Source organism: Elaeis guineensis, chromosome 12, assembly GCF_000442705.2.
Source record: "Elaeis guineensis isolate ETL-2024a chromosome 12, EG11, whole genome shotgun sequence".
Taxonomy (NCBI): Eukaryota; Viridiplantae; Streptophyta; class Magnoliopsida; order Arecales; family Arecaceae; genus Elaeis; species Elaeis guineensis.
Window position 1 is genome coordinate 2,700,243 of NC_026004.2, and position 65,990 is coordinate 2,766,232.

The 65,990-nt window shown below is 37.5% G+C and overlaps 4 protein-coding genes and 1 pseudogene across 8 annotated transcripts in view; 1 reads left to right on the plus strand and 4 right to left on the minus strand.

Annotated features, from left to right (window-relative positions):
• LOC105055786 (hypothetical protein At1g04090) overlaps positions 1 to 680 on the minus strand; it is a 3,296-nt gene extending 2,616 nt beyond the window's left edge. Inside the window, exon 1 of the mRNA XM_010937777.4 lies at positions 428 to 680. Within this exon, the coding sequence (XP_010936079.1) occupies positions 428 to 536 (109 nt within the window). The 5' untranslated portion in view covers positions 537 to 680. The remainder of the gene's footprint in view (positions 1 to 427) is intronic.
• Positions 681 to 2,953: 2,273 nt separating this feature from the next.
• On the minus strand, positions 2,954 to 7,524 carry LOC105055787 (uncharacterized; annotated as a pseudogene).
• A 6,612-nt stretch (positions 7,525 to 14,136) lies between these two features.
• LOC105055788 (bifunctional TH2 protein, mitochondrial) lies at positions 14,137 to 24,997 on the plus strand. Of its 3 annotated transcripts, XR_833758.4 has the most exons (7): positions 14,142 to 14,711; positions 15,004 to 15,112; positions 18,056 to 18,346; positions 18,481 to 18,892; positions 19,040 to 19,309; positions 23,974 to 24,583; positions 24,671 to 24,997. XR_833758.4 is itself a non-coding variant. In XM_073246609.1 (6 exons), exons 1-6 carry the CDS (start codon positions 14,266 to 14,268, stop codon positions 20,672 to 20,674), a joined length of 1,665 nt encoding a protein of 554 aa, XP_073102710.1. In that variant the 5' UTR covers positions 14,137 to 14,265; the 3' UTR covers positions 20,675 to 21,727. The 3 variants fall into 3 exon arrangements, 2 of the variants coding, with proteins under 2 accessions (XP_073102710.1, XP_010936080.1); XM_073246609.1 differs by lacking the exons at positions 23,974 to 24,583; positions 24,671 to 24,997 and adding an exon at positions 20,538 to 21,727 and having other exon boundaries at positions 14,137 to 14,711; XM_010937778.3 differs by lacking the exon at positions 24,671 to 24,997 and having other exon boundaries at positions 23,974 to 24,662.
• Positions 24,998 to 26,473: 1,476 nt separating this feature from the next.
• Positions 26,474 to 29,489, minus strand: LOC105055790 (GDSL esterase/lipase At5g33370). Its single transcript, XM_010937779.3, has 5 exons — positions 29,152 to 29,489; positions 28,713 to 28,840; positions 28,397 to 28,639; positions 27,163 to 27,415; positions 26,474 to 26,807 (listed from the first exon to the last, which is right to left on the minus strand). The coding sequence occupies exons 1-5, from the start codon at positions 29,399 to 29,401 to the stop codon at positions 26,575 to 26,577; spliced, it is 1,107 nt and encodes a 368-aa protein (XP_010936081.1). The 5' UTR covers positions 29,402 to 29,489; the 3' UTR covers positions 26,474 to 26,574.
• Positions 29,490 to 44,710: 15,221 nt separating this feature from the next.
• LOC105055822 (monothiol glutaredoxin-S10) lies at positions 44,711 to 58,874 on the minus strand. 3 transcript variants are annotated; one of them, XR_012136041.1, is made up of 5 exons: positions 58,457 to 58,874; positions 58,015 to 58,260; positions 54,811 to 54,885; positions 46,466 to 46,604; positions 44,711 to 45,398 (listed from the first exon to the last, which is right to left on the minus strand). XR_012136041.1 is itself a non-coding variant. In XM_019853965.3 (5 exons), the coding sequence occupies exons 2-4, from the start codon at positions 58,055 to 58,057 to the stop codon at positions 46,471 to 46,473; spliced, it is 252 nt and encodes an 83-aa protein (XP_019709524.1). In that variant the 5' UTR covers positions 58,058 to 58,267; positions 58,457 to 58,874; the 3' UTR covers positions 44,711 to 45,398; positions 46,466 to 46,470. The 3 variants fall into 3 exon arrangements, 1 of the variants encoding a protein (XP_019709524.1); XM_019853965.3 differs by having other exon boundaries at positions 58,015 to 58,267; XR_002165791.3 differs by lacking the exon at positions 58,015 to 58,260.
• Between the last annotated feature and the right edge of the window lie 7,116 nt (positions 58,875 to 65,990).

Here is a 65,990-nt window from a genome sequence, read left to right on the forward strand (position 1 = left end):
GAAGGTGAGGACAAGGCATGCAATCCATAATCCTATAACCATGCCATACGAGAGCTAAGAATCAAGAAATTACTCCTCCATCGTATTTATTAGACACTAGGAGGAGAGACACACATGTATCAACAAAAAAAAAAAAAAAAATCATTCCATTTTCTACAATTATCATCTTATCATGCAACTAGAAAGGAACAAATTATGTATGGAGAAGATCCAAGAAATCCCGTTCACATGAAAACGTCCAATGCTAAATGAAAATATGCTTAGGTTTGCATATGATTTGCTCAAAAACTAAGGATTCATCATAAACCCCAGAATAACAACAATAAAAACAAAAAACCACGAAGAGGACATAGCTCAAATCAACTTGAAAGCAATGTCCATCAAAATCCCCGATGATTCTTTGTGTTATCAAAGCAAAAGATCGCACCTTTGGGCCATTGGGGGACAGGCAAGGGGAGGGAGAAGGGCTCCGGCTCACGAGGGTCGAGGTCGGAGGTGATTCCTCTATTCCAGCAAAAGCACCTCCACCCGTCCATCTCTTTACCCTTCTCCTTCCAAACCCAAGCCCGACTTAATCGTCAAAGCCTCAATTTAATCCTCCCTCGATCGGATCCACATTGCATTCGTATAATTGGTGGCGATATGAAGAAACTTTTCTTGGATTCTTAGGAATTAGCGCTAGAGATAGGGTAGAATTGGAACTAGGGTTACGGCTCTCGAAAACAAAAAAATCCAAGGAGTTTGGATCCGCATCTCCTATCACGTAAACGGACATAAGGAGGCAAGAATCCTGAAATAAAGGAGATAAAAATATCTACAATTTGCTCTTGTTTTAACTGTTTGTCGCATAATTCTATTAAAAAAATAACCGGACGACCGTTGGTTAGCGGTCTGTTCGTCCGTTGTTCTGACGCTATGTTCCATCCTTCATTTTATGGATGTACGTCTTCTAACATCCCTATTGGATCTTACTATTTGTAGTGACAATATGATTATTTGTGTTATGATGTGAATGATACTTTCTATTGCATATTCCAGTTGAAATTCTTAACCGATAATTTTATTTTTATACTATCTCTGCTAATTGACTCCAATTTTTTTTGGAGGCGAGAGTAATACACAACTTTTTAACAGCAATTTTGAATTTTGTGAGAATATCCAATCACAAGTAGCACTTTTTTTCTTTCTTTCCCGCTTCTTGTGTAAGGTAACTGCACCGTATGCTAACTATTAATTTAGAAACATATCTACATTGATAAAAATGTATAAATAATTTTTCTGGCCACTTACAAAAACTAATAAACATGTTTGGATTTTTTTTTTTAAATAAAACTGAAGGCATTCTTTAAATAGTCAAATTTGTCTGGTTATAAAGCGACAAGAGTTTTTATTTTTTCGTAGAAATAAGATTGACAGCAGTTACAGACACCACTCATCTCGGTGCCCCACATCATTGAAAAGCTAAGCTGTAGAGGTGACATTTTAGTTGCACATAAATGAATTGCAACACCACCTTAGCTTCGTGCCACAGAATTAGTCAAGTGTCGTTCTCTTACTTTAATTTTGTGCCATCTATTACCATGCTATGGACCATAGGACGGGGGGTTTAACAGTTTTGTTGGGAGTTTAGGGGAAAAAAAATTAATAAGAAACAAAAATAATAAAAATATATATATTTTTTTCTTTTTGATTGAGAGTTTAAAGAAAAAAATAATTCTTTTCCTGTATGATCGGAAGCAAAGAAGAAATAAAAAAAAATATTATAATATTTTTTTATTATATATCCCTAAACCCACAAATCTCTCTATCCCTACGGATCTCCTTCTCCACATATCCAAAAAAATATATATAATTTTTTAAAAAAATACAAATAGATAAGACCATGCCTTCCAGTTTTTTACGTCCTTCTTGATTTTCCTTATCTTTTTGCTTCAGTCACATACGGAGAGGAGACGATTTTTTCGTTTACAGGAATAGAAACGTCTGTCTTATTTCTATCTACAGAAGTTAATTAGATGAAAGGAAATAAATCTTAAGGGTATAATAAAAATTATAAAAAATTTATTTAAGTTTCAATTCTTTTCTCTCCAAATCCATCTAATTTAGGAGAGAAAAAAAAGTGAATCTTTGAGAAAATTTATATTCTCTCTGTTTCTTTCATTTTTCTTTCATTTTTTTCATAAAAAAATTTTCAACCAAGAGAAAGTGTTAACTTTCTCTCCTATTCTTTTCTCTTCTCTCATATTCTTTCCTTTCAATTAAGATATGTAAAAACTTTTTACAATAGAAAAGAAAAGGTCAACAAAAAATTTAATCTTTAAAATGAGTGGTCTATACGAGACATAGAGTTTGACTCCCCTAAGCAAAGCATCTATTCAATCGTTAGAATATAAATCAAAAAAAAAAAAAGAAAAAGAAGAATTTGATTCCCCAGTGCAAAGCATCTACTCCTTCCGTTAAGATCATGGATGGAATCTTCCTCACCATGGTTGGTTGGCAGTTACTTCTATAAAACCAGAAAAAAGAGAAAGGGGTGGAAAGATTTTTAGCCCCCATTTTGAACTTCTAGTTCCACCCGCAATCATTTTCACCTGTCCAGTAACAACAGAAAAAAATCCTTTTGGACAAATAATCATATTGGGTTGGGTTGGTTTGCATTTATAACAACCGTACAAAACTTTAAAAACTCATTTCATGTACAGTGTGTACACCTATAGACGATCGCATGAAATGAGACCCCTGTAGAGCCCATGTTGTACATGTTATTGAATGACTTTGCAGTATCATTAATCTATATGCTGAAAAGAGCATCACATTCAAATGTCAGCAATAACTCTTAATTTGGATATTCGGAAAAATTAAGATCTGAAATCAGCAAAAAACAAAAAAAGAGAGCAACGAGGAAAAAAAAAACATGCGTTAATTAGATGGTAAATAACATGTACTGGTCCAATAAAAACCACATCCAGGCTCAGGTTAAACACGATGGTCAGGTGTTTGATCAATTTAGCACAATTAAATTTTGCACTAGAAGAAATATTCATTTTTTTGCCAATAGCCTTAAAGGAATTGCTGTACTCAACATAAGTAAAATAGAACAAGAAAACATAAAGCTGTAGGATCAATTGTCCCAAAGTTCATCATAGAGATGTGGTGCCTGCATTTCTGCTTGTGGAACTATATTGTTGCGAGCTTGTGCATGATTTAAGCCATCTCCAATTGTCACTCTGGATTTCCACAGCCACCTCTTTATGTCCTTTCAGACCTGCCTTGATGCCTGCAAACAGGTTTCTCTGCAACTTCAGCAGCCCGACAGGTTTGGAGACAATATACAGCACCGTTGATAAAAATATGAAAAACCCAGTCACGAATATCACCCTGTTTGATAGAGTTAAGAATGAAAAAAGCATGTTAATTGGAGTTTGGACCAGGGGAACCATCATCTCTTTATCTCCAGCAGTCTTGCTAAAAGCACCATCTAAGAGAAATTTAGGATTGGATTAAAAAGCTCAGTCTATTCGGTTGATAATCTTGCTTAGCTTTGTTCAGACAGAAAAGTTTGACTAGTAGAAACAAACGTATGTGTCAATGAACCAATAATAGGATTCGGATTGTCAGGGTGCAACATTGTGATTGCTCTATCCAACCAGTGGTCAGTGTTTTGGCTTATATGCAAATGGAACAGCACAAAAAAAGGATTTTTCTTAAAGACGATATGATAATAGCTTCCCCCATAGCTATGCAATTATAAAAATAGATGCTTACCTATGAATAACACCTTGACGTTGCACTGTGGAGAGCAAGCGACGAGCGTGCATCAGCAAAGAGTGGTGTCCTTTGTACTCACCTTCAGCTTTCTTTAAGACACTTGTTGATTCCTCTACCAGATTTTAAAAAAGACTTTAAAAAATTCTGACCAAGGAGGAGAATCGTGCCCTAAAGCTCACAAGCATAGAAGATTATATTTATGTAGTGAAGGACCATAAGCTCAAGTCATACTCCCAATCATAAGTCGTGACTCCTACTGGGACTAGTTTTTTGCTCTTTCCTTTCCTTCTGATTGCTTTTTGGGAAAAGGTTTAAATGACTTCTCCAATAAGAACTTCTATGTAGGTAACTTGAGCTTGTTTTGGGACACTTCTAAGGTAAAACTCTGCTAGGGCAATTCGGTTTTCATGCAGAAAGAAAACTGAATCTTTCTCTTTACACTCCCTTCCTCCCTCCTATATAGATGATGATTCAACAAAACTCAGTGAACATTACAAAACGCGAGCAATCGAAAGTGTAGATGACTAGATATCATGGCAGTATTACAATTTTTTGAAAATAGTAAGTAATAAAAATCTATTCTCTCAGCAACACTGAAAGAGAAGCTTACACGAGTCCTGTAATTCAGTCTATCTATGAAAAAAAGGCAGCAAAGTATTTGAGATCCACAATAAAATCGTATGATAGTTCATTTTCTCTTTCTGCCACTTAAGAAGGCCATTATTGTAGAAAGCATAAAATATCACTGGAACCGAAGTTAAGAACTAAGCTTAAAAGAGTGACAAACAACATTGTCTTGGTAAATCATAATTACTGAGCATAATTACCATCATATTATTAACAAACAGCAAAGCTATAAGAGATTATACCGAAAGTAGCCAATGTGTTTGCACTTCTTTCCACATCCTGTAGAAAATCATGGATAATATAGTTCTAAAAATGGATCTTTCTGTAAGGTGACAATAAATTAAGTTCTGACAAAATTACTCGAGTAATCACCTGAACCATCAGTCGATGAGTGCGGTGAAGCCTCTCAGTTATGCTTCCTGCAGCAGATGTCATCCCAGCTTTTGTCATATAAAATCAGAAAACTAAACCACCATAGCATGCCTCTCAGTAGAATAAGTGGAAGAAATTGATTCAAAAACAACCGTAATGGATTTCACCCTATGAAGGTAAGCCAAGTCCAGAAAGTGTCTCGATCTCTGTTCCTATAATTATTGAAAATATAAAAGATCCTTGGGTTCCAGCTGAGTCCGGGTCCGGTGTTTGTCAACATCATGCAGAGTACCACGAGGCCAGCCCTCAACTCAAGAACCTCTGGACTGGGGATGGATTAGAAATGCCAACACATATTAGTCAATCTTTTTACGTGAAAAGGAATAGGTGTTTCGATGTCCAAAAATTTTTTCCACATTCTCTAAGTATTGATTATCAAATAAAGTTCTATTACATTCACCTCTTTAAACAATAACACAACAGAATGATCAAACAACAACAACAACAACAACAACAATCAAAGCTTTGTTGCATCTAAATGAAATTTGGCTCATCAGGCTGCTCCATAGAAGGATTGGATAAAATTTTATAACTATTAACCAACCTTGCATTAACCTTTTTTCTTTTGGGCTTTCTACTGTTTATACCCTTTTTGTCTTAGCAACAAAACGCGACCAAACACAAGAAGCATAATCATACAACAACTCTTCTTTACCAAAAATATAGAAAAAGAGAATGTATATGAATTTAATTTACATCATCCTATAAGTTTAGACAAAATAGATGATCATTTTAAGAAAGCATGGTGCATGAATAAATAATTCTCAGAAGTTGATTGTGATTCAGAAAACATACTGTAAATTATGCCTGCAGATTGTAGACACTTCTGTACCTCCTAAAAGAAGCTCTCTCTGCAAATTTAGATTCCAATATAAGCAGTGGAGCAGAGGGAAAAAGCAAGATAGACAGACAGACAGATAGACAGACAGACAGAAATAAAGGGAAAAAAAAAGAAAGTTTATGAGGATAATTTATTGTTGCTAAAGCTTATGCACAAACTTGGTAGATTTGCTGAAACATACAGGCAAACTCGTAGGAGGATTCACATTGTAGAATGAAACTCTAAATAATATAAGGCCGGTTCACTATCTCAGTATCAGATCCCATATTTATACCATACTATTATAGTGCCAATTCATGGTACGGTTCAAGATGGTCAGGTTTACTGTATATTGGAACGGTATGGGACTGCATACCGGTTCCATATTGATACTGTACGGTATGTTCCAATATGGTACGGTATTGACTGATACAATGAACTTTGATACAAGGTATGATAAGCTAATATGTTAAAGTTCTAATGTTTAAAAAATAGTTGATCAAAGGGGGAATGAATAACTCAACGAAGAATATAAAAGAATAATAAACAGAAAACAAGATGATAAATGAAGGTTTCTTAAAAAACCATTAATTGAACTGTAGGATAAGTATAGATAACGAGTTCACAGTTCACGAGTTTAAGAAGAAGCCTCACTCCCTCCTGAGCAGCCTTCCTAAGGTTGCTTTTTGCTTGCAAATTAGCGTTTCTCGACCTCGTATGCAAACTAAAAACATGAAACAGGATAAATAATTGTTAGAAGGCTAAAATCTGAAACTGAAAAATATTAACAAGTTCATAAAAGGTACTAGTTCGACTGGGAAAAACCAAATAAGAAAATAAAAGATTTAGCAAGGCAACAAGAAAGTCTATTAATTGTTACAGGAGCAGGAAGAACATTCCCATAGATTTACTTCTGGTACTGTTCCTTCCATGATTCTAAAGTGGACGGTGCAGATTGCGATTCTCCAATTGGCGGTTGCTGGGCGAGAAAATCCAGCCTAAACTGCATCGATCTAAGTAATGCCAGTCCATCCCGTGCAGCACCGTTCAGTCTTGGAAGAGCATTTGCTTCCTCTGTCCCTCTTCTAGACTTTCCACAGCTTTCAATGGCCTTGATGCAAATTCTTGGATTTGCACGACTGTCGGATCCCAATCCTTCTTTCATATTCTTGACAGCCTCAGTGACCTCATCCATCAGGACCTGAACAATGATAAACTAACATCAATCCATATATTAAAAATGGAATATTTGAAAAAAATCTAAAAGGAACAAACATTACACTTGCTTAATGGAACTCGAATTTAGAATACTTGTAACGTCACCTCGAATCTATATTGCTTTTCAATCAAATTATTTGTAAAATGAGCAGGAAGCATGTAGAAAATCACGGGAAAGAAGCAGGACTCAAAAGAATGAGAACAAAAAAATACATTTAGTCTGATTTATAGGAAGTAGGTTCCCTCAAGTAGAACTCCATGCTCAGCAGCAGGATTCGACAAATTGCTCGAATCAGAAGCCATAAAACTCCTAGTGATGGTGCATTTGATACGAATAGGAAAGACAATGACTCACAAAACCAGATGTTGCGAGATTGAATAGGTAGATAACAAAATTAATTAGGAGTCTAGAGATAATACCTCGCAAGATCAAATTGGGTAGCATCTGTTAAATTTCTAATGTGACGAGAGGGGGAAAAAAAAATGCAACAGGTGTGAGAACAGGTAGAGAAGGGGAGAGATAAATCAGAGACGACAGAAAGAGGCAGGAGAAGGGATAGGTCGGGGATCGTGATGAGAATGGAAAGCCCGAAATATTTGATTCTATGTGGTGAAGTCGGCGTCCCTTTTCGACTTTCTTCGTGAGCTGCTCAGTTATTTTTTTCGTATTTTGCGCCCTACCAAAATATCTTCAAAAGGTCCATGTGCAAAATATAAAGCATTTTGAAAAATCAATAATATTTTCACTACTTATTTTATATTTTATGACTGTTTTATATATAAATATATTTTATATTTCGACACCCTTTTTTTGATTAATTATCTGTTTGACAACAGTCATATGCTCCCTTTACGTATGCATTGAATTAACATCAAAAATGGCCTGGGAAATGGCGTTCTTTACTTTCATGCCAAATGCAAATGCCAAGGACCACAATATTTTGCATATAACAACGAAGGTTTCTATGTAGACCTAACCCATAGTTCAAGCATGTGAGTATTCTTAGCCAAATCAAAATCCATAGACTGCATAAATAATGCTCGGTGATGACATGACTCTAATATGAGATGTTATTTTATTATTCGTGTTGTGCAAATAATAGGTGAGATTGGCTTAACTCATGCAACTTATAAGTTGACAAGCATGAGAATGAGTTTTAAATCCAACATATTAAATTTGATTGGTTAACGAAAAATTAGCTTGTTTTTCTAACTAAGGTTGGGCATTACGTAGAATTAAGGTTGCATTTGGTAGCTAGCAATCTGCATAGATTGCTGGTAATTTAATGTAGTTATCTGAATTACTATATTTGGTATATTTTTTGGGTTGGTAATCTAGATTGCGAGATAATCTGAATTACCAAGGCGAGAGGTGGTTATTCAAATTATCACTACTTTGATAATTTTGTAATAAAATTTCTGGATGAAACTGCCCTCCTCTCCTCCCCTCTCCCTACGTGGCACCACCCGTTGCTCGCCTGTGCCTCCCCCCTAACACTCCCTCTCGCAACCGCACCGCCTGTCGCTGTTTTGCGTTCTCGACCACTCCTCTTTCGGTGGCAGGATCACCTCCTACGCTGCCTTTATGGCCCTCGCTGTCGTCCTTCCCCCGCCACCTCTCTCTTTGTCCGTCCCCCACTCTCCACCATTGTGATCCTCTTGTACCAGCTGATCTAGTTCCCAGAGTCAGGCCTCGTTGCCTTCTTCCATCGGCACAGCCTCAAGTGGGGTGGGTGAGGGCGGTGGCATGGGTGGGTGAGGGCAACGATAGAGGCGGTCGTGGGGGGCACAAGGTGCGGGTTTGCCGCAGGGCTGGGGGCGATGTGGGAGGCGCGATGGTCGGGAGGTGGTGTCGGAGGCACGACCGTCGGGGGGCGATGCCGAACGGCCGAGGGTAAGGGGAGGGGGGGTCGGGGTGTGGCTTGCAAGGGAAGGAGAAAGAAGAAAAAAATTAAAAATAATAATAATAATAATAAGTATTAAAAAATAATAAATTTTTATATAATAATTTTTATCATTAAAAAAATTAAATATATAGTTTAAAATACTAAACTAATAAATTGATTTAAAGATATTTTGAGAATTTGATGTTACATTACTAGTAATTTGATTGTCATACTAAATATATCAATTAAAATTTTCAATAATTTTGCTGTAATATTATCTGCATATATCAAATACAGTAATCAACATTACGGACAATCTATTCAGATTGCAGGTAATCCAGATTATTATGTAATCTGAATTAAGATTATCTGGTAATGCACCAAATCCAACCTAAAAAATTTTAGATTTATGTTTGCTCATTTAGTTTTATATCTCCATTCTAAACACCATATGTATCGCATACGTTCTTTTTCTACCTCTCTTTTTTGCTGAGTGATAGAATGGTAAGAAGCCATCAAAAATGTGTAAACCATGGACCTCTTTTCAGAGCAAGCTCTCAAGAGAAGGATGTTAGCCAACTAAAATAAGGCTACTTCGCCATGCGTCACATGTGTTGTGCCCCTCTTTTTCTCCTTATTAAAAATATAAGAAAAAAATAATAAAATATCTAGCGGCTTTCATTGAGACAATGGAAGAATATATTACTCCAAAATAGTAAATTATTTGTTCAGCGAAAAACTAAACCTGTCTCTTTTCTCAGCTCTGATTCCATATGTTTAAGCCGTTCTCTCTCAAGTTCTTTCTTTGTTTGCATAAAAGCATTGCCATTGTCGCAGCACGTCATCCACCACCACCCACCAGCTTTGATGTTCTCTCTCCGTGTTTCATGCTGCAGCTATTTCATCCTTTAATCACCACCCCTCCTAATTCTTCTTTCTTTTTGCATGTGCAAATGTAGAAATGTCTGCTATAAAATCTAGCAAGGACTCGATGAAGCTCAATACTCGTCCAGACATTTGATGGTCTATTAAAAAAGTAAGATTATATTGTTTCTCGTGCTTTGATTATGTTTCTAATTTTTTTGTTAGCAAATGAAACTAATTCTTTTTGATTTCAAAGAGCAATTAGTAGTCATCGAGGTCATTACCTTTTTATCAGAAGGAGCGTATCATTTCGGACTCTCCGTATGATCTTAACAAGTCAAAGTATATGCCTCCAAAATTGATTGAAATATATAAAAAAATATTAAGTTTTTGCTGGACTTGGATGGAGCGCAATTTCTCATGCAATATATGCTTCTTGTCGCGAGATTCACACATTTATTGGCTGAAGCATATTCTAAATATTTTAATTTTTGCATTCTCACCGGGCCAATGCAAGTTGAACGATATTTACATTTTTCGTTTCAAAATCCATCTCTCGCTCGCCACGAAAACAATCTACCTTCTTCCATTGAGAGAACCTGGAAACGCTCGATAACGCACGCCGGTTTCCATCCCCTGAATCGTATTGAGCGGTGAACATGATGCTAAAAAAAAAAATCATGACATTTAAATAGTATATTTAACACCAGTTGATCCATCATTTATAAGAATATATTTGGATAAAAAAATTAGATTCTAAAATAAAATTTAGAATAACCGACTCTATCCCATCTGTTTGATAGGAAGGTCTTATTTTTATTTCAACTGGCTTATGAATCCGTGCAATGCACATGATGAATTTTTTTTAAATAAATAATATCATATACATTTAATTTGACTCATAGATTAAAAAGATAACATAATTATTTTTATTTTTTTATTAATAAAAAAATATTTTTTAAAAAAATATTTTCGACTTCAATTATTCCGAAATGCTTATCATTAAGTATAGTCCGATTACTTATTTGTATCCTATACATATCTCTTTTCTTTATAGTCATATAAATAATAGAACTTTCATTTTTATTTACTTCAATCTGCAAGAAAATTTAGTTATTAATTAACAGAAAAAATATATAAATATAATTATCTACATATAAAAAATTAAATATTTATAATATTTTTTTTTGATTTTTTCTATCTTCCATTTCGTTGCATGTATCTTCAAAAATTATCTGAAGGACAGTATAGCTTTGTCCTTCTTTTTTGAGGTTGTATTCATCAATTTTAATTTAGAAGATATAATTTTTTTATTAATTTTTTAATTTATAAAGAAATAATAGAATCATCATCTTTCCACATGAAGAGAATTACATAATTTTATATTATCAATTAATTGATTGAATAAATAAAATATAAAATATATGTTGCATATATCTTATCTATATAGTAGTTTTTTAGCTGTTTTGGCTATTAGTCATTGAGCAACTTTATCAAAAAGAACAAATGATACAAATCTGATACAATTTTACAATGTGATTTTTTTTTTTTTGGTTCATTAGAAGTGGTTTTTGGATTGGGACCTTAATCTTTCTTTTGTAGCAAATATTTATTTTCTTTGCATATCGTTCTTCTTGTACATATTTTTTTTATTTATTTATAAAAATTCAGGTGACTAAGATTCTAATCTTATTATTTATCTATTAAAAAATAATAATAATAAAATAAAAGAAAGAATGAAAGGGGTCAAAGAAAAAAATTACAACGGAGGTGCTGTGATTCAGCATTCTGTTCTCAAGTTCCTAAAATCCCTTCTGGATTAAAAAGCTAGATACACAGATGAAAAGAAAGAAAATGAGGAAAAAAAAAAATCAATAATCTCATAGGTCCAAAAAAAAAAAAAAAAAAAAAAAAAAAAAAAAAAAAAAAAAAAAAAAAAAAAAGCCTCACACCCAACGTCTGCAATTTATAACACAACCATATGCGATAGATCTCGTGGTGTATTCAGATCATCTTTTTAATAAATTTATTCCAAAAATATCTATAATTATTAGATCCACTGACCGATTGAAACTAATTAATTGGTTGGGTTGTGAAAATACCCCCTATTCAAGCCATGAAAACATCTCTGTTCGGTAACAGAATCCAGTTCAAAGATTCACAGAAAATAACAAATCAACATCTGGATTACCCATGCCCATTTTAGAATTGCTTGCATAAGATCTCACAGATCATGGATTTTATTATGTTTTAACGAAATCATATGGATCAAAATATCACCGGCATGGAACTAATTAAAATTTTATGGAGAAAATAGGTGATGTTGGTTTTGATCAGACCATCGACTCACAAAAATCTCAGCAAGTGATTCAAAAAAAAAAAATGAAGAGAGGTTTTCTTAAGGGATTATCTGATCTGTAGGGGTGTTTGGGACCACGATTTTTACAAAAATCTCAGCAAGTGATTCAAAAAAAAAATTGAAGAGAGGTTTTCTTAAGGGATTATCTGATCTGTAGGGGTATTTGAGACTACGATTTTGTTGGAACAGTATCTTCTAACAAGATATGGGGTGGAGGGAAGGGAGGCCTTGTTTATAAGAGAAGTTTATGATTTTTAACTTGATTTGAAATTTTTGTTGGGGTAGGAAGAGAACTTTTATCGAGAGTCTTCCTCCAACCTCGGGCGCAAACAAAGAGTTTGTTCTATTGTTCCTCTTCCATCAACATCGAAATATATGGATATGTGGCGGAGAAATATGTGGAACATGTGGCGGATGAAGACTTCTCATAGAACATCCTAATGCGAGGTTGATCTGGACGGTGGAGACGCTAGCCTCCTTGAGGTGGAGGCCGACCTTCTCATCAATATGGTTGAGAAGCTCCACCTTTGCCGTCACCATCGCCGCTCATCATCTTTTCCTCTCAGACCTTATCTTTGACGTGCTCCTTTCTATGCCATCTCCTCCTCCCACCTTTGCCACCGTCGCCGCCATCTCCCATCAACCTTTCCTTCCGAATCTCATCTTCGACATACTTCTCTTCTACACCATCTCATCCTCCCACCTTGACCGCATGGCCGACCCCGATCTCCATGTCGTCGCTGTTGTCCTTTGCCGCCATGCCCCCTGCAACCTCCTCATCTTCGGTCTCGGCCATAAATCCTTCTTTTGGCTCGTCCACAACGACGATGGTTTTACCATCTTTTTGACTATAACGATCTCCATGCCTCCCACTTTGAGAAGACCACAGTGAGAAATACAGAGACGAAAAGTGCGGAAGGTTTGAAGCGATCAATAATCATACGTATATATATTTTTAAATTTTTTTTTAATAATATGTGGCATGTCAACAATCACAAATACGATGCACAGAGCATGGAGGCTAATGCCTCCGCATGCGTGCGCGTGTGTGTATATATAAAATAGATTTATAAAAAAAATATCTCAATTTTTCACCATCCAATTTTTACTCTTCTCTCAAATTTAAATTTTATTTTATTTTAATTTTGATTTGGATATCCAAGAAAATATTCACCAATTACATCCCCATTCCATTCCATTTCAACCAAAGGCGGTCGCCCGTGGGCCCACATTTAAAAAAAAAAAAAATAGAGGAAAAGGTTACCGTGCTTCTCAAAAAGAACGTCAGCTCAGACGTCTAACAACCATCCAAACGCAAATCCAACCATCAGAAACTTTCCCCGTTCGGGTAATGCCAAGGCCCATGAATGCGATTGGCCAGATGCGATCTATGGACCACTGAAACAACCTCCCGTGGGCTCCATTACTCTAGTATGTCCTTCCCTGGCTCTCTACATCAGGCCCAACGTCCCACATTAAACGGAAAGTTGCGAACACTATCCACTGCTGGATAATCTCCGCATGCTTTATCCTCGCAAAATTGATATCCTCACCCACCGGATTTTCATTTCCTCTTGACGCTACCATATTGTCCTTCCCATATGGGTACTACTTGTCTCGTCTACCATTCCATCAGAGGGGAGACTCACAAACTGACAAAAGCGAGAGGATTTATATCAAGCGGAGGACTAGAATTAGTTTTCGCCTTTGGCTCCCGTTTACGCCATCCGTGATTCTATACGCACGAGCCGTCCTATCCGTAATTTATTATTAGAAAGACCAAAGGGCCCATTCTTTTCGGACGCGTGTCGCAAGGCGAGAGGTGGAGCACTAAAGTTTGGTAAGACAGTCCGCTACGCATCTCCCTGCCCCACCTCACAACAGTATGGAGCATCGCGGAGGTGCTTAAGTCAAACTGTCCCTCAAGATCATCAGACAAATGGACGGAGAAGATCGAATAGCAAGATCCAAAGTGGAGATCGATTTTTCGACCCCGCGAGATATTATATCGTAGAATTGAGACAGCCACCCGCAAGTGCCCCAACGTCCAACCGCCGACCCGGTCCGATTCCGACCCGCTTAGCCCCCTCACGAGAAGACCGTGGAAAAGCGCGCCGGCCGCCGGCTCGCTTTTCTCTCCCCCCACCTTCCTCCCCCCCACCCCCCCCCCCCCCCAATTCCCACCCCGTTCCCCGTGCGCCTATAAATACCCGTCGTCTCCGCACGCCTCTTCCGCAAACCGAGGCCGGGGACCGGACCCCGCTCCCCCCACCCCCATCTTCTCGCCGTTGATGAGATTCCTCTCCCATCTTCTCCCTCTCCGCCGAAACCCAAACCCTAGCTATTGCTTCTTCTCGCTCTCCGCACCCAGATCCCTTGCCTCCACCTGCCCCCGATTCGGTTTCTTGAATCGAGATCGCCCCCCGCGTTGCCTTCCGAAGGGGTTCCGATCTATCGCCGCGGCGAATCAGCGGGCGTCGCCTCCAAGATTGGTGCCGGAGAGGGCGGTCGCCACGCGTTCTTGGCCTTCTTCAGCCGGACGAGCCATGGCAGGGGTGGCGGCGGCGGTTGAAGAGGGCTCGGCGGCGAAGCGGTTCTGGATCAGGTCCCGCAAGGAGGCAGTGTTCGCGGAGTACACCCCGTTCGTGGTGTGCCTGGCGGCAGGGAGACTGGAGATGGAGGCCTTCCGGAACTACATTGCTCAGGACGTGCACTTCCTTAGAACTTTTGCCCAAGCGTGAGTTACGCCGTTCTTTGAATCTTTTGGCTAGTTCTTGCTAGTATTGGGGCTAGGGTTTACAATCTGGACCTCTGGCGTTTTCTGTCTGTGCCTTTTCTTCGATCTTGGAGCGCGTTAGAAATTATAGTAGGATTTATCCAGTTTATTGAGTATTTCGAGTGTCCGGTCATAGATGGCTGGATTCTGTTCATTTTGCTGTGTTCATTATGAATTTTTTTTAAAGTTATAATTGTCCTTTTTCTTGAGTGGTGACAAAAAGTTTATTTCTGGGGTTTCCTGGATTTGTTAGGTATGAGATGGCGGAAGAGTGTGCTGATGATGATGATGCGAAGGCTGCAATAACTGATCTGAGGAAAGCTGTTTTGGAGGAACTGAAAATGCACAATTCATTTGTCCAGGTAAGATTTGGAACATTCTTGCTTTTGGATATATCTTCTCACATGAACTTTTCCTTGCATGGCAACTGATCAGTCTTGTCTTTTTTAATTTCTCCCCTCGAAATGCTCTGACTGCGAATCTTATCATCAGAACAACCAATTCTCGAATAATTGAAAAGTAAATATATAATTCTGAACTGATCTATTGCTTATCATTGTCTCTGCAGGAACTTATGTTGTCTATGCCTAATTGAGTATCCAAAGAATAGGAATGCTTCTCTTCTTCTGAGTATCTAAGATCATTTTTTTATCTTGACATCTTGTATCATGCTTCTACTTTTCTTATCATATAAATGAGAATTACAGTAGTTTTTGCTGGTTTGATGTGTAGTCCCTGCCTGAACTAGGAGCCATTAAATGGAAAGGATATGGAGGTTAAATGGAAAAGATATAGAGGTTGGCTGCTACAGAGTTTTCTAACATGTGCTTCAAGAGTTAATTAATAGTTTTTATCTTAATGTAGGAATTAGGATGCAAGAATAGACCCTTATACAAATCTGCATTGTAGTTGCCATCTTGCTGAAATACAATTTTAGCTTTTGAGTTTTTGGGATAGTGAATCTTTCTTTCTTTTCTTGTTTGTTCTTGTTTCCTTAAATGAAATATGTGATGGTATTGGATGGACCAAAGCAAGATAATTACTAGATTGAGAGATCCAAGGAAGTAAAAGAAGCATCATCTTAATTATTAATGAGAATTTGATGCAAAGTAATTCAATAAGATGGCCTTTGTGATTTTGCTAGAGGATCGATGATGTTGATTGTAGATGTTTATGGTCTTAGTGATCCTTTTGCCAATGGATATATGAAATTGCCCAAAGATTTATGAAACTTTTCAAAAGTTGTTATTCACCAGTCATATTTTTGTTTTCGATCTTAAATGTTGTTTTCAGATCAGTAGTTTTACATGGAGTTAATAAGTCAAAGTGAGAGTATGCTCTACATTCCTTGCTTTTCTGTTTGAGATGAAGTCTTAAATGGATATTTGGGTTTCTTCAGATTACCGCTAAGCATTTGTATTGTATGAAGTGCTGATTGTGGTGAATTAGTTAATGGCATTTGTTTGATTATAGCAATAGAATGATTTAGTGATAGCATTTCTTAGAGGCTCTTTTTTCTGGAATTTTATCGATTATATAACATGATTGATTTATTGTTTGTATTTCTTAGAGACTCTTTCTCTGTGCTTACCACTTTTCAAATATATTGTTGCTGAATGCTGATCTTAAAAACTATTATTGTGAGTAGTAATTTCCTGGTGTTGGCCAAGAGCCTGAAGAAATAAATAGGCTGCTAGCAACTCTAGGTCATGCAATAGGTCCTTTTTTATGTGATTTTGCTTGCCCTCTGGAGCTGGAGCTGTTTATATTGGCTCTGTTCTATTTATTTTGCTTCTCTTCACTGTTAATGAATTTGATGTTACCACTCCCCTTGTTGGGGGCAAATGAAGAAGAAAAGAAAGAAGATATGTACTGAAATAATTTGGTAATTCGACTGAAACCAACAGCCAAGATGTGGACTTTGGTGATGGGGGCCAACGAACTGATGGAAGTAGCATTTGTTGTTTGGGGTTGGCATGTAGGAGAAGCAATTTATATTCATTGGGCTCTTACCTTTCAGTGATATGCTTTTGAGGAAAATAACATGTTGGTCGATGATGCATTCTGGCCTGTTGATGAGGTTGTGATATGATGAGGCATGATATTGAAGAATGATCTCAAACTAATTTTGTGTATTTTACAATGGTGAAATATTGTGAGGCGGGCATGAGTTGGTTACTAGGCTTTGAAGTATGTTATCAACTATATGCTGGTATGAAAGAATGTTACAACTTACGAAGTGGAGTTTCTCAAGTTTGTAAATGAATGCAGAGGATTTAATGTCTGTGAAAGTATGTGGATTTTTTTTTCTTTTTTTATTTTTTTCCCTCCATATTGGGGTGGGGTATACATGTCATGTCGGGTTAGGGTTTTATTTCTCGATCTTGTACTATCTAGTAATCTAACAGATGATCTTAGACACTGAATATTAAACTAGACAAATAAAATAACTAAATGCACCCTTATATGGCTGCACCATTGATGATTGATATGTCCATTTTCATTTAGGTTTTGGGTTCTGTATTTGGCTAAGGCCAGAATAGACCCAACAAGAAATGTAGGCTTTGATGCAAGTCAAACCTGACAACACAGTATTGATCTCACCTAACTAACCATTTTGGGTTTGAAGTCAGTTAATAAGGTCCGGTTATCAGGTAACATGTGCAATCGCAGAATATGTAATGTCTAATCTGCTGAAGCTTGCATATCCACTTCTATCCGTATTTAGATGGTCTATACATTCTGTACAGATTCTATTTACTATTGCTGATCAAAGATTCAAAATGTGGAACCTATCTGCGGCAATCTTATGTATTCAAAACAAAAGTGATTCAGTCTGACATGAAAAAGAAGTGTTAATTGGGCCCATCATTTTTTTGTTCCTTTTTAACTTTTGGAAGTATAACATAGTTGAAGTGGTTGTCTAGCATGGGTTCTTATAAACCATTTGGAAATTACTCTTGTGGATTTTTATTTTTTCTAAAATTTGTTGGATGCATTCGAGGGAATAGGCAGATAAACTTCAGACTGCTGAGTTGGCGCATGTACTGGTGGTATGTCCTTGCAGTGCTCTTATTTTCTTTTATACCATCTATCCATGCATGTATGCATGAAAAACTAACACTAAGATATACTTTTAGCTTGCCACTTTAATTTTCCTTTGCCTAATTTGACCCCAATTGACTGCAAAGGGCTGTGTTAATCTGATTATTTTAGCATATTTTGTTCCTTGTTATTCTACTGCCATTAGACATATACTTTTCTGTTTCTTTGTGCAAAGTTTTCTGAAGGAATCAGTTATGCAGGAATGGGGCATAGACCCCACTAAAGAAATCATTCCTATCCCTGCAACAGTGAAGTACACCGACTTTCTGCTTGCAACAGCTGCAGGAAAAGTTGAAGGAGGGAAAGGTCCTGGGAAAATTGTCACTCCTTTTGAGAAGACAAAAATTGCTGCTTATACTGTAGGTGCCATGACTCCTTGCATGAGGCTTTATGCATTCCTGGGAAAAGAGCTCCAGATGTATCTGCAACATGACGAAAATGGTCATCCCTACAAAAAGTGGATTGATAATTATTCCTCTGAAAGTTTTGAGGTATGGTTATATATCATGAGCTGTCCTTTATTGTTTCTTTTCAATTAAGATGAAACCACTAAAAGTTTATGTGGCATGTATAAGTTATATTGATCTTTATTGTTTGATTTCTTTTTCCTTCTTGTGGAGAACAGGCAGATGCTGTGCAAATAGAAGAATTGCTTGACAAATTGAGTGTTTCATTGACTGGGGAGGAGCTTGAAGTCATAGAAAAGCTTTACCGCCAAGCTATGAAACTTGAAATTGAATTTTTTCTTGCTCAGCCAATTGTCCAACCAGCTGTAGTTCCATTGACAAGACTGCATGATCCAGCAAATTGCCTTGTCATTTTTTCTGATTTTGACTTGACATGCACTGTAGTTGATTCCTCTGCCATTTTAGCAGAGATTGCAATATTAAGTGCTTCAAAGACTGATCAGACTGGGACTGAAAATTTGGATGCTCGAAGATCTTCTTCAGAAATGAGAAACTCATGGGATGCTCTTTCTAAACAGTATACAGAAGAGTATGAGCAGTGCATAGAAAGCTTACTTCCAGAAGAAGAAGGTAATTCTTTTCTATATTGTTACTTCAGATGGCATATTTTTTGAAATATGAGTGATTAGATCACAATAGGTTTTTAGTGGAGCTAATTTGTTAAAAATGTGTTGATTTTTGCCCCTTCTTATTGGCACATTGCTTGTTGGTTTCCAGCTAAAACATTTGATTATGAAGGCCTTTACAAAAGTTTGGGCCAGCTCTCTGAGTTTGAGAAACGAGCAAATTCCAGGGTTATTGAGTCTGGGGTGCTAAAGGGAATGAATCTAGATGACATAAAAAGAGCTGGGGAACGTTTGATCCTTCAAGATGGTTGTATAGATTTTTTTCAGAAGGTTGTGAAGGAAAAGGAAAATCTGAATGTAGATCTCCATGTACTTTCATATTGTTGGTGTGCGGATCTAATAAGGTCAGCCTTTTCATCAGGTAAATACTTACTCCACTTTCCTGCTTTTCCCTTGTTCAGTTATCACTATTTGTCAATATTCTGTGTTCAACTTTTCTAAGTCTTTTTTTTTTTTTGGTAATATCCTTTTAATTCAAAAATGGCAAGTGTCTCTTTCAGTATGTTTACTTGACCAAAAAAATAATGTCAAATTTGATAGGTGTGATTTCTGTCATAATATAAGGGTGATGCTTTATACAATACCAGGCAATCCCATTTGATATTTGGGAATTATATTACATGTATCCAGAAGTTGTCATTCACTCATTACCTTTTCTGGTTATGCAATACTGTTTTGGTGTTTCTTCTATTGTCTATAATTTTTCCTAGGTGGTACTCCTTATGGGGGTTAATATCTTGTGAGAGTTTGTAAAGGTCAATGAGTTGCCATCAAGATTTCTATGTTTTAAATAGATCGTTGGATAGTGAGCCCTGATGTAGTTTGCAAGGAAGAACCCTGTATTAGATGAGAGCTCAGTGAAAAATATTGCTGTATACATGTTATTAGGCAGGAAGAAAAAACAGTCTTTCCTTTTCAAATGGTGCCTTTTATCTACTAATTATCTCTTGATACAGGTATACACAACTGTATCACAACCTTACTTTTTTAGTTATACATGGTACCAAATCATTTAAGTTGAGTGGTTTTGGAAGTTCATGCTTCAATACCTCCAATATGCATCACATAAAATGTTCTCCTTTTCTAGACATATTTTTATTGACTTGAATTCTGGACAACTTACATTCCAGTTTGCTGCTAAATTAGCTTTTGCCTTTTGTACCTTACACTTATCAATTGTCTTCCCCATATAATGTCATATTCAGTTTTTGCTTCCTTATCCTATCTTCTTTTTTTTTTTCTCTTACCTTTTTCTTTTTAAATTCTTTCTTTAATGTCATCAAATACTAAGTTTTTAACCATGGCAACTGGTATATTGACACATAGGTAAAATTATGTTTATATGCTAATCTTTTTTCTTGAAATTTCACTTAATAAATAAGAACATATTCCATCAATTGGTTGTGATTTACTTACAATCAAGAAATGCAGGAAATGACCGGCATTCCCCCCTTATTTTGATTTAAAAGATAGAGGATATGGAATATTTTCTTTTAACATGCTTATGTTAGTTGTGAAACATTTAACATCTTGTGAAATTGAACATCTCCAACTTTTAATAGGTTTTTTCAAATTGTGGCACTGAACAGGTCCTGCTGATGTTACTCAGACCCATGATATGGGTGTCCAGAAATATTCGACATGGGAACCTTTAAAAATCAGACACAGGGATACATCTGTATATTATATATTTGTGCAAATATGTATTGATTTATGTTTTGATTAGTTAACGAGTGGATGCATGGCTCTTTTAGTTCACAAAATTGATAAAATCCTGCTAATTAATGCTAAACTTAATAACTTTAAAGTAGAATTGCTAAGTAGATATGTAATGATGATGATATTGTCTTAATGGTATGAAGTGTCAAGGAATGTCATGAAGTGTTTCAAATATTCAAGAGTCTGCCATGTAAAGTGTCCAGGTAACATCGGTTCCTACCCTGTCAATCTTGTTTTGTTTGATATATCCCAAGCCATAACAACTTCACTACAAACTTATTAATTTCCTTAAGAAACCAAGTTTTTCCCCATAATTGGAACCTATTTGAAAATAAACAAATGATGTTTTTTCAAATCTTCTGAACTGACTTTGGTGGTTCTCCAACAAAATGTTTCTGGTTTCAAAGATTTGTGTTATGGGAGGCATGGGTTTATGTCCCACCAGAACAGGGTGGTACCAGACTATTCTAAGAGGAAGCTGGAACCTAGGATACCCACAGAATGCTGGTTCTCTTGAACTGGAATGTCCCAGTCCATCCCAAGCATCAGGATGCACCGGGAATATTCACTATTTTAGTATGTATCGATCCTTCCCATCACATTTTGGTACTCAACCATCCTAGAAGCAAAACAAGATGGGGCCCAATAAGGAGATTTAAACCCTTTGTGAGGATGCAAAAAGGGCTAGTACATACAATTACTGGGCTTAAGAGTGTGAAAAAGGTTATGTAACAAATAACAAAGATAGGAGAGCCTTCTTTGCATAGAGAAAGATGAAACATATATTTTCCTTTCAATTTTAGGACTTAAGCTGTAACAACCCAGCGCTTCACCCAAAAGGTTAGCTAGAAGGTATTATTTGGATTCCTTGGCCATGCATAAGTGTGCTGGCCAGTCTTTGTAATTTCAAGCCAAATCAATGACTTATGCTGCACTTTTTGGTCATTTGACAAGGATTGAGTTTGGGACCCTAAAGTTTGTACATTTGATGCTGTGTAGGTATGATGGCTAAATGCTCACAATAGTTTGATGCAGGAGTAACATAATCTCTCTCTCTCTCTCTCTCTCTCTCTCTCTACACACACACACACACACACACATACATATATATATAGATACATATATACATATAGATACATACATACATATGTATCTTTATGTATGTATGTATCTATATGTATATATGTATCTATATATATATGTATGTGTGTGTGTGTGTATGTATGTGTATACATATACATACATACATACATACATACATGCATGCATGCATGCATGTATATGTATATATATATATGTATGTATATGTATATGTATGTATATGTATGTATATGTATGTATATGTATATGTATGTATATGTATGTATATGTATATATATGTATGTATATGTATATGTATGTATATGTATGTATATGTATATATATATATGTATGTATATGTATGTATATGTATGTATATGTATATGTATGTATATATATACGTGCATACATATATATACATACATACATGCATATATGTGTGTGAGTGTGTGTGGGTGTGTTTGAAGTGTATAAGTGATCTTGATATATAATACTTATAAAGCTTTCTTGACCTTTTGTGCAAAAGAACGTGATTAATTATGCACGTGAACACCAAGCACACTAGCCATATGTAGCTTGGTTGGGTATGCCATCACTACTTAGGTGTTGTTTGCATAATCCAGCAATTGGGCTGGATTTCCTGCTGGATTTGTGGATTTGGAAGCTTATTGGAGCTTGGCCCGTATCAACTTAACACCCTCTTAGTGTGAAGCCTATGAGACGAAGGAAAAAACCTCCATGGATATTTTTTTCTTCCTATAGGCCAATAGGCCCACATGCTAGGACTTCGGCTGCCACCTAGGTGAGCCCTTAGAACATTGCATGCTGGGTGGGCTAACATGCCTGATTTCTGCATGATATTCCTGTATAGGAATATCCAGCAAGCCCTTGGTTAGATTACTGTAGTATGATTTCCCTCATCCATGGTGTGAAAGAGTCTATACACAACTTTAATCAGATGATTTTGAAATCACGCATATAAGACCACTTATTTGAAAAATGCATGATGAAGCTTTCCTTCAGCTGCTAGCCTTAGTCTTGACCTTGCTAGACCATCCCTTTGTGTCACCTTGAAGCTTGGTGAGCCTCCAAAAAAACATTCATGGATGATTTGTTTGCATGCTAGTTTCACCTAGGACATGGCTATTCTCTGGCATGGCTTACCATAATGCAAGTCCATGTAGAAAACTTAATATCTGCGTGATGTCATGACATTGTAAAGTTTCACAGCCACTAATTAACCAACCTTTTGATTTTGTTGCCGTAGATTTATGTACCACTGGAAACAATGCCATTTAATGGCAGGTGGAAAATCGATTTCCTTGAAAGCAGAACTCTTGATAGATGATACTCTTATCTTCATGCTTCCTATCGAAGAGAAATGAAAACCATATTATTGATTCGTGCCTTTTGTTGAATTACTGATTGACCATGACAGAATTGACCTTGAGTCAAGGTTTGGCAGGAAACTCCATGAGGCTTGTCTCTAACCTAGGTGAGGTTTAAATTATCAAAAAGCTTTTGAGGATGGTAGTGTATGCAAGCTTGTGAAAGTTAGGATGTGTGGATGCAAAAATGGGTTGAATGTTTTCTTCTCAGCATGACTTGTGGAAGGTGGCTATGGCCTGCTTTACACTATGCAAGGCAACCAACTAATGTACCTTGGAGGACAGCTAACATCTGTTCCATTGCAATAGTCTGTGAAGGAGCAAAATATTGGCTTGGGAAGCACATGAGTCAAGTTTAGCTAGGGTATTAACTTGTTTGCCAAATGTTGCAATGGGTTGGCAATCTTTAGTATCAGTGTTTGGAACCTGGTGGCCCGGATTGAATCACTCAGGGCTGAGGCAGCCTGGTCACTGGGTCTTGGTTCAATCACAGATCAACTGTGAGTTGACCAGTCCTTCCATATTTAGTGTTCACCTTTTCTCCCTTTGGTCTGATAAGCCATCCTATTCTCCTCTACATCTTCCTCCCCTAATCCTAGGCTCCCTTGTCGTATTTGAGACATTGGATTATAAGCAGTGCTGAGCAGGGTTAAGTTTTTTTTTTTCCCATTGTCTCCCTCCGAGTGGAAAATGTCAGTTTGCTGAGTGGAATGATGTTTTCAGTGATATCATGTCATTATCTCTTGAAATAAATTGTAAAGACATAGTAGGATTGTTAACTATGGTTAGTTCATGATGTTTCTAGAGTCTGACATGATTTTGTGCTTCATATGTTCAGTAGGTTGCCTAAATGATTTGAACATACACTCAAATGAGTTCAACTATGAGGAATCTATTTCAACGGGCGAAATTGTTAGGAAGATGGAATCACCCATGGACAAGGTCGAAGCATTCAAAAGTATCTTAAGCAACCTTGGAAGCAATGAGAAGCGCTTATCTGTGTATATTGGAGATTCTGTTGGTGACTTGCTTTGTTTATTGGAAGCAGATGTTGGTATTGTGATTGGATCAAGCACTAGCTTAAGGAGAATTGGGAAGCAGTTCGGTGTTTCTTTTGTTCCACTCTTCCGCGGTTTGATAAACAAGCAAAGACAACTTAATGAAAAAGACTCATCTATCTGGAAGGGGTTGTCTGGTGTTCTATATACAGCATCAAGCTGGTCAGAAATACAAGCTTTTATTTTGGGGGCATAATTTTTTTCAGATTGTTCCTTGATCTTGTTTTCTTGTTATCTTCAAAAAGTTCAAGAATTCATGTATACGAAGATGTATATCAGAACTGTGGCCAATTTTACAAAAGCCACAGGCCAATTGTCTTTCCATTGTTTTCCTTCAGGTTTGCCTTAAAAATGCTAGTGCTGTATCGGGCCATGCATTCAGATGTTAAGGTACATCTGTAACCTGGCTCTCTTATTGTTTCCATCTTTTATATGCTTGATGTATGATAAAAAGTTATTTTGCCCCTTCTGTTGCAGGCATTTGTGGCATTCTAGGAGACAGAACAGATGCTTTGTGAACTTCGGTGTATGCATGTGTTTGTCTATAATTTTTGGGTTATAAGAAAATTATTTTTGTTTAGGAACGGTATTCAGAATTAGAGGTCATTAATTTTGAAGACGTACCAATTTTTAGGTCTTGAGTATTTAAGGATGTATAAGAAATTGTATGAGAGCTTCCTCCTATCCGGTCAGTATTTTAGATGTGTCCGATTTGAGTCCTTTTGGTCGTGCACTTTATAAACGAATTATAATTGTAACTACCTCCCTTTCTGTGATAAGGGGACTTTTAAAAGGGTTGATTCATCTTTTCTTCGTCCGTACATCTAACAGATCTATGCCCAATTGGAAATTTTAAGTTTTTATATGCCATCTGTTACGGTTCTTTCGTTTGGTTTTTTTCAAAAAAGTTTCCGTGGACGTTTGAAATTACTAAGGGTGCGGTTGGTTTTAATTTTTAATTTTTAAAAAATATTTTTTAATTTTTTAATTTATATTATTTAATAAAAATAAAAAATATATTTGATAACTACGTTGTTATAAAATAAAAAAGTATCATTTAGAGATGACAATGACAGGTGAAGAGTTTGATGAGAAAGAAAAGTTCGAGAAGAAAGAAAAAAGGGTTTGAGAAGATAAAGAGTTCGATGAAGAAGAAGGGTTTAGGTTTTTTATTTTTTGATTTGATGTTTTAGATGTGAAGAAGTAAAAAAAAAAAAAAAGAAAAGAAAAGAAAAGTAAGTTTTGAAAAGTAAAATTTTTTTATTTTGTATATAAAATAATTATTTTGATTATTATTTTTTATGATATTATTAAATATTATTTTTAATTTTTATTTTTTAAAAATTAAAAAATAAAAAAATTATTTTTTTAGTGGCTAATCAAACGCATCTTAAATTAATTAACTTCTTGCGGTTATTTTTCGTTCGGTGGCGGTATTACAGGTTCCAACCTTCACAACCCGTTTGCATTCTCTATGTAGGGGTTGGCGAGTATATAAGGGGGAAGGTATGTGGCTGATGGATTGATTTGAACAGCCATTATCTACCGCTCTCTGCCTGATTAACGATCAGATTTGAGGGAAGGTCTCATCTCAACGGCACCTCTTTCGACTCTGGGTTGCGAGATGGTGGTTATTATTACGGCATGTCTCACTTAGGTCTTCTAATTAGTTGAAACTCACCAAGATAGTGGTTTGAAGCAGGTATTACTGATTTACTTAGTGGACGAAAATCTCGTCCTTAGTAGTCCGATGTCAAAGTCCTATACTTGGAAGATTTGGTTTGTGAAAATGCATTTGTATCTTTTGGACACAGCATCAGATGCCCCTCTTAGTGGCCACTTCCTACGAAACATAATTACCCCCCTCAAGATTAGGCTTGAGCGTCATTGGCATGATAGCTGGACGTCGTTTTTGATATGGCGCTCTAGTTCTCGTCTTTTAGGCCATTAAAATCTTCTTGCTTGTTCCTGTGAATGTAAGTTTGTTTCTATATTCGTAAGTTTCTTTATCGACATTCGTAATTCGGTTTTACCAGAATCTGGTAGCCATCACCGTTATTTGCTTCTGGGATACTGACATTGAAGATCATTTTCATATCCGAAAACCGAATACAAAACTCTTAACCGACTAGAGACATCAGAGGCTTTCGCGAGCCCCCTGAAATTACAATACACCGATCATTCCTAGTTATGTAGGAGAACAAACGCAACATAGGCGTTTTTATAAATTCAATTACAAACATTATGAAATTCTAACCAGCATGTACATGACCCTGAAACTCCCACTCACATATGACACTTGTAGACGAAATCTTAATTACCCTGGACGTAGAAATTTGCTGGAAAGGCAAGAAGATGGCAGCATGCAAGCTCACCCCGGCTTAGGATCGTGCATCCATGGCCAGGATGGTGCTCAAGTTCATGGGGTTCATGTACTCGGTTGATCCAGTCATGAACTGGCTTACAATGATCCGGTTGGCTTTCTCCGTTGGATGGTATTGGTCCCAGAATGCATAGAGGTTCCGGTTCGGGCACACACTGGACAAGGGTGTGCAGAGTCCGATGCCGTTATAAGGTCCTTGACCGCAGCATGCGATCTTTGATGTAGCAAAACCTGCCCAAGATAATCTGTTAGAGCCTTTGTTTTACCACTTCTATTTAGCTACCAGAAAATGTATGTAATGTATTCCTTCGGGTCCCCTAGTCATCTATGCTCCATATCAAGCCCCTCTCTTTCAGAGGGTAGAATGGGATGGTCCACCTAGTCATCATATTAACCATACTATTTTTGGCTACCAGTAGACATCCGCAACATAACATAAACTTTGGTGAGATTGAAGGTGATTGAGTTTGTCCCGCACGGTAAAAGGCCATGCCCGACCTGAGAGAACTTTATCGACCCTGCCTTGGTGTAGGGCATATTTGGAAGGTAACATCAAGATAAGGTTATCTCCGATGGTAATTGTTACCGTATGCTTGTGGGTTGGATATGAAGTCCGAGTGCATCTTGCGGGAATTCACTGCGACGAAAACGTCCGAGCCAATCTGGCTGTTGATCTCCGTCAGTGCCTGGATCAGCTGGGGATTGAAGAGGTCCGAGGCTCGATTAAGCTCAGGGTCGCATCGGCCAGTAGTGCTCCTCAATGCAAGCTCTGCTGGGACGCAACCAAGGGGCCCCGTCCCAGTGACCAGGACCCGACGGGCTCCCAATTCATACAGGCTCTGCAACCGTTAGATTCCAAGAATCATTTCTCCGGATCAAACACTTTGGTGTTTGTTTTTTTTTTTTTTTTTTTTTTGCATGTCCGAAATTAAAGGGCTAACAAGAGATGGATCCAATGCCAGGGATGATGTAAGCAGTTCGATTGTTTTTCCATGGCTTGCAGGCCATGTGATATACCAATGCACCACTCCATCATAAACTCAATTAAAGACTGGGACACGAAGTATATTGTGTCCCAGCCATTCCTTGAATAACATGACGGGAAAGTGGTCTTTCATCCTAGCAGCAATGAAGCAGGAAAAATTTACCTCGTACGCACTACTGGCCATAGTTGCCAGTTTCCTGTTTGGGAACATGAAGATATGTAACTCAGAAAATATGCGAAAGACCAAAAGTTATGCACAGATTTCAGATAGCTAAATATCAAGGAAAAAATCAAGCATGAAAGATTACCAATAAAAGTTCACCACCATGTGCAAAGATTTTTTGAAATAGCCAAGAACAATTTATGAATATTTTGTGAGTAATTGAATAATCTGTGCTTGATTTGTTAGAATTATTCTGTTCAAGGAAAAATAGGCTATAGTGCAACAACTTGCCGATGAGTCAGAGGACACTGTCGCAATGCTACTTAAAATTTTACGTCACTGCAAAGTGAAGTATTTGCATGACAGATGCTCTTAAGAGCTCAAAATGTCCGTGAGAGCGAGACATAGTCCTACAAAGTCCCTGGCCATAAAACAATCTAAGAGGGTAATGTAGAAAGAAAGAGAAGTTCAAGAAAAGTTATTGGTTTTCGCTACATATATAAGCAAAATGGTGGTCGAGCCATGGAAACCATTACTCAATGAAATGTAACTGGTATAAAGATAGGAAAAGAGAGAAACAAAATTATCTTCTTATTTGCTATTTTTATTTTTTTATTTTTTATAAAAATAATTTATCTGAAATGAAAGACTAGAGCTTGATATGAAACATACTGCAAGTATCTGCTTGTATTCGGAGATCAAATAGGTAACGTAATCAGGCAAGGAGAACTCTCTAGATCTTGCAGAATAAGGCACCAAGTAGTAGTTGTTAACGAAATCGTTGCCCCCCAGGGTAATCAGAACGAGCGCTTGGTTCACAAGACGCCGTGCTTGTGCTGAACCTATCAGGGAGCTCAATCTTTGTTGGTACTGCTGGAAGTATTGCACTTGCTTCCGTATCCTAATTATGTTCACCTACAAATTAATGTTATTCAAATTAGTCATCGAATGGATTGCAATCAAACAAACCATGCAAGATTGCACTTACAAATTGGATTCCAGTATCGTTGAGAATACCGATGCCTGCTGATGCAAAGTTGGCACCCACAAGTAGCTTTTCTCCTCGGAGCTCAGGGCTCAAGTATGGCAATGTGGGTTCAGCTCCAAGATTTTCACCTGAAACATGTTCAAATTGTAGGTTAACAAGAAAATACAAGGAACTTAAAAACTCATATAATTTAAGAAAGAAAAAGCAGTAGGAGAACCATGAGACATAAGGTGATTAATTAATTTGCTTAGATCCTAGAAAGAATACCTACTGATACTTTTTTTTTTTTTTTAGTGGAAATGAGAGCCAGAAGGACCAACCGAAGTCACATGCTTGAGAAGCAGAAGAAAAACAGAAAAAGGGAGGAGATACTTCAAAATTCTGGACACAGTGCAAGTTGGTTAGCTTTGATGAATGCCTCATGAAACGAACACCTAACTTATTATGTCAGGGAGGTTGAGCCCATTGGAGAAGCGGCCGGTTGCTTGGTGAGTTGGGTAGTCAATGCCATAAGGAGGTCGATCGGCTCGAGCTGTGGTTGCTAGATAGTTGTTGTTGCCGTTGTCAACAAGAGAATCTCCAAAAACAAAGAAGGCACGAGCTGCCTCCGAGGAGACTGGAAGAGTTCCAAGAACTACCAGGCCAGCAATCAGAGAGAAGAAGACAGAAGGAGAGGCATTCATCTTCATGAAATGAGTTGTGTTAGAAGAGTTTGGAGTGGAGGGCTATGGACCTGAAGGCCATGGAAGATGGCTTTATATAGTGTTCATGGTGAGATATACCACCTTCTTTTCCACCTATTCAAGTTGCGCGATGAATCGCCACAGGGACCACAAAAGCAAATGAGAAACTATTTGCTAGCCATGCCACAACAGTTTGTGCTGGAGGACTTGGGGTCTCTTGTGTACACTGTACAGTCAATATAGTTGGTGAAGGTCCATAATTCCAAAATGATATGGAGCTCGTTTCTTTCTTGTGACAGCAAGGGATGAAGCGGCATCTATCAACTGCCCTGAGTTGTGGTCCTCATAAATGCGTTTCTTCTAAATTTTGTTCTTGCGAAAAGAGTAGTGTTGCAATACCATTTAATGGGTATCCTAGGATCTTGATAACAACAGTATGACAATGAGGTTAATGACATTGAAATTCTAATCCACACCCAATTATGCATCCTAGTGTTTTTTTTTTTTTGGAAGGGAATCCAAGTGTTGTTGTCATCCTGAAAAAATTAAACCTGAAATGCGGCTCTTAAAGAGGAGCTCTTTATTGCATGCAAATTCTAGTGCATTATTGTTGGAGAGTTGCTTAACAGTGGCATACGTCCAGTAGACAACATCTCATCTAATTAAGGTGATAGGAATGTTTTTATAGATATACAGTTTCTTCTGGTTGACTACAGTATTATCGACAGGTTTATCCCACTTAGTATATGCTATGGGCTTTCTGGTGGATCGATAAGTTTCTAAAGATATAAATCACAAGATCAAATTTTAATTGTTGATTAATCTAACAAAATCAGTCTGTGGATGGCAAAGGCAAGGTGTTCAAGATTTTTATAGCCATTTTATATGCATATTTTATATGGGGCACGGTTTGGAGAATTTAAGCGGCCACAAGTGCTTGTATTGGTGCTATGAATAAGATGATATTACTTTATGTATATCCTAATAGAATGATCATAAAGATATACTTAAAATTTTTGACATTCAAAAGGGTATCATCCTTTCATTATTTTGTTTCTTTTGTATCTTTGTTCAATTTGTCGGCGCTCAATGTTATGTCAGGGAAATGCGACCTTAATCAGCTTTATTTTCACTAATTTTCACTTCTTTGGTGAGTCAAGGAGGGAGAGGCTACCAACTTCTTTCCTATATAATTTATGAGGGTGTCGGCAAGGGATGCCGGAGCTGCAAGCTCATATCCATGTGAAGCACATAAATATGTGGGGCTCATTGTTTAAAAGGGAGTAGCTGAATCACTCTCAAGAATATCTGTGCGCTTCTCTACCTGGTGTTTAAACATTAACACAAACTCTCAGAGCTCTTTGGTAACAAATACTTCACAAAGAACCATCTTTCCTGTGAAGCATATCGATTTCAGAAACTGTTCCATAGTGGCCAATTGGGATGTGGACCGTAACTCCATATTGACCTTGATTATTGTTTTGATCCTCACAACCATCTTAATCACCACCACCGGCACCGCCGCTTCTACTATGGCAACTACTACTAGCATTATGAAGTTGATAATGATGTGACCATCAGTATAGCTGGTAACATAGTAATTTTGTTTCCACTTCTTTGAATAAAACGGAACCACATGCATTCCAGGGATTCAAGTTTCTTCTGAATGTGAAAGGCACGCAATAACCCACCACCCAAATGTCCTGATATAATAAAATCCATACCCACTTTACCGGCTATTGAATTGTTATGTTTTCTATCAGAGTAGAATCTCAGTCCTTGGTGAATTTTTCAGCAACCACAGCCTGCCTTTCATCCACCCTGTCTTTCACCAGAGCCTCGTGTAGCTCAGCAAGTACAGAGGTATTTGCTCTTCTATTCAGACCACGCCGAAGTCTGAAGTACCATGGCATCTTGTTGCAAAGTCACTTGCGAAGCCTGGTCTGTGATCAAAAACCATCAAAGATCGAGTGTGAATCCCCTCTAGACCAAATGGCTGTGTTGGCATGCTTGTACTTGTACTGAAAAATCCAATCCTGGCCATGGAATCCACAAATGCTGATCCCACCATTGCTTATTTGAAATAATGATGTTTCATTTTGTTTGTATTTTTGGTCCGAAGAAATCCAATGCAGAATGCGACAGCGTCCCACGCTGATTATGATTGTACTCTATGTTTTCCAGATGGATGATGACATCTCCAAATTATATGCATTAAGTTTGGAAGCTTGGTTTGATAGCTGACTGCAAAATTGTACAACTGATGCAAACTGGTACAACTGATGCAAACCATGCATGCTTCATTGCTATAAATACCGACCGTGCATACTTAAAGGATCATTTGGAGATCCAACAAAATCTAACTCTGTTTTGATTGTTAGAGACATAATATCTCTGTCAGTTAGGTTTCCATCACATAATATCTCTGTCAGTTAGGTTTCCATCACATGATGGTGAAGAAATCCAAATCACATGTGACTGTATACCGGTTGGCGGTTTGAACCCCACACTTTTGATGCTAAATCTCTTGATGGCGAACATAATTGTTAACAATTAGCACGAAATAGCATTCAAGATCAAGCCATGGCTTTAACTGTTGAGAGTGATGGAACCGTGCATATCATTATCAGGAAGCTAAAGAACAAGCATATTGAAAGCACATAAGCAGGTCAATTTTGGGCGGGTTCTCTCGTTCTTTAAAAGCCAATTTTCCTTCTCTTTCAAAACTCCTTTCACCAGCATTTGCAAATAATCTTCTTATATCACTTTCTGCTGCCGAGTGATCTTCATTTTGAAAGGTGTCTTCACAACTGTGCTACTCATATTGCATTCACTGAAATAAAAGAAGTCAGACCCTTCTTTCTTTTCTTTTCTTTTCTTTTAATTAATGTAGTCATATTCCTCCTTTTTTTTTTTTTTTTGCCCTTTAGCTTTGAAATTTCTGAAGATGAATAACCCTCTCCAGTTAAAGTTCATCAATCAAATGATTCACGTACTACCAGAAAAGAGAACCTTTTGCTGACTATGGGGGGCTAGGTTGAACATAATGAATGGCGACACAAAAGTTGAAGTTATCACAACCTTACATTTGTTTCTTCAGAATGAGAAATATAAAGGGGAGGTGGATGTAAAGCCTGTAGCAGTAACTCAGATCAGCTACCTCTTTGTCAAAAAAACAAAAAAGAAAAAAAAGAAAAAGAAAAAGAAAAAGAAAAAAAAAAGAAGAAGAAAAGATCAGCTACCTCAGACTATATTTTCCAGCCACTCAACAATTATCACACCACTCCTCAAACAACCGTACGATGTTGGTGCGACAAAATGAGACAACCATCTACTGCTAGTTTAATAGTCTACTTTAATCTTATAATCCCGTCGAAGTATTTGAGCTATAATAAAGATCAGAAATAAAAATCTTGCTTGCAACTTAAACATCAAAATCTGTACGGTTCTTGTGCTTGCTTGAAAGCATTGTAACGCTCTATGGATCACCAACTTCTGTGATGTTATGAGGGAAGTTAAATATGATGAGGACTCGTAATTGTTATAGATCCATGGGTCCATGACAAAATCTTCATTTCACTTACAAATATGATAAAATTTTCATGTTAAAGATGGCTTTTGAGAATTAACTTGATGCTGCAAAAAGTTGTTTTCTTAAACATGTTGGCTTAGTTTTGCTTAAGGCATAGAAAGCAGAAAACATAAATGGATCTAAATCTTGCAATGGTAATCGAACATAATAATCCTTTTACATTCATGACGAACAACTAACTGCAAACTTACATGGAAATTCGCTCTCACCCTACTTCGTTTCAAACAATATTGGAATGCTTTTTCTTGCTTTGGAAGTCTGGGCACATAGGCGATAACTTCGCCATGAATAAAAAAGTTGAAATGTTTCTCTCTCACAACGTAATTATTATTTCCAGCCACCAGAGGGCACCGACTGGGAAAGGAACATCGCCAACGACGGTACGTCCGTGATCAATTGAGAAGCTTTATAGGCGTTTGTGGGTGCGGAAAGAGATTGGCCTAGAACTTGTCTTTAAGGGCCGGCCCAAGTGGTTAGGGCCCGACCATGAATAACATCTTTGAATGCGTTTGGGGGTGGGAATTGGGAAAGAAGAGAGAGATTTGTTTTCCTTAATAAAAGGCTCGATCCTCGCTTGGACGGCTCACAGAAGTTGGTCCTGTCGATGCTTGCTTTGTTTTTTATATTATATGATTGTTTGATTGGATTTTAATCTTGACATAGAGGTCACCATTTGAAAACTAAGACACGAACGTGCCTTCATGAAATATGGTGCCCGTAAGTCCACTAAGAATTCTATTATGAAGGAAGCATGATTTTGTCCGAATTGTTCGTGGCAAATAAACCAAATCTGGGAATCATTTGCATTACACATGTTAAGCACACATGTCAAATTTTATGTAAGAGCGTATGCTGCAAATATTGTGTGCATTAATATTACTGGAACTATGGACATGAAGCACGAGGATGAACAACGTGGATCAATGTGTTTTTAAGATTCAAGATAGTTTCATGTTAGATAATAAACGCACTCCCCTTCTTGATTTTTTTTCCTTTCTTTTGCCTAATTGGAGGCTGGGAGGACGAAAGAGAGAGATGGACTGATAGATGGATGGATTGTGGCATCACAGCAGGGTCTGATATCTCAATGCAAGAACAACCCTTATATTCAAACTATATATCAACCTTTCATGTTTAGCTTATCCTTAAACACATGTTAAACATTAGCAAAGGGTCTAATGCAAGAAGATAGGAACTTAGGTTACAAAATAATTGTAGGATTTCAATATCTTTAGGTTCAAAAACTTAGGCGGATTCTTTTTCCAAAAAGATACTCTATTTGATTCGACCTGTCTATATTAGATCCGATCAAATATAAATTTTTTATGGTGTGCGGTTTGCACAATAAAGTGATGTTCGATCAACAATAACTATCATTTATCTAATCACAATGGCGAATGGTTATTAATCAGGATGGTTGTAATTACATGCCATGTATGGGTGTGTTGCTGTTGATAACTATCCTTTGTTAAGTGCTGTTTACTATTTTATGGTGCAAAAAATTTGGATGTACTTTTTAAGAATGATTTATCTTTTCTCAAGATGTTAATTATTAAATTATATAATAATTATTTTAAAATTTATAAAATTGGATGAAAGAAAAAAATTGAAATGTTTAGAGTTTTATATAATATACGATCCAATGGTCGATGAAGCGAAAGAAGATCAATAATTTTTTAGTGCAAAGAGTGATTTATCATTTATCTAATCACAATGGCGAATGGTTATTAATCAGGATGGTTGTAATTACATGTCATGTATGGGTGTGCTGCTGTTGATGATCATCTATCTTTTAGATATTAAGTGCTATTTAGTGTTTTGCGGTGCCAAATATGCTGGCGTGTCTTGAAAGGATGATATATCTTTTCTCAGGATGTTAACCATTGAATTATTTGATGATCATTTTAAAATTTATAAAATTGAATGAAATAAAAAAATTGAGGTGCTTTGAATTTTGTATAATATACGACCTAATGATTGGCGAAGCAAAAAAGATCAATAATTTTTTAGCGCAAAGGATGTAACCGGAACGTTCCTGGGTCAGGTCTGGCTCGCGTCTTTTTCGACGGTCCACTGTTCCGTAGAGCACCCAGAATTTGAGTTCGCCGCGCGGCCGTCCATCGTAGCTGGCTCATCATTAATGTGATCCCCGCTAGTCTAGTCGCCGTTCCACGAACCCAAAACCGCTAAGCCTTAGAAGTCTCTGGAACCTCCGTCCCTCCGTCCCTCCTCCCGCCCAACTTTGCCCCTTGTTTTCAAACGTATGCCGAACTCTCTGCCCCCTTCTCCCATCGCCGAAATCTAGCAACCTCCAGAAACCCTAACACCACTCTCCTCTCCTCCGATCCCATCTGATGCCCTCGTTTGCATGCGACCGTGTACTGAGCTGCGGCCAGCCGCGCCTCTAAAGCCCGGTAAGATGGCGGTAGAAATGGCAAAAAACCAAGAAATGTGGATCCTTCTTAGGTTCTCTCTGGCGCTAGGTGTTTGTAGTATGGGCGCTGCTTTGCTTCCGTTTTGATTGTTTGTTGGTTCTTTCGATCTTTCGCTTTTCTCTGCCGCCGATCGCAGATGATGCCTCCGTTCTTGTTGGGTTTCTTTTGTGGGGTTGCCGGCACCAGTGGGCGACAGTTGAGAATTCGTATTCGTTTCTTCTGATGGATTTTAGTTTTTAGTTGTTTGATGGGACCTGTTGGTTTTCTTGAAGATGCTTGTAAAATCGGTTCTTGATTTTTGTGATCAAATCCTCCTTTGGGATCAAACATGGCAGAAATTGATGTTCAATTGAAAACTGCTTCGTTTCCCAACTTTCTGATTTATGGAAATGGGTTCTTGATTTTTGTAATGCAATCTTCCTTTTTTTAGGCACGTTTTTTGAGGTAACTCTTTGGCGTCCAGATAAAAAGGTAGTAAGGGAGGAAAAAATAATCATTGGATCGATGATCCATTTTGGGAGGGCATTCTTGATGGTAGAATTTTTTGGCTTTCTTTTAAATAATAGTTGATGTATTTTAAATGCTTATAGATGCATTTATGGATTCGCAGCAGGATTGGCTGGGGCAGAAATTACGGAGCAAAGGAAATCGAATTTGGAGTCGAGGCTAGTGCTTTGATGCGCAAGGGTGTGGAAGAGCTCGCAGATGCGGTGAAGGTGATCATGGTTCCCAAGGTATGGGCTTTTTCTCCGTCATCTGACAAAAGAATCGTAAATGCTGTTATCTTCGTGCAAAGGTAGATCATAAATTTTGTAGAATGATATGTTCAGGCCCATAAAGACCATATTGTATTTAGTGCGGCATTTCGCTGTGCTGATTTGCATATGGAGAAACTGTATTGCGCTGCTTGTTTATGCCCTCATTTCTTTTCTTTTTCTTTTCCTGTTTTTTGAATAATGGAACAGCACATTTTATTAGACGATGATTTGGCTTGGTGAGAATTCCAGCCATGATATACTTGTAGCCAACAAGGGTTGTGTATAAGATCATGATGGATTAGTAGTTGACTGAGATGCCCACTTATTTGGCTCTGAATATTTTAACTAAGAATGCATACCTGGAGAGTAAATCTACATGCTGAAATATGGTAACAGCAATATTATGAAATTTCTGTCTGACTAACAAGTGGCACATGTTAGTAATATTACTTTTACATGCAGTACAATGAATGTTAACATTTTGATGTTACAATACTTACTGGCATTAAGCTGTAGCAACACGTAAATACAGTGCAATCTGTTGTGGAAGCTTGTTACTAACTTTTTGCTGGGAAATGTACCTGTAAACCCTGTTTTACTTTAGAGGTGGTATTTTTGTCTCTCTTTGTGTATAACAATCAGAAACAAACTTTTATGTATATGTTATACTGATATGCTTCTTGTAAATATGTATAAAGAAGACTCGCAAACAGCTGAGTAAAACAAATATTATTGCTTATTAGAGACTAATAGATGCTAATATATTGGCATTTGCTAGTATCACTATCAATCATTTGGCATATTGATCAATCAATGGTAATTTCTTTGTAAAACAAACTTTTATGTATATGTTATACTGACATGCTTCTTGTAAACATGTATAAAGAAGACTTGCAAACAGCTGAGTAAAACAAATATTATTGCTTATTAGAGACTAATAGATACTAATATATTAGCATTTGCTAGTATCACTATCAATCAGTTGGCATATTGATCAATCAATGGTAATTTTTTTGTACATGTTAGTGTAGACATGCTCTTCAAAATGTTATACAGCAGCATATCTAATAGCTGGCAATCATATTGGGATAAACATATTATTAGTTGTTGGAGACTGACATGCATTATGGGAACCGTATTCTTTACCAAAATGAGCTGTCATTATGTCAATAACTTGATTGAATGTGCACTGCAGATTTCCATGATGTATGGTATATGGCCTGATTTATTTTAGGCTAATCAGGAATGTAGACCTCTGGGTTGTTACTGACTTCCAAGCTAATCAAATAAGTTTAAAATGATAGGCAAATCTTATACCCTTTAGCCTGATTGAGAACATTTTAAAACCTGCTAGGGTGAATACAAATGCTATTTTTTTACCAAGTATTGGCATATCTAGCTCCCAATAAGCCTGCCCTAGCCTACTAATTATCCCTAGTAACATGGGGCAAGATGAAAACAGAGGGTGAGATCAATTCTTGCTGCATAAGGTAGAGTGAAGCTACTGCAGAGAGATGAAAAGATTACAGCATGATCCCTTCTTTAGTTTATATTAGCAAGTTTAAGTGCATCATTAAATGTCTGGGACGTTATCAATTCTGCATGCTGCATGCATCCTTGTTATATGTAAATACCAGTTATTTGGAACTAGAACAGATTTGAACATATATGATTAAAATGCATAATTTCTACAATTGGAATTGGGCATATTTGACAACACAAGATGCTTTAATTTAGATTAGGGACATGGATATGATGTACAGGGTCACAGATATGCTCCCTTTTATATTGAAATTATTGTTGTGGCTCTTTCTCCTTATATGTATGCATATAAACTAGTATCTTGCATGGGTGTATTCCGGAAAAAGAAAACACAAGCTTAGGGGGTGGAGAAAGAGGGGACTTTGAGGGCTGTTTCTCCCACAAAAAGAGGATATTATTCGTCTTTATTATTATTATTATTATTTTGCTGTATACTATGTTGTTAATCATCTAAGAGAGAGAGAACCAGAGGTTGTCCTCACTTCGTGTACATTCGGGTTTCACCACCAAATTTATTGTTCTGGAGTAAAGAAGTAAACAAATCCTGGTGTCTTCACTCCTACAATCTAGGTTTTTGCATGCTTAACTTTAAGAGTTTTCTCTATATCCAGAGAAGATATATATATATATATATATATATATATATATATATATATATATATATATATATATATAGAGAGAGAGAGAGAGAGAGAGAGAGAGAGAGAGAGGGCTAGACTAGGATTCAATTGTCTTGATTTCAAGTTGGATGTAGTCAAGTGGAATTGGAAGATAGGGGTTTGACATCAACTATCTGATCCTTTCAATGTAATCTACTATATCTAAACTATTTACAAACCAAAAATTATATAATTTGGAGATCCCTAGGTGATGCATATAGGTAATAAAAAATCAACATTGTACCTTATTATTTAAATTATTTATTTTTGACCATTTGATGCATAGTCTAGGTATATCCAAATTACACTAAATTTTTGGTTTGTAAATATTTTAGATGTAGTAAATCACATTCAATGGCTTGAATCATCGATATTCGATCTTGGCCTTTCGATTTCAATTAACTGGATCAAACTTGAAATCTGTTCAATCAGATACTAGTTTTATATGTGTGTGTATGTGCATACACATTGATATATATATATATATATATATATATATATATATATATATATATATATATATATATATATAGAGAGAGAGAGAGAGAGAGAGAGAGAGAGAGAGAGAGAGGGGGTATATTGATCACTGGATGGTTAGATGGATTCTGGTGTTGGGGATGCGATTCAATATGTTCATGTTAAACAAAACATGTTTAGACTTATAAAAGCATGTCTTGCAAAAGTGCAAGTTAGAATACGAACATCATTAGTGGACCTAGTTATTGTTAGTTAACAATGCAACCAACTTGGTTCCTTTATGGGGAAAAAAGTCTAGAGGACCTGTTATACTTGCTTAATGCTTACCAAAGTTCAATCATTTTTATTAGATTAGATTTTACAAACATAAACTAATAAATACTGTGCTTGTTTTCCGAGTTTTCTTTTTCTTTGGTGTCCAAATAATCAGTTATGATTTTTGGAAATTTCTGCCGCCTGGAATTGGTGTCAAAATAGATTAATTTTTTGATGATCTAATACTGCTCTGCTCCAAGCTTATTATATTTCATCTAGTTGTTGTATAAAAAAATCCTGTTGGTAAAAAATCCTGTTCATTTTAGTAGTTTATCTTTACGTAATTTTCATTTAAGAGTTAGCGGTTGTTGCAATGTTCTTCTGTTTTCTTTAAATAGAAATTTGCCTACTGAGTATCTTTCTGGTCACTGTTAATTAGAGCAGTCTGTTCCCTACCTCACATTTCAAATCTGTCAATTAGAAAGATGTCGTTCTTAACATGTATGATTGTTTATTGGGCGCATTTCCGTTGATATGACCAAATTTACTTTTGAGCCTTTTGCAAATGAGTTGTGTAAATAGTTAAACGAATAAATTAGTGATGACGACTGTTATAAGGGCTGTAATGCTGTTTTGGAGTGAAGTTTGGTACACCAAAAGCTATGAAGGATGGTGTGACTGTTGCAAAACTCATTGAGTTCGAGGATAGAGTGAACAACATGGGAGCCAGTCTAGTGAAGCAGGTTGCTGATGCAACTAATGATGATGGCAAGAATTTGGTCTTTTTAGGATATTTTGCATTCAGAATGCTTTTGAATGTTTTTAAAATTATAATGGTGATTTTAGAATTTATAAATCAATATCTTAGATTTCTCATGTTTGGCTTAGTCAAAAAGGTTCATATAATATTTGAAAGCACGAAGAACTCATTTGGTTCATGAGAAGAAGGGGGAAAGGTGTGGTCAATGGGAAAATAAAGAAACTCTTTTTATTTGGTTAGAGTTTTTAAAAGAGAGAGATTAGAAAGTGATATTTTTATAGGAATAAAATTTTTATATTTTATGGGAACGAAAAACTCACGTAAGATATGGATTTTTGGCTTTCCTATGGGCTGGTAATTGAATTTTTTTTTTTCAAAAATACCCTTAAACCAACAAGCAGAATGGGGTAAGGCTTTTTCTTTTATTAAAAGTATCATAGGTGTTTTATTTAACTTTTTCAAGGAAAATAGATGCTCAGTCAAATATAAGGTATTTTAGAATATGTAATTTTTTCATGATTAACTAAACATGTCAAAATCACTTTCTTAGGTATCATATATTTTCAGAAATTAGCTTTTCAGATAAAACATTCGATAAGAGAAAAGTCTTCCCACTAACCAAACAAACCCGAAATGAAAAATTTTGCTTTGAATTGAATTTTTCAATCAATTATTTTCTCATTCTAGTTATCATATAATTTTTCATTTAAATTTTTTTTATTTGAATGAACAATCATTCCCTTGAAAAAAAATCTTGATTTTCAAATGGGAAAGTTTGAAGCCAAGAAAGATGAAATCATAATTTAAAATTCAGAATTTCCAAAAACAGCACTCGATTCCTTGTTCCCCTTTTTCTACTAACTGCTAATATTATCTTCTAAGCGAAGCCCACTTATATAGTGCCTATGCATGGGGTATCGAAAAAAGATGAATCAATGCAAACATGGTTATTGATTATATGAGCTGCCCCAATAATATTAGGATACGTAGCGCATTTAGATGGAACATATATTTAATATTACTTAATTTTTTTCTTAATTTTTAGTGACAGAAATATCCTTTCCTCTATACAATAAAAAAAAATAATTTTATTATTTTCTAATATCATATATATTATTTGGGATGTCATATATATTCATAGAAAGTCATACAAAGTATCAGAAACTCATATATATTATTTAGGATGTCATAAATATATAAGAAGTCATATATATAGTTCAGGATATCATATATTTTCATGGAAAGGTATACAAGATATTAGGAAGTAATAATATTATTTCTTCTTTATTGTATAGAGAAAATTATATTTTTATCACTGAAAATTGGAGGAAGAAAAAATTGGATGGTATTAAATGTATGTCCCATCATTAAGTATGCTACATGCTTAAGATAATTGGATGGTGCGCTTCACATCAAATTTATTGCACTGCATATGGTGCACAAAGATTTTCTCATCTCTTATGATATACGTTGTGTTAGAGGTGTCAAAATGGGCTGTCCGAGCTAATTCCTCCGGACTTGTGAGTTAAATAGGCTGGGTGGCCATAATCCAAAACCCCTAACGAAACTCGACTCCAGGCCCTTATATTCAGGATTCGGACCGGTTTTGATTTTTTTTTATCTTTTTCTAATTTTAAAAAAAAATTTTAAGATGTTTTTAAACTTTTTCATTTTTTTTATTTTTTTCTTTTTTTATCGATTTGTGTTATGTAATTTACTTATATTTTAAACTTTGATATGTTTTTATTAAGAATTAGATATATTTTTTTGGGAGGATTGGATATTTTTATTTATTGTGTTTAGATAATTAGACATTATAATTTATATATTAGTAATGCTTCCATATTAATGTTTTGAATTTTTTTTGTCTTTTAATTTTTGTTCATGTTTTCAAATTCTGCCAACTCTTCTTCGTTAGGCAGACTCATGATATTCATTTGATTATATATTGAAATTTCAATATAATTACTATTTAAATATGTAGATTGACGTAGACAAATACGGTGACTATTAAGGCTATTACTAGTATTTTGGTTACTATTATTTTGTGATGACGATTGTATATTATGCTTGATTGAATATAAATTTTACATTTCACGCAAAATATCTTATAATAAATTTATTAAATCTATATCAGTTTCATCGTCGATTACATTAATATTCATCATTTGAGAATATTGGCTTAATACCATTTCTACAAAAAATGATAGCAAAGAAATATTAGCCCCATAATTTTTAAACTTAACTTCCATAACCTCAACAAATTGAGAAAAATTAGGATTATATCTATATTTAACTATAAACAAAGGCAATAATATAAAGTTGATTAATAAACTCATGAGCGGTAGGATAATAAATTTTTGAAAATACATTTGTTGCATCGCAAAATATCTTAAGAAATTCCATAATGCCATAGGCTACCTCCCAATCGATTTTTATTAGATTAATATGCTATATATTTTGTATGTTGAGAATGAAGAGTTAATCTACATATTCAAGTAATAATTATAATAAAATTTTAATATATAATCAAGTGAATGTCATGGCTCTACTTAGTGAAGAAGAGTTGGTAGAATTTGATAATTTGGTTGGATGGAAAAAATATGAATAGCAATATCCAATTCTTTCCACCATGGCTCCTGATATACTAACGGGATGTCTACAATAGTATTAGAGTCTTGTTTTAGTGCAGGAACAGAGTGCTTGATAATAAGAAGATTTAAATGAATGTCGAAATATTAAAGATGTGCATATATCTCAAGGATTGGTTGGATGCCGAAGATAGATTGTAAGATAAAGACGGTCGTGATATGAGCGGGTCATCGGATGAAGCCGACCAAAATACAACTTCGTGATTGTGATACAATATAAATATAATGTTATATAATGAATAGAACTACGTTGACTTGATCTTCCTTAAAAATAAAATTATAGAGGTACGTAGACAGTTCATTTAGGGTGTGATCAAAAAAAATATTCTTATTTTATGTAATATTTTTTGGATAAATTACAAAAATCTTTCCTGTGATTTGCATTTATTATAGTTATATCCATTAGTTTCTAAAATCTACACTTATAGTCTTGAAATATAACAGCGTTAAATCATTTCAAAAATGTGAAATGATCAAATTACCATCCTTCATAAAATAGTTAAAAAAAATTTTCTCGTCGTTTAGATTAAGCCCATGCCAAGCCCCTCCGCCATTAAGAACCATGCCACCCTTGTTCCTCTTCGATGCCTCATCGCATGGGCCCTGCTCCTGCCCACCTAGGGGCTCCACCACGGCCTCCCCCTCTTTTGCCAACTGATTGCCATTGGGATCGAGCTCATGGTCATTGATGGGTGGGACTCGTGCACCTGGGCTACCTTCGATGAGGTGTTCGTCTATGATTTCATATCGACAACGTGGCATTATGGGGGTGGGGGCGGGGGTGGCAAATGCGGCGGCTTACAATGGCAAATACTTTTAGGAAATGTCGGGATGCCGTGGTGGCCGTAGGCGGACTTGGACGTCTGCTTGTTCACCCTCTTCAATGAGGATCAGAAGTCGAGATCCACCTCAGAGAGGAACTATGGCCTCTTCTACCCAGACGAGGAGGTGTACGACATCAAGTTCACTTTAAGCGGCGACAGCGGTGGTCTAAGGTGGCAAGAGTATGGGGGAGTGAAGGGAGGAGTTGATAGCTCCTTATCGCCATCGACGTCAACGGGGAATGGGAGGGTATCGACGAGCTCGATGTGGAAGTGGTGTGTGGAGAATAGGATGGTCGGAAGAAAGAGGCTACAGGTGGTGCTGGTGCGGGGAGGGAGGGGTGGACTATGGGCCAATCCAACCCGAGGTGGATTGCTACAAGCCCAACACGTTGGAGGCCCCATGCCTCATATGCCTTCAACTCCTACTTCTAGAAGAAAGGTCAAGGGGTCGGCATCCGTGACTTCGAGGGCACGGTCTACGTTGTCTCCCAACCCTCGAGTGAGCAGTAGACTCCCATCCTCCAATGGCTTCTACCTTGCCTTGATCTTCCAAATGAAAGATTTGTTCAAAGCGAGTAGGCCGACTTCCATCTCTCTCAACTGCAAGGATGAAAAGTTGCCCTCCGCCACTTTTGGTCGCCAGTCAGCATTGTGAATGGGCTGAAGGGTGAAATTGCGTGGGAGGGGGTGCCCTGCTTTGAAGAATTGGCACTCTGTCGAATGACCTAGAGCTTGGCATCGACAGAGGAGTGGAGGGGGCCATCGGCGGCACGGGCGGTCTTGTGGCAGAGATGGCGGCGATGGAGAAAAGGAGAGGATTAGGCAAGACAAGGGAGGGGAGAGGAGGATGAAAAGGGATGGGAGGACGTGCTTCTTCGCGGAGGTTTCAAGGATGTGCACGTAGGCAATTGAGGTTCTAGGGTGGTGGGGTAGGTCGGAAGGTTGGAGGGAAGAAGGATTTTTATTTTGCTCATCCTCCATGGAAGGCTATTTTGGTTATTTTAAAAAAAATTTATTACATAACATCTGAATTCCATTGTGAATTAAGAAGATGTCTAACACGCTGGGTTAAACTATAGAGTTTAAGAAAACGTAAAAGGTGTAGATGTAAGTTTTTAAAACTATTGAATTTAAGTATAATTTTGACCTAATCACAAAGAGAATTTTTATAATTTATCTTTTTTTATTTTAATTTATTTTTCATATCATACCTATTTGATGTAAATTGTGAATTTACAATACATTACTTTTTCATATATAAAATTAAGGTATTTCAATAATAAGATTATATTTTATGTTTAATTTTATGTTTAAAGTATTTTATTAATGTTTAAGATTTACATAAGTAGTCATACAAATTTATTTAAATACAATCTCCAAACAAACAACAATAATAATTTAAAATTATAAACAAAAAATTAAATGACAAAATACATATATAAATATCAAATTATAAGGAATTGATTTTAATTATAAAAATAGATTATTTCAATATTAAACTTGTGTTTGTATAGTATCTTCAATTTTATTTTTAAAGATTAAAGTTTAATATCTACTTAACTTCTTTTTTTTTAACAACAAATATCTACTTCACTAGTAAGGAGTGAAATAAATTTAATTAGATAAAATATCTAAATAAATAAGAAATAAGGGCTGCACCCTGAATATAAGGGCTAGAGTGGGGTTTGGTTAGGGGCTTTGGAATATGGGCCGGATTGGGTCTGATCCGAATAACAATAACTGACAGGGGTTGGCCCTGCCCGATTAACTCATAGGCCCAGATGGGCCAGGCCAGCCCGAGCAGCCCATTTTGACACCTCTAGATCCATGGATGTGTGGCACTGACAGTTTTCAAGCAGCTGATTCTGTGTTTTCATGTGCACCCTGAATTGATTCAAATATGATGGATATCTTCCACGGACAGGCTGCTGAAGAGGGCCGAAAAGGCCGAAGAAGCTCCTAAATCTCCAGCAGTTGATAGCAAGAGGAACCAACGTGCAAGATTTGTGGCCATCAAGGCCAGTGCCGTTCTTGCAGCTTTAGCAATGCTCTGCCAGTTGATGGAACCACAAAAAAAAAAAAAAAATGTTGTAATTTCATAGAGAATCACATTTGTATTGCTACAACAAAAGAACTTTCTTCCTCTAGAAATTAAATACTTGAAAGTCATTGTTTCCCAGTCCTTGAGGAAAGCAAAGTAATTGATGAAAAAGATCAATGCATATTGCCAGGAACTATATGCATAATTTTGATTGGTGTAGATGTACAATAAATACAGAAGTTATGGTAAGATGCGGAAACTAGCCCATGAGGCTGAATTTTCAAATAGAACTTATTTCTTATTCGAAATTTATTTTTAAATATTAAAAATGGAATTTTTTAGGAGTTGGATAAATTAAAACCTAATTAGCATGTGCAGATCAAATGAGAACTCTGTCTGAACAAAGGAGCTTTATTTTGGGTAGCATGGAATGACTATTTTCATCCTTAAAAAAGGGGTGAAGTTCGAAGATTTATCATTTGTCCTAACCCCCTGATATGCAACAAGCTGTCGGAAACGAAGAACCTTGCTGTTAACAATAAAATTTGAGTTTGGAGTTAGCCGCTACCACTCTATTAAACCTTTTCTATTGTACTTTTTTCTTCAGTAGCAGCACTTGGTGGTTACTTAAAGGCAGCATTTTTGATAGAAGAGAACGAAGAAATATTTCATGCTCAAGTAATACTGATTTTTTACAGCAGGCTCCTAAGATCATCCAATTTTTTAATGCAGATTTCAGCATGAGAAGAGAATAAGTTCAGGATGGCATATCTAACATATTGAAGTCCAAAAAGCAAAAAAAAAAAAAAAAAAAAAAAAAGGACCACTGGGAAAGCAAAACACGTAAATGGTGCCTTAAATATGTGGCAGATTTATGGGATCTGTGAGCAGTCTTCCGTTGTTGGAGCACTAGGAGGTGAGATGAAAATGGATTCAGTATGCTGGAAAGTATTTATTCAAGCATACAAATAACGTCACTAACAATACATCAATATTCTGGAGTCTAAGATAACTTATGCTATGCTAAGAATATTGGGTTAAGTATGGTGGGGAAATGACAGAACAAAGATACCAACCACATCTAACCATCAAGATGTCCTTGAATAATGGCATTCATTGGAGAACAATTTCCTGGCTGCTGCAAGCTCTTGCTGCCCATGTTCAGTTCTGATAGTAAAGTGGTTAGCTCTCCTTTGCCGTGAAGTTTTACAGTATCTGCGTCAAATAAGAGTGTGAATTAAAACCAAAAACAACAATGCTTTCTGCACGTAAAGTTTCCACAGTATCTGCATCATATAAGAACGATGACGAGACATATTAAGTTGGCCTTCGCAAGATATTGAAACACCTTTAATTCAAATGGCAGCTGAACTGTTATGAATTTTGTGCACCTTAGACAATTCCACTTGCCAATCTTTTGAATGGCAGTGAGTTACATGTTTTTCAAGTTTTGCTAAAATTTCCTCCAAGCCTTCATTGCAAAGACTACCACTGGAGACCCTGTTTTGATGCTTGGTATCCAACCTATATGAGTGTTTGGGGGGAATCAAATATACGATTCATCAAAAGTACTAAAAATTTGTCACAAGTAGCTCTAAAATAGACCTAGATACAACGTCAAATAGGTGCCAAATTTCCGGCCAACTCCACTCCCTACATGATAGGGGTCTGCCACAATACCTGGACGACCAGATAGCAGGTAGCAAAAAATTGAATAAAATATATGAACAAATATGTAGAGAAAAGTTGGGAATCTGTGCAGCCGCCGATATGCCTGTACCCAGCATAGAAGAGAGGATGATTGCTGAAGTGCAAAAAATAATTTAAGATCTATGCAGCACTAATGATTACTAAGTACTTTCAGGAACTTGCTTGGGATTCACCATTAATTATGGAATATCAAATCCTTGATTGTGATGCATGTCCTGTTGATTTAAATGACCTAATAGAAGTTTATTGTTTCTTTGCAGTGAGGATGGACATGTAAAAGGCCCCGATTAACAGCAATACAAGTGACAACTTGAATTAAACATAACGACAAAATCAAGTAATATAGAAAAACAGTGGGAAAAATGTTTTCAGAAGTCAACAAGGGGGGTAAGAAAATGAGACATATACATAGCCTATTTCTATTAATGGATCGCAGCATTCATTTATATCAAGGAGACCGTGTTAGGGAGAGGGGCGGAAGAGGGCGGGAGGGGGATGTCAAGAGGGTTGGAGAGGCTAGAAAATCTACCATCCCAAAAATTTGTAACGTGAGTTGCATTTTAAACCGATTGCAGTATCCCATGTATAGGTGACATTGGACTTCCCCCCAACAAAAAAACCTCATACTGCTCAAATGCCACATGCAAACCCTACCCATGCCAGCATGTTTTCCTTTAACTGCAAAATCAGATGTGGGAGCAAAGCTATCCTTGGGAGCATGCTGGGGCCTGTGAAGACCCTCAACCTTTGCTGCTAAACCATGTTTGAAAGGAAATAAGGATCTAATGATTTAAGAAGTATAAGAATAATCTAGTATTGGATAGGATGAAGCTGTTCTTTCTGTCAAGCAATTTAGACCAAATTCCATATTAGGGCCTCTTGTTGCAAGGCTCCGATGAGGTGCTAACGTGGCTGGAGCTGGATGCCAGTCGAGATCTGCGACGTCAGAGGATACATACAAAAACAATCCACACTTGTTGGGGATACTTCAGCGAGAGACTCTCCAATGCTTAAGTTAGCCAAAGTTTGGGAACAGAAGAGAGAAAAGATCGCAAGGATGGAGCGAGAGCTCCTGAATGTTTAGGTATTCTTGCTTGTTTTGGACTCGTAGGCCGCTAGGTGAAATCTGTGTTTGTTAATTCTACAGATTGTTAAATCACGTTCTAGCCTTTATTATAGGAGGAATCTCTCTCATATCTCCTGTATCGAGGTTGTTAGTTGTGAATGTTACGTGCAGGCTCCATCCATGTAGCTGGCCAATTTAATGGTCCTCGGACTCACAGTTGGTATGAGCTCACCGTATCATCTTGGCCGTGCCTCAATGGAGGATTGATTTTGGTCAGTGGATTTTTCTCGCAACATATGCCCCCCACTCCTAAGTTTCAAGTGGCCTTTGAGCTTTGGGTGAAAGGAATAACTACCTTGATAGTTGAACCGCTAACCTGATTCCTTCTTGAATGCATCTTCATTATTATTTTGGAGAAGAATTTCGGAGGATTAATGATGTGTTGCTTCATGACTCGCACTGTCTTTATTAAGGAGTGGACTCGAGTAGTCACAGAACGATGCTCTCGAGAGAAGAAATTCAGAGATTGTCCCTGGATTTATCCAGGACTCGCCACGTGGCAAGCCATGATAAGTTCCGAGGTATGCTTCATGAGTTGTTTGGTGCGATTTAATCGGACAAGGGTGCGATGAAAGGCCGTGCGATTTGCGGCTTCAGGACTGACCAAATGACAAGATCTGGTGATTCGACAATTGGATCCGCACCGTTGGTGGCCTGTATAAATGGACCATCCGTCTGGTAAGATTTTCTGCCTTTCAACTGCTAGTTGCTCTTTTATTGTTGTAGTCATCAGATAAAGATTCTCTTTTCTTCGTTTGATAGTCATAAAGCCATCACCGTCATCTATTAAGTTGGCTATGATGAAGAAAGTGAGCTCCTCACATGGGGAGTCCTCATCCAAAAGGGTGAGGAGCATCCAACAGAACTTTCCATCTCTGACTCATTGTAGTCTTTGTTGGGGACTGGGTTGGTCGCGGCCATGAGGCCGCATGTTGCTGCATCGGGTCACTATAGGCTCCTCCTTCATCGGGTTGGGCACCACCTCCCTTCGAAGGGTCAGTGAGGTTTGAGGGGGACCCTCGTCTGCTTGGGGGCAATAGAGGGTTCGTCGAGACTGCGATGGAGGTTCCTGCCGAGGCTAGGCTCCGATGCATTGAAGAGTACAAAGTTTCAACAAACTTTAAGGATGAGCTTGTCGAGATATCCTCGGTTGAGTTCATTTAGGGCTTCGAGGACTGCAAGGCGTGCATGAAGAAGATAGTCCCGACTGGATCTAAGGCACCTCCACCTAGCAACAGTGACAAGGAGGTTGGGGCGTTTTCCTGGAATGAACACTAGATTTTTATCTTTTTGTATTCACTTTTGGTGTCTTCGCCTCGACGAGACTTTGTGATAAAATTTTTAAATATATAATTCATTATATTACCTCTCGTTTGAAGCCTTTGCTTCTCGATGATGTTGGTGTGATCTGCTCTTTGCCTCGATCAAGGGCTAAGATGGCTTGGATGGATCGGCCGGATTATTTCCGCACTCGAGCCAAAATCTCCCTTGATGTTGTTCGAAGCTTTTGCTTCGTCTGTATGTGATGATTAGACTTTTGAAAGTTACAAATTTGTGTGCAGGCCAAACACCAAATGTTGATTAGCGTTGCATCACTTTTGCGAATGAGAGAAGATGATTCACCCCATCGTCACATGGTAGGAAGCCGTACAGTCTGGAGGCTTGGCGAAACTCGCATTTAATACTGGTACATGCTTTTTGGAAAGTGAAGCTTTTGAGGTCTTTATGGTGGCGACAATTGTCGCACAACCAGTGGGACGTTTGAATTTGCTTGGGCCTGCCCCTTCTATAAATTGGAGCTTTCAATGTCATGGTGGTGCTACCTCCCCTAGTGTCGAAGGATTGTTGGCACTTTTCTCTAGCTTGGGAGGTCTCCTCCATTCGATTAGTTGCTGGGTGCTTCGAGGGAGTGCTTCAGTGGGCATCTTGATTTGGCATGGGAGGTATTAAAAAGTCCTGTTGCTTCGGTTGAGGGATTGCGGAGGCAACCATCTGGGTTCTTATCGTCTTGTCATCTATAGTTAGGTCTTGGACCTTTCTAGAGGGCCCGTTTCTTCTCTCGTTCAGAGCTGCTTTTCAGTCTTCTCCAAAAGTACATCGTGAAGGCGAGTGGGTTTCGGAAAGAGAAGCACCCATGCCATCGTCGATGTCCTTTTAAGAAGGGCCAGTGAGCATCGCAAGACAGAGAGTTCTACATTCTTTATTAGAGATTGCGTCGATTCGAAGCTTGGCTCGTGCTCCGGGGGGTATCAGCTAGGCCTGAGTTTTGTATTTCTCCTTTTTTGTTGTAACGAGCTTCGCTTGATGTAATGAGTTTCTTTGCAATGCACATGAACCTTCTGAATGAAGTAGCTCTTTCACTGAGGCTCTTTTTAATGTGCCATCTAGCACTTCTCCTTCTTTCTTTGGGATGAGTCGACCTTTCTCTGATAGTCATTGCCGGCTTCTACTAGCTATGTGGGATCTCTCGGAGATTAATTCTTATTGGCTTCAGTGAGCTATGTGGCTATAGTGGGCGGTGTTGACGACTATAGTGAACCGTCTCGACTATAGTGGACTATGTTAATGGCTATAGTGGGCTATATTAATGGCTACAGTGGGCTGTATGGCTATAATAGACCATCCATGGCTACAATGGGCTACGTTGGATTTCTTAAGGACTTGCCTCAGTTGGCTATAGTGGGCCATGTGGCTACAATGGACCAGCCGTGGCTACAGTAGGCCACATTGAATTTTTTGAGGATTTATCTTGGTTGGCTACAATGAGCCATGTGGCTACAGTGGACCATCCATTGCTACAGTGGGTCATGTTGACGGCTACAGTGGGTTGTGTGGCAACAGCGGACCACCGAAGGCTATAATGGATCATGTTGATGGCTACAATAGATCGTCTTAGTTATAGTAGACCATGTAGCTACAGTGGACCATTTGTGACTATAGTAGGCCACATTAACAGCTACAATAGGCCGTGTGGCTATAGTGGACCATATTGACGGCTATAGTGGGCTACATTGATGACTACAGTGGACCGTCTCGGCTACAATGGGCTGTGTGACTACAATAAGCCACCCATGGCTACAGCAAGCCATGCTGAATTTTCTGATGTAGGACCTCCATATCATGGGAAGCTTTGTGGAGCCTTTCGCTCTCTTCCGAAGGCTGAGCCTTGGGAGGTTTGAGGCTTCATCTGCATATGGAGATCAGTAAAGGATCCGATTATTAGATTGGGTTGCCATTGGCTACATGAGCCTTTCGAGACTACTTTCGAGGATATCACTGGGGTCGTACATCATTCGACATGGTCTCGACTCTAGCCTCTCTTCTTTTAGATTGACTGGCAATGTTATCCTTCTAACAATATTATAAAACAGAATGTTAGATAAATTTTTATTATAAGCGAAAATCATATTTACATCATGACTGACTGTCGTTGGCAATGCAACAATGGCACCATTAACTTCTCTTAAGAATCAGAAAGGAGAGTGATGCCCCTCGGAGTGCTATTTTCTGTCCTCAATTTTATCTCCTGCCCCCCACACCTCCAACTGGGGCGGAGATGGCATTGATAATGCAGGTCGTTGGTCGGTTGTTATTGTTCTTCTTGTCGGAGACTCGATTTTGCCTCTTCTGCACATATTTGTCAAGGTAGCCTCTACAAATCAAGGCCTTAATCTCATCCTTAAGCTGGTGGCATTCTTTGGTGTCGTGATTGTGGTCACGATGGAAGCGACAGTACCTCGTCTTGCTCCTATTTAAAAGAGACTTCGTCGGCCCAGTTCGTCGTAAATATCCTTGACCCTCGATCTCCATCAAAATCTGAGATCTGAAGGGGGACAGAGTATAGCTATGGAATCATTGGGGAGGACTCTTCAGGTGGTAGCTTTTTCGCGATCGAAAAGATTTTCTCTCGATCCGAGCTACCCTGTGATCTTCCCAACTCTTTTGGTTGGGTATCTTCTTTCCTTCCGCTTGCCTATGGAGTTCTCGAGCTTCCTCTGCCTGAGCATACTTTCGAGCTCGAGCCAGTAGGTTAGCATAATCTCTTTGAAACTTCTTATCGATGGAGAAGGAAAGGCGCTCATTCCGTAAACCTCACTTGAGCATTGACATTGCCACTAATTAGTCAAGGTCCTACACCTCGAGTGTAACAGCGTTGAAGCGCATGATGTAGCCGCGCAATGACTGACTCTTTTCTTGCTGAAGAAAGAAAAGACTGTTTGAGATCCTTAGTTGGGATCGACAGTTACTAAAGTAAATAACGAATAGCCTGCCAAGCTGCTCAAATAAATGAATAGATTCTGATTGGAGTCCAGAGTACCACGCCCGTGCCGACTTTCTGAGGGTGGTCAGAAAGGTGAGACATAGGAGGGCATCTGAAGCACCCTAAAGCATCATGAGAGCTCCATAATCCTGCAAATGATCAAAAAGATCTATGGAGCCATCATATAGCTTTAGGTGAGGTACCTTGAACTAACTCAGGATCGGTTCCTCCAGGATGGCTTAGGTGAATGGTGGTCGAGAGTCGAAGTCGAGGCCGTCACTACTTCAATGCGGCCTATACTGAACTTCATCAAGGCGATGCTCGATGTCTTGGACTCTCTTTTTAAGTTCCTCCTCTCGCCAGGATCTTTCAAACTTAGGCAAATAGGCCGAGATCGAATTGTCGATGGAGAATGAGCTTTTCGGATATGCCTCTTCCATCAAGCTTCGATGGGAAGGTGAATGAGTTAGAATAGCAGTGGAGCGACAGGAGTGCCATCAGAGGGCGAATCTTGGACTCTGGGAATGAGATCGTCGATTGAAATAGGAGGAGACCGCTCGAGGGCTCGATTCCACATGCTGCTGTCATTGCTCCATTTGTTGGAGTCGCTGCATGGTATCGATTAGCATCTGGATCTTGTGAGCCAAGGCTTCGAATAGTAGTGGATCTATTATGACCGAAGGTTGTACTGCAACAGATCCACGAGAAGTGCCGCTTTGGCTATGATGGATGGATTACTGACGGAAGACAGCAGAGTTTTATGCTCTCGTCCGTACCATATTTTTTTCTCTTTCAAAGGGGCTGGTGGCCTTTCCTCTAGCACCAATCTATTGCTGCAAAGCTCCGATAAGATGCTAATATGATTGGAGCTAGACGTCGATCAAAATCTGTAATGTCGAAAGGTACCTGCAAAGAAAGTTTGTACTCACCATGGGTGTTCCGATGAAAAATCCTCCGATGCTTAAGTTAGTCGAAGTTTTGAGAACAGAAGAGAGAAAAGATTACAAGGATGTAGCGAGAGCTTCTGAGTGTTTGGATGTTCCTGCTTGCTTACTTGAAGGTTCCCTTCGTACCTTTTTTATTTAGAGATTAGGTTTGTAGGTTGTTAGCTAGAATCTGTATTTGTTAGACCTAGCTCTGTAGGCCATTAGGCTATGTTCTGACCTACATCATGGGAGAAATTTCTTTCACTTCTTCCTATCGAGATTGTTAGTTGTGGATGTCAGGACCATGCTCCAACAGCACAATTGGCCAATTTGATGGTTCCCAGGTTCACAACTGGTGTGAACTCACCACATCATCTTGGGCGCGTCTCAATAGAAGATTGGTTCCGATCGATGGATTTCTCTCACAACAAGGCCCTTTAGTAAAAATAACTATTCTAACATTAGCATTTTTAGATACTTTCAGTTTACCTTTCTAAAATCAATAGTAAATTTTCTCAGGATATCCAAGGCCTTTCATCACAAAAAGTAGCTACAAAACTTTTAGAGAGGGCAACTTCTTGAAGAACAGTGCAGGATAACCAAACAAGTATTTGAATGCTCAACTCCTATACACGACTAGTTTCAAGAGGTTAAAGTCGAGAGACTATAGGCGGTCATTGCGATTCTTAAAACAGAAAATTGTTTCTTCACCGTCAATTCAATAATTTCATGAGGATTGTTCTCCCAAAAAACTACAACTAAGACCATAGATCTATTACATCCCGATCATATGAAACCAAGCAAATCAATGATGATCCATTAAAATGTCCCATCAAACCAAGCAAATCAATGATGATCCATTAAAATGTCCCATCAGAATCGAGATCCCATCAAAACCCTAGAAGAAAATATGCTTTAACTGAATTAAAGAGAGATAAACAACTTATGACTGCATATTCTAGGAACCAAAGATTAGCTGCATATTTATAACACTTCTAAATTTTCAATATTTTAACTATAATTATACAAAATTTATAAACGGGCAAGTAACTTTTTCAAAATGGCATTAAATAAGTTATGGTTACCATTGTGTTTCATAAATCACAAATAATTTTCCCCCCAAAAGGAGTTTTCCAACGACTCAAGAAATACGACACTTCCACAAGGATTTTTTGTACCTGATTTTTGTTCACCATGAGCATATCTTCATCCATTCAGACACAATTTCTGTGGAGAATTACATGTTGCATAACATTCTCAAATTGAACTCAATGGTCTTGACTTAAAAATGTGGTGCATTAAACTGAGTCTAATACAGATAATTCAGTGTAAAAGTCAAATAATTTTTCACATCAAATGTGAACCATCAATCAAAAAAAAAAAATCTTTGTCACTTACCAATAAAAACATTTGGAACAGTGTATTGTCCAGTCAATCTTTCCAACACCTTTTGCAGTTGTGGCCCTGGGGGACCTGAAATGAAATGCCAATAATTGATCATGAAGATTATTTTATTAAAATTTTAGCAGTCAAGTATATCAAGGAATGCCAGCTTTTAGTAACATGCGTATTACAATTCCAAGTAGCACACTTCAACTGTGTGTAAACACAATTCCAGTTAACTCATTCACTTAGACAACAGAGTTTATCACTCTATATAACAAAACAAAGAACCTCAAATAAAAAGGTACACACAAAACAAGGCAGGAGATGAAGCAACTTAACAATTAACAACGATAGTCTACTGAAACAAATGATCACCATAGCCTTATAAATAGTTGAGTTCAAGGGGCTTTTAATCATACAAGTTCATGCTCCAACAGGTTTTATGAAGAAGGTTATTATGTAATTACAGATTTCTTATGCAGTAAAAAAGACTCTGGAGGATGGCCATTCCAACTTTCTGGCAAAGAAAAACAAAAATTTGAATTTTGTAACATATTAGATCTTTGCATGATAGGATTTGCAAGACTCTTCATCTTATGTTACTCTTTGGGTCATGAAGTTACAAAAATCAAAGACCATATATATATCACATGACATTTTTGCACCTTGACATGACGTTAAGCGGAGATAATTAGAAGTAGTCCAATTACTCATATGTAGTTTAATGTCAGTGATCATTATGATGACTAGAATATAGAACACTGGAGAGGTTGTACAATCATAGATCCAAATTGAAAAATTTCTCCCAATTCAATATTAGATTGTCCAGTAAGTATATGGGTTTCAGACTACTTTGATTTGACTGCTTTCCACTTCTTAAGTTGGAAACACTTTTCTTGAGAAAGAGTGCAAGGCATTGCCTACGTCAGCTTTTGCATGAATGTTTCCAAATTTTGGTTGCGGAAGATGAAAAGCGGAACCTAAGATCATTTTATATGAAACAGAGGAAGCTAAAAGGAGAATCGGAAGGCTGAAGTTAGAAGCTTTACATTATGTTGATGCAACTTTTGCACTTCGATTACCGCTTGATGAGACAAATGTCAAGCGTTATGCAATTACCTTAAACTAGCATGGTGCTATTTGAGTCCATATTTCTTCCGAACTTTCTAGTTGATGTTCTAACTACCATGTACTGCAAAGCTCATTGCCTGTTACAATGAATTCTTATGTGGTAGGGGACTGTAGAGATCCAAATGAATGAGATTTATTTTGCACTTTGACTACTGCTTGATGAGATGAATGCCAAGCATTATGCAACTTCCTAAAACTAGCATCGTATTATTTGAGTCCATATTTCTTCCAAACTTCCTAGTTGATGCTCTATACTGCTAAGGACTGCAAAGCTCATTGCCTGTTATAATCAAAGAATTCTTATGAGGTAGGGTCTGTAGAGATTGAAATCATATCATGTGATTACATTTTTTTTTTTTTTTTTGCATGCATTCATTCACAAAGCATGGTATTATTTGAGTCCATACTTCTTCCAAATTTTCTAGTTGATGTTCTATACTGAAGAGGACTGCAAAGCTCATTACCTGTTATAATCTAAGGATTCTTATGAGGTAGGGCTTGTAGAGATCGAAATCATATCATCTGATTATGTTTTTTTTTCTGCATGTATTCATTCACAACCAAGTAAACCAATTGAAGTAATTAAAATATGTTTGTACATAACCATTCTTAGCACATTCTATATCAACATAATTAATACAATATTTTCTTTTTAGGTTTGCTCATCAAAAACGACATGGATCTTTAGTTTTATTTTCAGAAAAAGGTTGTTGCTATGAGTTATTTTCCAGATGTTCAGAGCATATTTATTTGCTGTGATACAATAATGGAAAGATTTAAGTCTCATGAAAAATTCCTTTTTACAGTATTCTGGCCTGTACATTGCACATCCACGCAAAGTGCCGGACATGTTTTCAAGCCAATGCATGCTAGTACACTTCGTTGCACACACAACATATCAAAAACACAATGCGCCAAAACGAGAATGACATGCAATTCTTCAAGTCTCAACTGTATGAAGCCTGGCCCAAGTGTTTTTCACTAATATAGGTTTTGGATCTTTTCACAGTTTGACATACTTGATCTGTTATAGTTTGCTTTGAAGACCACAATGCTCTTCCCTTAAGAGACTGAGTGAAACTCCATCAGTACAGCTCCATTATCTAGGCACAAGAGTTATCAATTGTGAAGGTCATAAATCCCTTGTTCTGGTGAATTTGTAACTATGTCACCTTTTCCATGCAATCATGCCATCATTTGAAATTGCTTTTTTATAGACTTTCCTAATCCTGAGCCTTTAACTTGTTCATCTTCTCTTTCTGTCCATTACCCATGCACTTTTTCTGAAGCATCGCAATCCTTACTCTAGAAGCCTCCTCTTGAAGAAGACTCATTGTTAATGCTTGCTCCTATTGTCATAGGGCATCTCCTAATTCTTCTAGTATTCCAGATTTTTAGTGTAAATTTCCTTTGAATGCTGAATATCATTCTACTCTTTTCCCTTTAAGTAACAGAACATCTAAAAACTCACTCTTTTAAATCATTGAATATTATTAATCAACAAAACTTCAGCCATAAGCCACTCTCCTTCCGTGGTCGTTTTGCCACTTTTGTTCAGTTAGGCTTGGTTCCAGTGATTCCCCCTCCCCCACTTTGTCCGGTTAGGCTTGTTGGTTCTATGGAAATTTATTTGCCACTTCATCCAGTTGGCTGCCTCTGGTGTTATTCCAACCTTTTTCAAATATTCCCTTGGAAATCTACTAAAAGTTAAAGAAACAAAATGACCTCCAGGTTCATGGCATCTTGCTTCTTGGAAGAAAAAAGAAGGGAACATGAAGCCCGCATTCCTGCTCTTACCGGTAAAGCAAATAGGCGCAAATCAACTAGGCTTTTTGGCGCCTATTTGCTTTTAGCAGATGAAAGGGGAACCCATGGTTCAAGGGTGCGCGGTTAACAGCAAGGGAATCAGCTGCTTCATCAGACTCGCTTTTGCCTATTCAAACACAAGAACCAAAGGGCGGAGGAAAGGAAACGAAAACTAGCAGAGTGACCCTAGCCCATACCAAGGAATCAGACTAAAATCTAAAAGCAAGAATTGCCGGTATAGAAGAAAGAGATGACTGAGAGCCAAAGCTTCATGCTTACTTGCCAGGGGGGAGGATGGAGCCCATTTTGGTAACTGGTGCATACGTCAAGTTCGACTCAAACGCACATCCATACTTCACATGTTCAAGATGCTCCATCAAGATAATTATATGCGCAGTGCCATCTACTTCGGAAAGGCCATGTGTTTGACCAAGACCAATGAAACACCTGAACTTTACAATCACCACCACAACCCTTTCACGATGTGTAACAGATCCAAGACATCAGCAGCCAAGATTCCAATTTCTAAGTCCTAGAAACAAATCACATCACATATTCCATCGTGACCAAGAAATACAACAACAAATTCAAGAAAATGCCAACCACTACTGTGATTGAAATTAAACGAAAATCAGTGATAAAAGTATCAAGAAACCAAAATTACAATTCAAACTAACCAGAAGGTCCACGAGAAAAGATTCAAAAAAGAAGAAGAACTCACCGAGCTAATCAAGTTCTATGACTAGGGAATCAACTCCGATCATCTTGAAGAGCGACTTGACCTCCATCGAATACCTCCATTCCCCATCAACAAAAACGTAAGCGAATCGATCGATCGATCGATGTCATCAGAGAGAGAAATCGGAACTCACGAGCACCAATTCTTGGAGTAGATGACGACGGGGTTCTCCGAGATCGTGTTCTTGACGGACTCCTCCAGCCTCGAACCAAAAGAAGAAAAGGACATCGATCGGACGTCGAGCGCGCCGCCTCTTCCTCCGCCACCGCCACCGAGGGCGGAGGAGGGGAGGAGGGGAGAGAGAGGCGAGCTGGGGAGAGAGACGCGCTTGCTCTCCGCCATTACTCTTCTCCGAGCCAATAACAGGGCCTTCCCCGCTTCTGGATCTTTCCTCGGGGATTTTGAAATGGCATGAGTGGGGCTGGGGGTCAGGCGGGGCGCGTTTATGAGAGTAACACGTTACCTTGTCGAGAAGGTTTTATTTACGTAAAACTGTACCTATTCAATATGACAATGATGAATGAATCACCGTCGATGGACGGTGGTGATTTGTTCTTCCATAGCGTTCAAGGGCCTGTACCGTATGTCTATAAGGACGGTATGATGCGGGGAGACGAAAAGAAGTTCACCTCGCTGTTTTAATCGCTTTATTGATGACTCACACCGCATTGAAGGTTGTTTGTTGGGTCTGTTAGTCTCGATCGCTAAAGTCGACGTTTTGCTTCGTCGAAACTTGCATCCAATAAACCATGTGCTACCTCCCCTGGCTAAACATTAAAAAAAAAGAAAAAAGAAAAAAGAAATGATATACATCATATGCAATGTTTTGCAGAAGAGTTGTAATATATATATATATATATATATATATATATATATATATATATATATATATATATATACACACACACACACATACATGGAGGAGTAACTGTATGAAAGAAAGTTAAATTTGCTGAAACTCTATTCTGAGAGGGTGTTTGGTTCAAAATCGAAATCTAAATGAGAATTGGAATAGATTAGAATCAGAATTGAAAATTTGAAAATTTTAATGCCTAAAAGAGAGTATGAATTAAGTTTTAGATAAATTAAACTATTCTCATTTTATACCGAAATTAAAATTAGAATGAGACTCATTTCAATCAAACGGTTGAAATGGAAGTCATTTATTTTCATTTCGATTTCAAATCTTAATTCCTTCCAATCAAACACTCCCTAAGTATAGTTGCAGCCAATAGCCTTCTCAAGATCGTTGGAATGGAGGCCTAGACATTAAGGATGACGTCCCTCTGTGATGCTATCAGTTGCTTGATGACGTACATGAGTAACCTCACTTGATTCTTCTTGCGGTATGGCATGGATAGCTATGAAGACGACAATGTCTCACTTCCGGACAATGGCTCACTTCCACTACAAGATGTCCTTCAATAACGGATTTTTTGCATCCTTGAACGTAGAATGTGAGTTAATCCAAGATATTACGGTGGTAAAATCCCCCTCAATCCAAATTTATTGCACCCTGAAGTGAAAAATTACACTATCAAGGCCGACCCAGGCGGCCACCCGCATATGGTGGCACAAGGTATAAGTTGCTTTGCAACGCCCCTCAAGAGGCGCTCCTACTCATCACAAAACAAGTTGTATCCTTGTCATCACACATAGACCCGTCAAAATTGGCCTTTAAAACAGCAAGAGGAGAGGGTAGCCAATGAACAAATATTATAGATGGATGTGAATAAGAGTGAGTAATAAAACTACCCTAGGGCCTTGACCGTGCAATGAGACCAAGTCAATGAAGCTCAAATTAGGAAAAAAACATAAGGATTTTCTTACTAGCTGAGTAGGAGTTGTGCTAATGACCTGAAACAACCTTTTTTTCCTTACTCTGTGATAGCCATATGGTGTAAGCAACTGAAGCCCAAATCCCCCTCTTTATCAAGGCATTTTTAATTTGGCCAACATTGGCAGTAGGGGTGGTAGTCAGGTCAGGTTGGACAAGATACAAATTGGATCGGAGATATGATCCACAAAAAATTTGCACCATAAACCATAACATGTGCTATATCCTCAATTTGGTCAGGGCAAAGATCCTAGAACATGCAGTTTTCACCAACAATTTCTTGTTTGTGAAGGATATGCTTGTTTGGTATTTTATGCCACAGCAATTTGCAAAGAAGGTTTTGATCCTCATAGGCACCTCAAGTATTCAAATCTATGCGAATGAAAAAGGTGTAAAGAATGATACAGCTCCTTGATAGAGACATGAGCAAGCCGATTAGCATCCCAACTCAAATAATCAGCTCATGATCCCTGTGCTATAGGACTAGCAGCTATTTGAGTCATCATTTCAGCCAGGAATACTATGGCAACGCTTCAAGATTTCATTACTGATTTGCTGAAATAAAATCAGTGACCTACATATCCACTAAATCTATATCCATGTTTAGCAAAGTAGGCCAAGCATTGAAGGGAATAGTGGAACACCAGGGATCATGCCATAGCTTCACCCGAGAACCGTCACCTAGCGCCTATACAAACTTATATTGCATATGAGAGGAAGACAGAGATATCCGATACCAGATAATAGAGCAAGTTTGTGGCCTAGGGTCCATTAGATCGATATTTTGTGGCCACAGCCTTAGCAAGTACTATATGGACAACAAGTTTACATATTAATACTTGTTGCCTAGTCTCTAGTGATTAAAGATCTAGTCCATCATAGGATTTAGATGAATATGCAACCTCCCATAAGAGGAGATACAATCCTCTTTCATCCGTTAAATGGCCCGATAGAAAGGCTCGAAATTCATTCTTTAGTTGTATGCTATGGGAGAAATTCAAAAGTATTGCTGCATATACCTGGCCGGCTTGTTCTTTACTTGCAGCTCCTTGAGACTTAAACAGTTGATAGATTGTTTTACTCTTTTTACTCTTGAAATTCTCTATGCTGCTTTTATGGAAATGATGATGGAGGTTTCTGCAGCCTTGTGATTACTCTTATGATCATTTTTCATACTGTATATTGTCTACTTTAGATACTACTCTTCAGAGTCTTTTTTTTTTTACATTTAAATTGACTGCTGATCACTCTCTTTCTTGAGCAAGAAGGACTGAGTAGACTAGCTTTCTTTAGTCTCTATTGGGTGTATTGTTGGCTGCTCAATCTTAAATTGTTTATCCTGATCAGCAAATACATATTCTATCTTGGGGCATTTTGGAGCATCTTAGTATAGATGCTTTTACGCAACAGAGGACTAAAGGATAATCATTCAATTTGATGTTGATTGCAACTTTAGACTGTTAGATCTCCATCGTGGGTCTCTCTATAGTTTGCTGTTCTTTCACTTTGCAGGACAATAATGAAAATTCTTAGCAGTATTGTGAGGATTATGTGATTTCTTTTGATGTTGTTTGTTTTGCTTTTTGACGTTCCTTCTGGCTCCTATTTAGTTTTGATGCTATCCTTTAAGCAGCCATAGCCTTCTGTCTAATTTTAGCAAAATTTGGAGCAACTTAAAATCTTTGCCTTCTTCTTTACATCACACTCATAGCTGAATCTGTTGGGATGAAGTCATAAGGAGCTCATTTCATCTGTTGCTCATCGGTTCTGGAAAGGAAGCTCAGATGCAAATAGCACTGTTAGTTGGTCTCAAGTTTGCAGTTGCTGTGCAGTGCATTCAACTTTTGCTATTCTTGGTCTTTTATCACTGTCCAAATTTTCAATCTGATATCTCTGTCTTTTATTCTCTTCTCGTTGTTAAAACAGAGGGTGCAAGTTCTATGCTGTACACTCTAACTATGACGTGTAGTATTCTAATTCGAGACCCTTTAGATGGCAAACAACCTTGAACAAAGGCTGTTCATTTAGCTATAAATATTATTTCTTTCAACAATAAACCGGGTGGCTTTTGCCTCTCTTTTGCTCCAAAAAAAAAAAAAAAAAAAAAAAAGAATTAAAGTTGTATGCGTATTGAACTAGAAATGTGCACATAAGACATGGTATATGGAAAGTGATGATGATGCTGACTGAAGTAAGATTGTTCTCTCTATCTATATGATAAAGGAAAGAGCCTTCTATTACCAATTTCCAATTCTATCGTCACTTTATTGATTAAAAAATTGAAACCAGTTGGCACAATCATGTACCTAACAAGGAAATATCCATGTGTCATCATAGACCCTCCTTGGCTGGAATATGAAGGATATGTGCTGGACCTATGCCCTGCATGTAGTGGACATGGATGGGCTGATTTGATAGCATTAATTGCTTGATAAAGCACAGTAAAGACCGATGAGCACCTTCAAGCACAAATAAAATATTTTCTTTTAAACGTTTTCATGACCGGCTTATCATTGATTTTTTGTTAAATAAATATATTCTTAGAAAAAAAGATGTCCATACTGTAATTAATTAATTATTCATGTCCTTTTTTTAAAAAAATACACCATTCAAAACTCAAGCATAAAAGTTTTGGTTGCTAGGCGCCAATAAAAAAAAAAAAATGTAGGGCCACTAAGATAAAATATTTTTCTTGCTATACTTGATTTAAAATTTAACTGAAAGGATATTTTTTGACAGTTGACTCCCTCTTATCTTTTCTTTTTTTTTTTTTGCATTACTTAGAGATTAGAGCACGAATAAGTAGGAAGAAAAGAAATTAAGAAAATTTTCTTAAAAATACTTTATATATATATATATATATATATATATATATATATATATATAAACGGGTGCTCGTATTGATTTAGTACGAGTGCACTCTAAAAGATTCAAAAACAAAATATCATATCGTATATTTGGATAAGTCTGATCCTGACGTCAAATCCAATCATCGATGTGCTCCACCACATAGGAGACAAATTAGTCAGCAGTATTGTTTGTTTCTCAAAAAATATGCTGAACAGAAATCAAAGTGAAGTCACGAAAATAAGTCCGAATATCCTAAAGAAGCAGGTGGGCCTCCGACTGCGTCGTATTGCTTCAAATCTAACCTATCGTGATAGCAAAGTCTTCTTCAATAATGATGCTCTCTGCTTGCAATTCTTATCGAGCACAGATAATGCCAATCTAAGTAGCATGAAACTCAATATCTAGAACAGAAGACTCAAAAAGATGTGATCCTCCTACTACTAGCAATCTAAGTGTACCAAATTATTTGCTTTTTCGTGGGGTCAACCAATCTTAAAGATATGATGCAAGTGCTTCCCATCTCGCACTTTATTACAAGAGTCTAACATATAGTAATGGAATATTGATTTCCCTGAGATCATCTTTCCTCTTTTTCTCTTCCTTTAATTCTTGGGACTATTCCTCGTTTGTAAATTTTTTGTTTTAGTGGGCTACATATTACTATGGTCTCAGGCCTTTGTCAAATAGGCCATGTGTGTTGACTCCTTTTTCCTTCTCCCTCTTGTATGCGATCATTTCCCTCTTTCGATGAAAATGTGGCAATCTTGTTGCTGCTTTTAAATCAAAAAGAAAATATTACAAAGAAAATCATGCTTCTAATGTAAGAAGCTCTTTTTGTAAGGTGCAAGCATGTTAGATTAATACTTGGCACCCGCAAACATAAATGCTGACTAAAAAACCGAAAAAAGATATAATACATTATGTTCTTGTTATAAAAGCCAGTTTCGTAAGTTTTAGAAATCATTTCTAAAGTGTTAAGCAGAGGTACATTTTATTTTGGTTGAATTCTTAGATTATCTTATATGTCATTGATTTATGTACTTGAATCTTGTGCCTATGATCTATCAGCATTTGCGGGTGCTTTCGCATTTCATATGCTTCATAAGCAATCAAAAAACCATTCAATTTTATTCCCATGGAAGCTTTTTACAGCATGGAGATTCACTTTTCTTTACATACATTAAGATTTTGCTCATATGACAATTGGCAATGTATATTTATCAAGGGACACGCCCTGCTCACTATATTGAACATTGCAAATCGAGATAATAATTTAGTGGAAGCCCCTCACCTCGATATTATGCATATAGCCAATCAACATATGGTGTAGGCTAGGCATGGCTCAATCATACAAGGGCCTACACACATGCATAGGATAAGTAGCAATTTGCATATAATAGTCAAATCATATTATTCATCATATAAGTTGCACTTGCCAGTAGCTCTATCACACGGACAATATGGAAATTCAAATTCTGATAGAGAACTTGTAGCAACTTGCTAATAAGAATTTTTTTAGAGTCCCTGGTGGTACAGTTGAGATAGCGAGTTTTATATTCTCGCGGGATGGAACTACAACAGTATTGAAAATCCAATATAAAATCATGATGAAATATAGATGTCAAATAGAAAGTGATTTATAATATATATATATATATATATATATATATATATATATATATATATATATATATATATTATAATTTTAGTTAAGCTATAAACTAATTATGCATCATACTTTGGGAACAATATACAATGATTTCTTTTTGGCCACGTCCGAGGTTAAGAACATTTTACCACAACAAATTTTGTTACATTGCGGCCACCCGTTCTATTCGAAATGGAAGCCGGGAGCGCACCAAAATGAATAAATTCCCAACACGTTCGCCCGGTGGGTGGGGTCGAACTCCTGTGCCTCGAGCGCTCTCCACCCCTCTCACTCCCCCCGGGCAAGCGAATAGAGCGAAATGATGGTCTCCGATCGCACCCCAGAATCCGTTCCTGCACCAAAGTTTTGTTAAGATTTTGCCGTCTTCAATTCGATCTATTGGAGAAAAACTCAAAACAAAGAGGTCCGCAGGAGAAACTATGATGTGGAGGAGGTGCAGAGATGCAGCATGCGGAGGCTTGTAGTACAGCATGGCCTGTAGATGGGTGCAGGCCGTGGGATGTATGACTATCGGGTGGATGTCTGGTCAGGACACCATCTTTCGAGATTTTTTCAGTACCACATGATGCAGCAGAAAGAAAAAAAATAAAATAAAATAAAAAATAATCAAAATACGTGAATCAGCTACAAAAAGACTCGTCTCCACGGGGCATGTAAACTTCATTATGAAAAAAAAATTTACAAAAAAAGATCTCACCCTCAACTCTTGTATATTCAATTCTCTCTCACTAGAAGTTTCCCTCTCAAAAGCTCTCTCTCTTAGAAGACCTCCTGAACCCCTGAAGTAACCGGCATCCGTTGTCTAGGAGCCCTGCTCCTTCTCTTATAGCGGCCTCACGCCTCTCTCTCCTTCTCTTCTCGGGTTCCGCACGGCTTCCGCTGCAAAAAACTAATCATCGCAGCTCTCTGTTGAGGCACAGGCCTTTTAAAGGCCTTAAACAAGGGTTTAACCTAATTAGATTAGGTTTAGGTCTCCTAAATAAGCCAAATCAAGCTCCTGAACCATTGGATCAAGATCGAAAACTCTCTAGACCGTTCGATCGCGATCGATCTACGGAATAGTATCGTGGACCGTGAGAAACGCGTGGGAAATGCCCATGCGGTCCGTCATGGACCGTCCGGTCCATGGTGGATTAGGGTATAGGCCCAGGCAGGGCGCC

Excerpts from the sequence above, each read along its gene's own strand:
- LOC105055790 (XM_010937779.3), bottom strand. The coding sequence starts at position 29,401 with ATGAAGATGAATGCCTCTCCTTCTGTCTTCTTCTCTCTGATTGCTGGC. Across the intron at positions 28,841-29,151 it reads CAACCTCCCTGACATAATAA|GTGAAAATCTTGGAGCTGAA; the intron begins GTTAGGTGTTCG and ends AACATGTTTCAG. Across the intron at positions 27,416-28,396 it reads AATACAAGCAGATACTTGCA|AGCCTGTATGAATTGGGAGC; the intron begins GTATGTTTCATA and ends TAACGGTTGCAG.
- LOC105055822 (XM_019853965.3), bottom strand. The coding sequence starts at position 58,057 with ATGCACCAGTTACCAAAATGGGCTCCATCCTCCCCCCTGGCAA. Across the intron at positions 54,886-58,014 it reads TCCATCCTCCCCCCTGGCAA|GTCCCCCAGGGCCACAACTG; the intron begins GTAAGCATGAAG and ends ATTTCATTTCAG. Across the intron at positions 46,605-54,810 it reads TGTTCCAAATGTTTTTATTG|ATACTGTAAAACTTCACGGC; the intron begins GTAAGTGACAAA and ends TATTTGACGCAG.
- LOC105055788 (XM_010937778.3), top strand. The coding sequence starts at position 14,266 with ATGAGATTCCTCTCCCATCTTCTCCCTCTCCGCCGAAACCCAAACCCT. Across the intron at positions 14,712-15,003 it reads CTTAGAACTTTTGCCCAAGC|GTATGAGATGGCGGAAGAGT; the intron begins GTGAGTTACGCC and ends TGGATTTGTTAG. Across the intron at positions 19,310-23,973 it reads AAGGTCAGCCTTTTCATCAG|TAGGTTGCCTAAATGATTTG; the intron begins GTAAATACTTAC and ends TCATATGTTCAG.